The sequence below is a fragment of the Lactuca saligna genome, chromosome 9 (assembly GCF_052625555.1).
Source record: "Lactuca saligna cultivar CGN05327 chromosome 9, ASM5262555v1, whole genome shotgun sequence".
NCBI classification, from domain to species: Eukaryota; Viridiplantae; Streptophyta; class Magnoliopsida; order Asterales; family Asteraceae; genus Lactuca; species Lactuca saligna.
The window spans coordinates 275,240-347,328 of record NC_136425.1 but is presented as its reverse complement, the minus strand read 5'-3'; the positions used below and the strand labels follow the sequence as shown (position 1 = coordinate 347,328).

Sequence of the window (72,089 nt, the reverse complement as noted above, 5' to 3'; positions counted from 1 at the left end):
GTGCATCTGCCACTTGGCTATTTCTTGCAGGTTGATGAGAAGCAGAAAAATGTTTTACTGACAGAACAGGGTTATGCAGATGCTGAGGAAATTCTAGAAGTAAAGGATCTATATGATCCTCGAGAACAGTGGGCCTCATTCGTCTTGAATGCAATAAAAGCTAAAGAGCTCTTTCTCAGAGATGTGAACTATATTATACGTGCCAAAGAGGTTCTCATAGTGGACGAGTTTAGCGGTCGAGTCATGCAGGTAAGGGATTTCAGACCATATATCTTGTTTCCAAGTTGGCAGTAAATGAGGTGTATTTTATTGTGTTACAGGGGAGGCGTTGGAGTGATGGGCTTCACCAGGCGGTGGAAGCCAAAGAAAGCTTGCCCATACAAAATGAGACGGTGACACTGGCCTCAATTAGCTACCAAAACTTCTTTCTTCAGGTTCTAAGCATCTTTGTGATCTTTAGAAGTCAACTTGTTATAGTTGTTGAAGCTAATGGGATTTTTACGTTTCTATTAGTTCCCAAAACTTTGTGGCATGACTGGCACCGCTGCAACTGAGAGTTCAGAGTTTGAAAGTATTTACAAGCTCAAAGTTACAATTGTGCCCACAAACAAGCCTATGATAAGAAAGGTTCATTAATTTGAAATATTCCACCATGTGTTTTCTTTCTGTTTTTTTCATGAAATGAATATTGAAAAGGAGTGATGTGATGTGATGTTTAGGACGACTCAGACGTGGTATTTAGGGCAACCACGGGAAAATGGCAGGCGGTGGTGGTAGAAATTTCTAGAATGAACAAGACAGGGCGGCCTGTGCTTGTTGGGACAACCAGTGTTGAACAGAGTGACACATTGTCCAAACAACTCCGTGAAGCTGGAATCCCTCATGAGGTGATTCATTGAATCCTATTCCTATCTTGTTTTTCTAAGAGAAGAAGAACAACATAGGTATAAACGATAAAATGAATAATACACTCACATTATTATATTTGATATTTGGAGCAACTTAGGTTCTAAATGCGAAACCAGAAAATGTGGAAAGAGAAGCTGAGATTGTGGCACAAAGTGGTCGCCTTGGTGCAGTTACTATTGCTACAAATATGGCGGGCCGAGGAACCGATATAATTCTTGGTGGTAATGCAGAGTTTATGGCTAGGTTGAAGCTACGTGAGTTGCTCATGCCAAGGTAAGAATACAACAAAATCTATTTTTGCTTTTAGTTAGTTCCCTAAACAGCTTTCACTTAATAAATGTTGCAGCATTGTAAAGCCAGCTGAGGGAGTTTTTGTTTCTGTGAAGAAATCTCCCCCAAAGAAGACATGGAAGGTCTGTGTGTGTGTGTGTGTGTGTTTGTATTTAGCCATACATATGTATTCTCTTACTTTTGGGTGCATTTTTAGGTGAGTGAAAGTTTGTTCCCGTGTTCACTATCTCAAGAAAATAGCTTGGTGGTTGAGGAAGCTGTACATTTGGCTGTCAGTTCATGGGGTAGAAGATCTTTAGCTGAGTTGGAAGCAGAAGAGCGGCTATCTTATGCTTGTGAAAAGGTGCCACCTGTCTGTCAATAGATGATGTCTTTGTTTTTGTAACAAGTTCATTCCCTAAACAACTCTAATGTTGGGTAGTATCTATAGGGTCCGGCTCAAGATGAAGTAATTGCCAAATTGCGCCATTCTTTCCTACAAATTGCAAAAGAATATAAGACTTACACCGAGGAAGAAAGGAAGAAGGTAAGGGGCTGTTTCTTTGTGACTTAATGGGTTAACCACTTCATCTGGGCAGCTAGCTTAGCTATACATGGTTGTTTCTTTATTAAAACCTGGCTTAATGTATTAAGACACCGATTCTTTACACATTTGCCCTTCTTTTTTCCTCCTAACTCTGATGAATATTGTGAAATTTATTTTTTGGAATGTAAGGGTAAAGTGGTGATTTAGACAGCCACTTTACACATACATGACTTAATGGCCCCTAAATTGTCCTTGATCTCTCTCTCTCTCTCTCTCTCTCTCTCTCTCTCTCATATATATATATATATATATATATATATATATATATATATATATATATATATTCTTGTTTCCAAGTTCCAACTGAGACCTTCTTTGTTAAAAACAAGTGTCAAGTGTAAATGACATGAAAGAAATCAAGAATAATAAAAATGTTGTGCTTCTGTGTCACAGGTTGTAGCAGCTGGGGGACTTCATGTCATCGGGACGGAACGCCATGAATCACGGAGAATCGACAACCAGGTGCAATTTTTATAATTTAACTTAACAATTAAATAATAATAATAATAAATAATAATATATTAGTTTCCAAATGAAATGTATACAGCTGCGTGGTAGAAGTGGCAGGCAGGGGGATCCTGGAAGTTCGCGTTTCTTCCTTAGTCTGGAAGATAATATCTTTCGCATTTTTGGGGGTGATAGAATTCAGGTTTAATTTTCTCTTTTCTTTTGATATGATTATTAATGCTTAATTTGGAAATCAGTTTTAAAAAGTTGCAAGTTGTAGGGTATGATGAGGGCTTTTAGAGTTGAGGATTTACCAATTGAATCAAAAATGTTGACGAAAGCATTGGACGAAGCTCAAAGAAAAGTGGAGAATTACTTTTTTGATATCAGAAAGCAATTATTTGAGTATGACGAGGTTCTCAACAGCCAAAGAGACCGTGTCTATACGGAGAGAAGGAGAGCTCTACAGTCTGAAGATCTTCAATCTCTATTGATCGAATATTCTGAACTCACAATGGATGACATATTAGAGGTAAGCAAATGATTAATAAAAGAGGTAAAAATGATTTACCATTGTATTTTTGTTAAACTTTGTTGTAGGCAAATATTGGTTCTGATGCTCCAAAGGAAAACTGGGATTTTGAAAAGCTTATTGCAAAACTCCAGCAGTAAGTTGTAGTCTAAAGAGGTTGCTTATTTTCTCTTAAAACTCCATTAAAGATGATTTTTGTGAGTACAGGTATTGCTATCTTTTGAATGACTTGACTCCAGATTTACTGGCAAGCCAGTGTGCGACTTATGAAGATTTGAGGATTTATCTTCGTGTTTCTGGGCGCAAAGCATATTTACAGAAGAGGGTAAGAAAGAATGGATGTAAATTGTGAATTGTAGAAGAGAAGCACCACCTAATGATTATTATTATTATTATTATTATTATTATTATCATAGGATATTGTGGAGAAAGAAGCTCCAGGGTTGATGAAGGAAGCAGAAAGGTTTCTGATATTGAGCAACATAGATAGGCTATGGAAAGAACACTTGCAAGCACTTAAATTTGTTCAACAAGCTGTAGGGTTACGTGGATATGCACAAAGAGATCCTTTGATCGAGTACAAGCTGGAAGGCTACAATCTGTTTATTGAGATGATGGCGCAAATAAGAAGAAATGTTATATATTCTATATACCAGGTATCGAATCAACTCAATATAACATATATTAATATGATTGTTGTGTGGACTTTTTCATATTTGTATTCTTTTCCCAGTTTAAACCGGTGATGGTGAACAAGGATCAAGGGAAAACCAGCAACAGCAAAATAAAGGATAAGGATAATGGCTCAGTGACCCCACCACCATCATCATCTTCATCAGCCTCATCTGTCAGCGTCTGAGTAGCAGTCCAAATGGCATGGACCCCACCTGCAGATAATTGTGTATATTTGTGACCCTGAAGATAATAAGAATTTGGCCTGCCTGTAGACTGTAGAGAGGAGAGGAAAGGAAGAGGAATCATATACTTACTGTCAAGTTGCTTCATAATCATTTCCTATTTCCATAAATTAATCATACAAAAAGAATTGTGTAGCCTTCCTTGTAAACAGATCGACTTCCTTGGAAACTAATTCACAAGATTATATTATTATATGATGGTAATAAATGCTTTTAAGCTATGCATCTGACCAGGAAAGTGGAAACCATCCAAGCCCGTCATATGCATAGCATACATATTGTCTGAAAAGCATGTCATTTGCCGGGTGACTGGGTATGATATAAATTGTATGCTTTTTGTTTTGATACTTGGGAACACTACCACCACTACTGTTGTGCAAAAAAGTGTGTGCGGAATCATTTAACAAGAAGAGGTGCTTCAATAGTTGCAAAAACCCTGGACTTGTTATTTCTCCGATGAGATAGGAACACCGAACATCTATACAACGGAAAGAAAGAGGAAAAATAACTAGATACGGAAAAATGTATTAAATTCTTTCAACAAAACTTTATTCTTTCTATACCAAACTCAAAAGTGTCGTTTTAACTTTAACCACTGCCAACTGTTTTAGTCCATAGACTTATTTGTAAGTCAGAAAATAGCTTACAAAACTTCACACCTCCGTAAAAAAACAAAACAACCATTCCACCTTGAATTGAATTGGATGCTTAAAAGCTCTTTCAACTTTTAGACATCCATATCTATTAGTACGTATTTTACGTTCATTAAAATCCCGATCTTGATATTAAGATCTTATGATTTTAAAATCCTATAGGTGAAAATGATTTTAATCACACTACGATCTCGATCTCACCTCTTTAGTTTTATTATATACATGAGTTTCAAAAATCGTCTATTCAACTTGAAATCGACCATTGCGAGAAGTCTTGTAGAACATCACTATTTTATTATTTCATGTTAAACTAGGCAGAATGCACTCATAACAATCCCTTTATGATCTCATGTCTTAAGTTGTACACGATCAAAACGATTTTATTTTTTTCTAATTAAGATATTTTCTTCTTACGGTTTGTAGCAACAAAAATTATGGTTCATGCTTAAGAAGTTAAATTTGATTCCACTATTGATGTTTTTATCAACATTAAGTTATAATGTATACTTTACACCCAATATCTTTCGAGCAAATTTGAATATGAGTTCATTTTGGTAGGATCTTTCGATCTCGATCTGATCTTACAACCACAATCTTGCAAAACATAAAACAATCATAAGTAAGATCATGATCTTGACAACCTTGCTCCAAAGCAATGAGAAATCTGATACGAAAACATTTAAAACATACATGGTATCAGGGATTCTTTCTCTGCTATCCATCCATTTGCCTTATTTGCTCAACCTTAACCGACTACCATCATTGCATTGATGTCGTATTATTCATCTACTTCTCCTACTTTCTTCTCGCACCTCTCCTTTATACGATCTCCCGGCTGACAACGCTCAACCCTAGGTGAACAACAAACCCTTCAACATCACCACCACCACCCAATCTTATGCACCCCTGATCCTTGATCTAAACAAATTGCACTATGACGTATGACAAGAGCTATTTAAAACTCATTGCGTTGGATTCAGTGTTCTTGGACACCTCAATGGTGTAACATCCTAAAATACAGATAATATATATATATATATATATATATATATATATATATATATATATATTGTTTTTAAGTTCATTCAAACATAGATTACTCATAACAAATCAGTCAAATACGTATCATGGTAACATATTCTCAGAGTACAAATCCCAAAATCTCAAATGCAGAAAACATAGGGTGATGCGATGCGATCAGGCGGTCCCTTCCCCTTCAAACCGGAAGTACCTGAAACATAAATTGAAAACTGTAAGCACAAAGCTTAGTGGGTTCCCCCAAAATACCAAATACTAAACAAACATACTCCTAAGCATAGCTGGGTGCTTACCTTGCCCTTCGGTTTATTTCAACCAGATACTATCAAGCATATATGGGTGCTTGCACTCCTATTCAGTTTATTTCAACCAGATACTGTCAAGCATATATGGGTGCTTGCAATCCCCTTCGGTCTATTTCAACCGGATATCGGGTCTATTTCACCGCAACTAACACCACATAATATCACAACGGGAATCATAGATGTGTTTCCAAGCTAGGCATTATCAATGATGTAATAGTCTAGGTTAACCCTTGTAACTCTTTTTGGAGTATTAATGATTAAATATTTGAGTATTATTTTCTTAATTATTATAATTTAATGAATTAAGAATAAAATAAGCGTTAAATTTGAAGCGTGGGATAAGCCCGATATCTTTGCATAAAGATGTAGTGGTCGAAACAAGGATTCCGAAGATATAAAGAATGCCGAAATCCGAGTTATAATGAAGAAGTTATGACTTGTCGAAGTTTCGCGACAGAACCCGCAACGCTGAAAGATGTAAAAAGTGAAATTTACGTTAGAGCGATATTTAGCCTTAGTGATCTAAACGAAAGTCGTAGAGTTCGTTAAACCGAGAGCGTGCATAAAAAGAGCGCCCAAATCTGACTTCGTATGAGGAAGTTATGATTTTTCGAAGTTTCGACTTAGCAGTATGCAGCCCGAATACTTGATTTGAGACCGAGCGGTTTTTAGCCGAAACAATCTAAACAAGAATCGAAGATCTCGTTAATTGTAGTGAAACGATGAAAAGATAGGCGAAAACGGACGTCGGATGAAGAAGTTATGAATTTATAACGGAGTTTTCCTGTCCCGGCCTACTAAAAATAAATAATAAAAATAAAGTCAAAATTAGCCAACAGAGTCTAAACGAAAGTTGTAGAGCGTAGTCTCACCTACGCGTGGATATAAAGAATGTTTAAAACGGAGTTCGTATGAAGAAGATATGAATTTTCGAAGTTTATTAAATAATTAAAATTAAAATTTTAATTATTAAACCCGATATTATCCGAAGGGGAGTCACCGGACTTATCCGGGTTACGCCCAGCGTAAGGCAGCGTACCCCGATGCATGCACCGCCTCGGACTCAAGTGCTTCAATGATGCATGCAGTGACGTTTTGGTCACGTACGCCCCGCGTAACTGAGTACGCCCAACGTACGTGCGAGGCTCAGCCTCTATAAAAGGCTTGCGAGGGCAGCCGAGAGTTTTGCTCTTTTTCTCTTCTCTCTCTCCCGTTTTGCATCGTTTTGCGTGCCAGAAGTATCCCGAAGCCCCGGTATTAATCCCGAACCCAGAAGCAAGTCCCGAAGTCCCGAAGCCCGAGAAGTTCAATTCTCGAGCCGAAGCTCTGCCCGCGAGGAGCCCGGTCTTTGTGAAGATCTTCCAGATCTACCGAAGAATACTACTTCTACAAGCCGTAGTGCTGTCCGATCATCTTTTGATCAAGTGAGTGTGTGGTTACTTTCTTCTAACGCATAATTATGAAGTATTTTATACGAAATGCGTGTTATGTGTATATTTTGTTGTTATATGTGTGAATGTATATTCACTTTCTTCTATCTCATAGATATGATTTATTCTCTATGAAATACGTGTTATGTGTATGTGTCTCATCTGTTGTTTGAAATATGTATTGAATGAGAATGCTATACAGGTTTTAAACTAAGTATAAAGATATATATTTTTATCTACCAATATGTTGGGCAGAACATGCGTAGATAGTTGTGTGATAAACAGATGAGAGGCCTCGATGTTGTTTTTGATTCAGTCATCTAGCAGAGTTTAGATGACGACCACAGACTTTTCTAGACAGTCATGTGGAACGCTATTAGGTTTGCCACTTGTAGGTGTTAATGAACTTGGGTGTTCATTCGCTGTACTCCGTCCCCCTCATGGTTGCCTTATTTGACATATATTGTCGGGAAACCCCCGAATGCATGTGTTGTCGCCCCGATGAAATATTCTTAGACTAGGTCCCTTTTGTTAGTTATTTTAGGGACGTAAAGTGAGAATAATAGGAATGGGTAATTGGGTTATTGTTGGTTGATGAAAATTAATTTAATTATTTATTGTGGGTTGGAAACCCTATATGCTCACCAGGCTCCAAAGCCTGACCCACTCAGTTTAGTTATATTACAGGAAGTGGGGCACGGGCATAAGATGGATGAATCATCAAGTTGTTTTGTTTACAAGTTTGTATATGTATATATTTGTTGAATGACTTGTAATGTTATCGTTTATGCTTTATGGTCTATATCGGAACATGACATCCCGAGTTTTGATTATATAATGAAAATACATTTCTTTTTATGAAATGCTTTGGTAAATATTATTTTATCACGTTTTGTTTTTGGGAACAAATTCCGCAACTCTTTCAAATCAAAAGGATTTACTCTGGAATTATTTTAAAAGCATAAATGAAAATTGGTCTTTTCTGGCCGAGATTTTGGGGATGTCACAGTTGGTATCAGAGCATTAGTTTAAGCGAACTAGGAATTTGTAGGATTTCTAGACTTAAACTTAAAATGCTAAGTGAAATTTTGAGATGTGTGTTTGTTATGTTTTAGACACGAGCACCAGTTTATTTTAGGAAAGTTGCCTAAAATGCTTTTATGTGCTAAATGTTATATGTTTCCATATATGATATTATTTGTTCGGATCTATGGTCTGTTGCCGACCGGATCTGGAAACCTTATGTATGTAGGATTCTAAGCGTACGTCTACGATATTAGAACTAATGTGTAAACGTTTCAGAGTGATAAGGATGATTTGAATATCTATAGTGAATAAGGATCTGATTTCACCTTATTCGGTGTATAGATCAAAAATGGTGAGAACAAGAAGTGGAGTTGGAAATGCTGATGAAAATAGGAACCAACCACCAGTGATTGAGCAAATACCTGTCGTAGCAGCAGCACCTGAGCCGATAACAATGGCTGGTGTACAATTGATGATTCAGACGATGTTGGATCGTCAGATGGATGAAACGAGACGTCTGCTTCAACAGAATCGTGAAGAACTGTTAATTCAAGTGGAAGAGCCCGAAGTGAATGAAGGGCACTCGGAAGGTGGAAACTTCAGTGGATCTGTTGGTCAAGCTAACCCACCGATAGTTAGGAAAAACAACCATGATGGAAGGAATGATGGGATGGGATGCAAGTACAAGGAATTTCTAACTTGCAAACCATCGACCTTCACTGGAAAGGAGGACCCGATCGAAGTGATGGATTGGATCTCCGAAATGGAGTTAGCCTTCATGACTTGTGGTTGCAGAGGCAAGTTGCAGACTACCTTTGCAGTGCGTCAGTTCTGAGGTGGAGCCGTTCGTTGGTGGAAAACTCTAGGGAAGACTTTAAGCCCTAATGAGCCACTACAATTGTCATGGGCAGAGTTCTTGGCGTAGTTCAAGCGCAAGTTCTGCTCGGCTCAAAATCTGTTGGAATTGGAGAACAAGTTTCTGACATTAACAAAGGGCAGCATGTCAGTTGATGAATACACAAATGCTTTCACCAACAAAATGGAGTTTTCCTTGCGCATCATTCCAGATGAGCTGACAAAGGTTGACCGGTATGCAAAAGGACTCTCATGGGAGTACGCAGTTCCAGTTCGTCAGCCACCTACTCTAGAGGCAGTTATTTAGGCTGCCAAGTCTGTTGAGGACATGATCAAGGGAAGAACCACCAGCAAGGTTGAAGTTGGCGAGAAAAAAAGTTTGAAGGAACCTCAGATTCCAATAAGAAAAGCAATTTTTCGAAGTCTGATTCGAAAAAGTTTGGAGGAAAAGGAGGCGAAGCGAAATGGTGTGAGAAGTGCAAGAAAAAACACTTTGGGAAATGTAGTGAGGATGTAACCTGCTACAAGTGTGGAAAAATTGGGCATTTTGCCAATGAGTGTCCATCCAACAAAAGGATGTGTTTTGGCTGTAATGAAGAGGGGCACATTCTGAAAGACTGTCCGAAGAAGAAGGAGGCAGCTAAGCCCAACATTCCACCAAAGCCGAAGGCGAGAGCCTTCCAGATTTTACTTGAGGCTGCGAAAGATGAAGCTGATTTCACTTCAGGTACCTTTCTCGTGAACGAATTACCTTCTCAAATTTTGTTTAATTATGGAGCCAACTACTCCTTTATTTCGCATGAGTTTGGTAGGAAACTAGCCTTGCCTGTTGATAGACTAGATAATGATTTATTAGTTGAAGTTGCTAGTGGAAAGTTTGTACCTGTTATCCATCGTATGAAAAACATCTTAATCGACCTTAATGGGAATAAGTTTCACGAGGAATTATTGCCTATCGAACTTAATGGTTTCGACGTCGTTCTGGGAATGGATTGGCTTAGCGCCCATGACGCCAAGATATTATGCAAGAAGAAGATAGTTAAAGTAAAACCGCCTGGGAAAGAGTCATTTATGGTGTACGGGGACAAACGCTGAGTAAATTCTGGAATCATTTCCCTAATGAAAGCCATAAAGTGTTTGACCAAGGGATTTACATCATATTTAGCATTCGTAATCGATGCTAAGAAGGAAAATATGGTGATGCAGAGTATTCCAGTGGTGTGTGATTATCCGGAAGTATTTCCCGAAGATCTTCCTGGATTACCACCTGATAGACAAGTGGAGTTCAGAATAGGCTTGTTACCAGCAACCATGCCAATAGCAAAATCACCTTATCGATTAGCACCGACAGAGATGAAGGAGTTGATGATGCAACTTCAGGAGTTATTGGACAAAGGTTTCATTAGACCTAGTTCATCACCCTGGGGAGCTCCGGTGTTATTCGTAAAGAAGAAAGATGGGAGCATGAGAATGTGCATTGATTACAAAGAGCTAAATAAGGCAACAATAAAGAATAGATACCCGTTGCCGAGGATTGATGACCTGTTCGATCAACCACAAGGTTTAAGTTATTTTTCAAAGATCGACCTAAGGTCAGGATATCATCAGCTGAAGATAAGAGAATAGGATATCAAGAAGACTGCATTCAGAACTAGATATGGACACTACAAGTTCTTGGTTATATCGTTTGGACTAACCAATGCTCCAGCAGCATTCATGGATTTGATGAATAGGGTTTGTAATCCATTCCTTGATAAATCTGTGATAGTGTTCATAGACGACATTCTGATTTATTTGAAAAGCCAAGAGGAGCATGGCAGACACTAGCGAGAAGTGTTAGAAGTCTTGAAGAAGGAGAAACTGTATGCAAAGTTCTCCAAATGTGATTTTTGGATTCGTGAAGTCCAATTCTTGGGTCACGTGGTCAACCAAGAAGGGATAATGGTTGATCCAGCAAAGATTGAGGCTGTAATAAAGTGGGAACAACCGAAAAGTCCCACGGAGATCCGAAGCTTTTTAGGATTAGCCGGATAACGTCTTCGTTATAACTCGGATTTTAGTGATCTTTATATTTTTGAAACCCTAGACATGATATCTATCATTTATGAAATCCAGTAGATGACGTTTGAACATTTTATTTTTGAGAATAATTTCATTATATCAAAAGAAGTTATAATTCTTGACTTTTTAGGTCATTACATTGATTCGAAATATTGGGTTGTCACACTGTAGGTGTTGGTGAACTATATGTTCATTGGTGTACTCCATCCCCCTCATGGTTTCCTTAAGGACATGTATGGATCAGGAATCCCCTTAGAAGTAGTGTCCATCCCAAGGATAATCCTTAGGCTAGGTCCCTTATGATAGGTGTTTAGGGATGTAAAGTGAGGATAACAGGAACATGTAATTAGGGTTATTGTTGGTTGATGAAATTAATAAATTTATTATTGGTTGATGAAATTAATAAATCTATTATTATTTGTGGGTTGAAAACCCTATATGTTAACTAGGCTCCCAAGTCTGACCCACTCAACTTTTTATATTACATGTAGTGGACCCAGAGCATAGTTTGGATGATGAAGAGGAATTTTTGGATTATAGGCCAGTAGTTGTAAATAACTATTGTAAGGCTTATAATGTACTGTTTATGCTTTTGGTCTATATCGGAACATGACATCCCGAGGTTTTTTTATATAATGAAAATATATTTCTTTTAGAAATACTTTGACAAATTTTTATTATATTTTGTTTTGGGAACAAATTTTGCAACATCTTTTGGAAGATTAATCTGATTTTATTTTAAAAGCATAAATTAAATCGGTCTTTTCTGGCCAAGAAATTTGGGGATGTCACACTTCCTCACCCCTCTTTGCTATCATCTGCAAAAGGAACTTCCATAAATACTACTTAACTACTGCATGAACATAATTACATACTACTAATACTAGATAATTCTTTGAATGACAGGTCCGTCACTACAAAGGTTGGACTCAAACAAGAGTTGCACAATAGAGTTAAACCTATTATTCTAAAATCATCCAATCACAATAATATGTAATCCAACACATCCATCCACTAATTGGCTAGTATCGACAGAATTTCCTAAAGCATGCAACATTTGAGCACCATGTAATTCAACTCAAAACATACCCTATATAGGCCATCCTAACAAGTAACTGATTTGTCACTAGTGTGAAAATCTAAAAACTCATACATATAGGCACATAAAGACATCTTTCCTAGCATTCTGTTATGCTATTCTGAGCAGATATTTAGCCCCTAATCTAGCATGCAATTCTCATATCATAGCATAAAACATATAACTTGTATGGGTATTTTGGGAAGACTTACTTGAGCTCGGCTGATTGCACGTATCGCACCCCTTTTTATTTTATTAAAAATCCTTAGATTAAAATGATTCTTTTTATGGAACACCTAACAAACCCTCGATTTGATTCCAGGCACACCCAAGGGTATGCCCGAATCCCTCAAACCAAGGCTCTAATACCAACTTGTAACATTTCAAAATACAAATAAAATTTATTGTTTTTAAGTTCATTCAAACATAGATTACTCATAATAAATCAATCAAATGTGTCTCATGGTAGCATATTATCAGTGTACAAAATCCCAAAATCTCAAATGCGGAAAACACAGGGTGATGCGTTTGGATCAGGTCGGGCCCTTCCCCTTCGAACTGGAAGTACCTGGAACATAAAATGAAAATTATAAGCACAAAGCTTAGTGAGTTCCCCCAAAATACCATATACTAAACAAACATACTGCCAAGCATATATGGGTGCTTGCCTACCCCTTCAGTCTATTTCAACCGGATACTATCAAGTATATATGGGTGTTTGGATTCCCCTTCGGTCTATTTCAACCGGATACTATCAAGCATATCTGGGTGCTTGCAATCCCTTACGGTCTATTTTAACCGAATATCAAGTCTATTTCAACCCCAACAAGTATCACAAAATATCATAATAGGAATCACAGAGTCATCAAGCAAATACAGGCATAACTGCCAATTGTCACAAAGGCAATCATCATTCTACATCATAAACTAGTGGGTTGGCATTGGTGCATTCGACCCCTGAATACAACAAAGGAAAACTTACCTCTCGATCAATAATTAACTACTTCTGCTCTCACGATCAACTACATCAGTGCTACTCCACACCTAAATAATCATGCAAGGCTAACCTTAGATTTTCCCTTCAAAACCAAGAGTTGACCAAAAGTTAACTCATGTCAAAAGTCAACACCTAAATTGAAAGTTCAACTTTCTCCTTAGGCCACCCTCACGTCGTGGCCACTATGACTCACGTCTTGAGGATTGTATCGACCCGTACCCACGTAGCGAGTTGAATCAGTTTCACTCATCCAACAAAATCCTCAGACCAGGACAACCACCAGGTTCACGTCGTGAGTTTCCATTTCTCATGTTGTGAGATCAGTTCTGAACAACTTTAAGCATTAAGCCCTTAATCCTTTAATACATACATTGGGACTTTCCAAAACACCTTCCTCGACCCTAAGGACCATAAAAATCATAGCTTTTCATTCATGCATGTTCAATGCATGACTTAGATGCTAACTAGGTTAAAAGAAGGGTATTAAGACCAAGACTCAAGCTTGGAGTCCAAAACCCACACCAAAACTCAGATCCAAGGACTTACATGTAGAATATGTCTCAATGTTCCATAAAGTTTCCAACTTTATGGATCTCAGGCATGTTAAATAACCCAACCATGCAAAGAAAGGTTCCAAATCTTAGATCTAGAAAGTGTAAGTCAAAAAGATAGGAGCTTTATGACTTACAAATGCTTACAAGCTCAACAAATCCAAGAGGTAGAAACTAGATTATGAAAATGAAGCCCCAAAAGACCCTTCTTCCAGTTCAAAGAACCAAAAACCTCCAAGTAAGCTCTTTAAAATCACCAACAATGGCCTAAGGTCTCAAGGAGGTCGAACTTAGGGTTTTCAGGGGGCTAGAGAGTGACAAAGGCTGACGATGGGTGATCCTAGCCCTCTAATTCCATTAAATACTCAAAAATTAGGGTTTTGGGTCATCAGACCTGGCTCACACCGTGAGATCTTTTCCCTCACATCGTGAGGTTTGAGAATGCGGGCCAAATGTGTTGGGTTTTGAGCATTCTAACACTCCTAAGGTGTGCATGCAACCCTAGAAACCTTGGATCTATGTTTTCTCTATTGTACATGCAAACTTTCTTTTTCCCAAGGTTTCATCATAACTAGCATACCATGAAGTATATGTAATACAAAAACTAGTAGAATGACATACCTTTTCTTGTAGATTGATTCCTTAAGCCTTTAAGAGCCTAGCACCCCAAGTGTGATGCCTGAAATTCTTCACACAACACCACCAACAATTGGAAGAACTTGAGAGAAGTATACTTGCACTCAAAATCGGCTAGCCCTCTTTCCTTTCACATAAGTTCCGATTTTGGTAGCTATGGGGTCCTTTATATAGTGTGACACAACTAGGGTTACACCATGCAAACCCTAAAGTGCATGACTTTCCACATTCCTCATGCTTTGTGGGTTTTAACCCCCATGGAGTACCCATGGGTCACCACATGGGTTTAGCCCAGCATAAAAGATTATGGATCATAAGCCCACTATATAAGAATGGCTGATTTACACAATCAATCCCCATTTTTTTAATTAGTCTCTTTTGATCACAAAATTAATTCCATACTAATTCTTGATCAATAATAATTAAATAATATGATTTAATATTAATATACTAGAACTTATAATATATTAATAATCATAAATATCCTCTTCTCAAAAGTTCATCCTTCTGATTGTTCTGGTGCCATGCAACCCAAATGGACCATGCTACTCTTGGGTCAAGTACATACCAATTATCGTTATGGGCTTAGACACTAAATCCAACAAAATGTTCAATGGGGATTCTCACGTCGTGGCCACATTGGCTCATGTCGTGAGCCTTCTGTAAAATGCAAATTTTCAAGAATTTAAGTACCTTAAGGATTCGGATGCTACAGACGGCAACTAAACCCCTAGGCCGACAATGACTCTGAATGGCACACACTTCATTCTATACTCAAGATGTGGATTTATGGAACCATAACTTAATCACTCCTAACGGTGATCCTAAAAAGGGTGCTAGTTCCGTAACGTCCCCATTTTCAACCTAAATTTTTCATTTTTATTAGTTAAAATATATTAGAGTTATAATTACAATGTTGTGGAAACATGATTGTGAATGTGTATGTGTACAGTTAAACCTCACCCTTCTTATAGATCTTTTAAACTACCTGAAAAACATTTGTAACAACTGGGTAAGCCTTAGGCTTAGTGACTTCCCCAAAATACCATATACCACAATACATATATAATGCATACACATAATGACCTTCAACATAAAGCTGGTCCACCCTTGGCCTTTAGCACGAAGCTGGTTCGCCCCTTTTTGCCTACAACATATAGCTGGTCTGCACTTTGGCCTTTATCATAAAGCTATTCTGCCTGAGCCTATTGGCCTTTAGCACAAGGTTGGTCCGCCCTCAACTCCCCCTATAATATATATCAGTACATGTAAAGGGTACAACATGCAATAATCCAGTACTATCGACAACTAACAAAACTAGCCTAGTGGAATGGTACATGGTAACTGTATCCTAACATACTGAAGCACATAATTGAAGGGTTTTGAGCATCCTCACAACCTTAAGGTGCACATACAACCCTAAATGCTTTGGATCTATGTTTTTTCAAATTATACATGTAAAATGATTTTCCAAAGCATTTCCCTAACTAGCATATAAACATAGGTAACTGTATAACAAAAATCTAGTTAGAACACATACCTTTTCTTGTAGCTTGATTCCTTGGACCTTTAAGAGCCTACCACCCCAAATGTGTTGCCTCAAATGCTTCACACAAAATCACCAACAATGGAGGACTTGAGAGAGAATACTTGTACTCAAAAATCGGCTATGGCTCTTCTAAGAGCACTAGCGTGCCTATTTTAGGAGCCCGTGGGTTTCTTATATAGTGTGGAAAAACTAGGGTTACACTATGTAAACCCTAATATGCATGACCTTCAATATTACTCATGCTCCATGGGTTTAAACCTCCATGGATCATCCATGGGTTGTCACATGGGTTTAGCCCAATATAAGGAATCATTGATCATTGGCCCACACCATAAGAATAAATGATTTACCAAATCAACCCCTTATATTTAATTAGTCTATTCTGATCACAAAATTAATTCCAAATTAGTTCTTGATCAATACTAATTAAATAATATTATTTCATAATAATATATTAGAACTTATAATATATTAATAAATCATGAATATCCTCTTTTCAAAAGTCCATCCTTACAAATTGTTCCGATGCCATGAAACCCAAATGGACAATGCTACTCTCGGGTCAAGTACATACCAATTATTGTTATGGGCTTAGACACTAAATCCAATAGTCTCCTACTTGGATAAGTCTAATAACTATAACTATAAGTACGACGTAAGACACCGACTAGAAAGCGTAGCTCTTAAACTCCTCTGTCGAACTGAGACGCTCTATTTTAGATAAGTGATCATATAATCCTTTGTTCTCAAGATACCAGCCGGACAAATACATGGAACAACGTCTTACTTATTGTCCAACAGTTTGTTTCTCGATCTCCGATTTGTTTGACATAAAACTTAATCGAACACATCAATTTAGTTCTAATCGGGCCCGACACATAGGTCAAAACAAAATCGTCGAGGGGTCCAAAATATCGCTTTTAATCCTCTAAGGACTAAAAGGAATAGATAAAATTCAACTCATATGCTTCTACTAACTACTCATCAAATTGTACACAACAACACGTTTTATAGCATCAAGTTAATGAAGCGGTTTCGTACTATCAATGCACAACCAACTCATATCTCTTGGTTTGAAGACTTATATGATATTATCGTCTCACGATCATTGAAGATAAATTCCATGAAGTGATACAAGTGAGCGTGGGTTTAATCCAATAGTTAGACCTTATGAGCACTCATGAATATCGTAGCAAACTTTTCTATGTCTAATACAATTTAGACAAATCTACAAGCCAAATTCATGACAGTCTTCCTTCAATAGCTACTTCCAACGTATAATCGACTGTGGATAGTTTGTGTTGAAAAATGTTTTTGTATGTGACCTTGTAGGTGACCATCACTGAAATAAGATGAACTGTTTTTGTATTATCTAACAAATATTATCAGTTATTTCATGTTTCATAAATACGTGATCAAAACGGAAAATACGAAAACACGCGAAAGACAGAAAACACATAGACGAGAAAATTAGTTGTGTGACCGAATAGTTTCAACAATATATATATATATATATATATATATATATATGTGTGTATTATATATATATGTATGTATGTATTAACATTGTTCACAACACCTACAGGTTATGAACCTGCTAGCGTTCCACGAGACTGTCTAGAAGGAGTCTGTGGTCGTTATCCATACTCCGCTAAATAACTAGGTCAACAACAACAACATCCAGGCCTCTCATCTGTTTATTACACACCAACTATCTACCCATGTTCTACCCAACATATTAGTAGATAAAAAAAATATATGTTTTATACATACTTTAAAACCTGTATAGCATTTTCATCCAATACATATTTCACATAACAGATGAGGCATACCCACATAACACGTATTTCATAGAAAACCAATCAGATCTATGAGATTAAAGAGAGTGAATATACATTCACGCACATAACAACAAAATTATACACATAACACGTATTTCGTATAAAATACTTCATAATTATGCGTTAGAAGAAATTAACTACACACTCACACATATAAACAACAATATACTTAATACACTCAAATCATACTTGTATTATTATCGTGTTTATGAAAGGTAGTATACACTCACTTGATCAGAAGATGATCGGACAACACTACAACTTGTAAAAGTAGTAATCCTCAGCAGATCTGGAAGATCTCTACAAAAATCAAACTTCTCGCAGGCAGAGCTTCGGCTCGGAAACCGCACTTCTCGGGATCTCGGGACTTGCTTCGGGACTCGGGAATATTACCGGGGCTTCGGGGTATTTCTGGCATGCAAAACGATGAAAAACGGGAGAGAGAAGGGAGAAAAATGGCAAAAGAGCCAGCTGCCCTCGCATCCTATTTATAGGAGGCTGAGGCCTCGCAGTACGCGGGGCGTACTGCTCCGAAATCGTAAGCGCATGCGTCATCCGAAGTCCTCGAGTGCAAGTGTTGACATCCTTCGCTGTATGCGGGGCGTACACGAGTACGCGGGGCGTACCTCGGATGAGTCCGGTGACTCCTCTTCGGATAAGGCCGGATTTAATAATTAAATTTAATTATTAAATATTTAATAAACTTCGAAAATTCATATCTTCTTCATACGAACTCCGTTTTCGACGTTCTTTATATCCACGCGAAGGTGAGACTACGCTCTACAACTTTCATTTAGACTTCGTCGGCTAATTTCGAATTTATTTTTATTATTTATTTTTAATAGGCCGGGACAGAAAATTTCGTTATAAATTCATAACTTCTTCGTTTGACGTCCGTTCTCGCCTAACTTTTTATCGCTTTGATACTAACAACGAGATCTTCGATTCTCGTTTGGATCACTAAGGCTAAATATTTCTCTAATGTAAATTTCACTTTTTATGTCATTCAGCGGTGCCGGTTTTGTCGCGAAACTTCGACATGTCATAACTTCCTCGTTATAACTCGGATTTCGGCATTCTTTATATCTTCAGAAACCTTGTTTCAACTACTACAACATTATCTAAAGATATCAAGTTTATTTTACACTTAAATTTTGATGCTTATTTTTATTCTTAATTAATCAAACCACATAATTAAGCAATTAAGCACAAAATACATAATACTCAAATAATACACTTCTATTATTTCAAAACGGGTTACAAAGGTTAACCTAGACTATTACATTGCTAAAAATGGCAAGCCCAGAAACACAGGCGTTACAATTCTCTCCACCTTAGAATGATTCCGTCCCCGGAATCACACCTCAACAAACAAATGCGGATAGCGACCCATCATGTCACTCTCCGTCTCCCAGGTGAGATTCGGCCCATTCGTGTGTTTCCATCGGACAAGCACTAACTCGACCATCTTGCGTCGCAACTTCTTAGTCTTTCGGTCAACAATTGCCTCTGGTTCTTCAATCAACCTTTTGTTCTCATCGATTCTCAACCCCGAAAGTGGAATCATGTCGGGAACTTCCCCCGTGAACTTCCGTAAATAACACACATGAAAAGTGTTATGAATTCCATTCAGTTCTTCTGGTAGTTCGAGCTTGTAAGCTTGGTTCCCAATCCTCTGAAGAACTTTAAACGGTCCAATAAACCTTGGACTCAACTTTCCCCTTTTACCAAATCTTATAAGTCTCTTCCACGGTGAGACTTTAAGCAAAACCGTATCCCAACTTCAAAAGTCATCGGTCTTCACCTTTTGTCAGCATAGCTCTTTTGATGATCTTGAGCCGCTAACATTCTTTCCCTAATTATTTTCAACTTTTCAGCAGTTTGATGAACCATCTCCGGTCCCATAAACTGCTTTTCCCCAGCCTCAAGCCAACAAGACGGCGTACGACACTTTTGTCCATACAAAGCTTGGTAAGGTGCCATCTTAATGCTCGAGTGGAAACTATTATTGTAGGAAAATTCTACCAACGGTAAATGTTCATCCCAGTTACCTAGGAATTCCAAGGTACATGCTCTTAGCATATATTCAAGCGTTTGTATCGTTCGTTCGCTCTGGCCATCAGTCTGCGGATGGTAAGCTGTACTTAAACACAACTTGGTATCCATTTCCTCTTGTAGACTTTTCCAAAACCTCGAGGTGAAACGGCTATCACGATCCGATACAATCGTTAACGGAACACCGTGAAGCCTCACAATTTCCTTCACGTAAGAATTTGCAAGCTTTTCCATAGACCATTTCTCCCTGGCTGCTATGAAATGCGCACTCTTAGTGAATCGATCAACGACCACCTAATTCATGTCGTGACCATTCTTTGTTCTGGGCAGTTTAGTGACAAAATCCATAGCAATGCCTTCCCACTTACCCATAGGCACAGGCAATGGTTCTAAACTCCCATATAGTTTCTGATGTTGTGTCTTGACTCTCGCACAAGTCACACACTCAGCCACATACTTTGCAACATCAAGCTTCATCGTCGGCCACCAGTAGTAGGGTTTCAGGTCCCTATACATTTTAGTGCTACCGGGATGAATCGAGTACATGGTTTTGTGAGCTTCTTCCATTAGAAGATCTTTGATTCCTCCTGTCTTAGGTATCCAAATCCGATCCTGGAACACCTTCAGCCCATGACTGTTTACACCGAACACCAACGTTTTGCCCAAATGTTCCTCCTTTCGGTCATTCTTTTCATAAGCTTCCTCTTGAGCTTTCTTTATACTTTCCACAATGGTCGAGACAACTTCAATTCCCAACTCTCTTGGCCTTTTCCTTTCAAGATTGACTTTCCGACTGAGAGCATCAGCAACAACATTAGCTTTACCCGGATGGTAAATTATCTCACAGTCGTAGTCCTTGAGTAATTCCAGCCAACATCGTTGCCTCATATTTAACTCTTTCTGATTGAAGAGATATTGGAGACTCTTATGATCAGTGAAAAGTTTGCACTTCGTGCCATAGAGGTAATGCCTCCATATTTTCAGAGCGAAAACTACCACTGCCAACTCCAAATCATGAGTCGGGTAATTCTTTTCATGCTCTTTCAGCTGTCGAGACGCATATGCTATCACCTTTTCTCTTTGGGTCAAAACACAACCCAATCCAACCCCAGACGCATCACTATAAACAGCGAAGTCTTCAACTCCATCGGGTAGAGAAAGTATCGGTGCCTCGCATAATTTCTTCTTTAGATTCTCGAACGCTTCTTTATGCTTCTCACTCCAAGCATAAGTAGCTCCTTTGTGGGTCAAAGCTGTCAACGGAGTAGCGATCGAAGAAAAACCTTGGATAAACCTTCGGTAATATCCGGCTAATCCCAAAAAGCTTCGGATCTCCGTGGGACTTTTCGGTTGTTCCCACTTCATTACAGCTTCAATCTTTGCTGGATCAACCATTATCCCTTCTTGGTTGACCACGTGACCCAAGAATTGGACTTCACGAATCCAAAAATCACATTTGGAGAACTTAGCATATAGCTCCTCCTTCTTCAAGACTTCTAACACTTCTCGCAAGTGTTTGCCATGCTCCTCCTGGCTTTTCGAGTAAATCAGAATGTCATCTATGAACACTATCATAGATTTATCAAGGAACGGATTACAAACCCTATTCATTAAATCCATGAATGCTGCTGGAGCATTGGTTAGTCCAAACGACATAACCAAAAACTCATAGTGTCCATATCGGGTTCTGAATGCAGTCTTCTCTATATCCTGCTCTCTTACTTTTAGCTGATGATATCCTGACCTTAGGTCGATCTTCGATAAATAGCTCGAACCATGTAGTTGATGGAATAGGTCATCAATCCTCGGCAACAGATATCTATTCTTTATTGTTGCCTTATTCAGCTCTCGGTAATCAATGCACATCCTCATGCTTCCATCTTTCTTCTTCACAAATAACACTGGAGCTCCCCAGGGTGATGAACTAGGTCTAATGAAACCTTTGTCCAATAACTCCTGAAGTTGCATCATCAATTCCTTCATCTCTGTCGGTCCTAATCGATAAGGTGCTTTTGCAATTGGCGTTGTTCCTGGTAACAAGTCAATTCTGAACTCCACTTATCTATCAGGTGGTAATCCAGGAAGATCTTCGGGAAATACTTCCGGATAATCACACACCACAGGAATGCTATGTTGGGTTATGAGCATTCTAACACTCCTAAGTGTACATGCAACCCTAAATACCTTGGATCTATGTTTTCTCTATTATACATGCAAATATGAACATCCAAGGTATTATCCTAATCTAGCATACAATATTATCAATATAACAAGATAGAATACATACCTCTTGATGGTGCTTGTCTTCATGAAGCTTGAGTGCTTAGTGCCTCAAGTGTGACACCTCAAATGGTTCACACAACACCAAATACACTTGGAATAACTTGAGAGAAACTAGAACACTTCATGAAATCGGTTAGCCCTCTCTAGAATAATCTAGTCACCGATTTTGGGAAGAATAATATCTTTATATAGTGTTACAATTAGGGTAAACCCTAATTGTCATGACTTTCCATTTCCTTGGATCCATGGGTTCAAATACACCATGGAGCATCCATGGAGCATCATATGGGTTTTGGCTCAACTAGATAATCCATGGAGCATTAGCCCACTATATAAGTATGGATGATTTACACAATCAACCCATATATTTAATTAGTCTTCTTTTGATCACTTAATTAATTCTAGATTAATTCTTGATCAATACTAATTAAATAATCTCATTATTCTTATTATTAATATACTAGAACTTATAATATATTAATAACCGTAAGTGTCTTATTTCTCTCATTATAGTCTATCCAAGTGCATGATGCCATGCAACCCAAATGGACCATGCCGGGTCGGGTCAAGTCTTACCAATTATAGTTATGGACTTAGACATTAATCCAACAGTCTCCCACTTGGATAAGTCTAAAACTATTATTGCGTATGACTTCAGGAACCAACTAGCAATCGTAGCTCTCAAAAGCTTCTGTCGAACTCTGACCTTGTAGATGAACTCTGATTTTTGTCAACGACTTGTCCATTAGATAAGGGATCATATATTCCTCCATTCTAGATGGACTGAGACATGGATTATAATCATTCTCTCTGTCCATTAGTTGTTTCCCGATTTCCGATTTATGACGACTGACTAATTGAACAAATCAAATCAGTCCTGGCCCGGCCGAGCACTTCCATTTGTCATCATCAAATCATCGAGGGGCCCACAGATATCGCTTTCATCCCGAAGGTAAAAGGAATGGATAAACTTCGACTCATATGGCTTGTTCTACTACTTGTTGAATCATACACAAAGGCACGTTTTATAGCACCGAGTTACCAAATGCAGTTTCGTGCAATCAATGTACAACCAACTCATATTAACAACTCATATCTCTAGGTTTGAAGAATATAAGATATTATCGTCTCATGATCACTCGTGATAAAATCCATGAAGTGATTCCAATGAGCGCGGGTTGAATCCAATACTCAGAACTTATGAGCACTCATGAGTGTTGTAGCCCTTTGTCCAACAACTTAGACCTCTACAAGCCAACCCATGACAGTCTTAATTCATATCTACTTCCAACATATGACCGACTGTGGATGGTTTGAATAACTTAGTCATTCCGGAAGAATAACCTAGTTTATTCGGGAAGTCAAAACATGCAAAGTGAAACACAATAATAATTGAATCCAATATGGTCTCAGAACTTATGAATATAAATAAAACTCCTTTTATTTATCACCATATGATTACACATTATCCATTGTATATTGTTTCAGCTATCAACATTATTCTTGAATTTAAAACAATAGTTGTCCCATGCTCCAAGCATGCACACTATGTTTTTTCTAAACAATAGTCATGCCATACACCAAGTATGCATACTATGTTTGTCTATGATCTTTACTTTGTGAACTAGATCAATTGAACATAACTTCAATGATTCTTTTCCCACACTCCCAAATCCTTACTGCAAATGCAAGAATTCCAAATTCATGTCATTTACTGAAATCTGTTAGATTCTAAACTTATATGCCTCGATCCTCTTGTAATGATTATGCACAAAGTCAGAAAGACTTTGCAACAATCATTACAGAGTATTCCAAAGGAGATCAATTCCTTGGAAACATCCTTCTTGCATTAAGTTTCCTTAATCTTAAACAGATTGGAAAAATTCTAACTTTGAAACATTTCCAGATTCCATTTTGACTATCACTTCTGAACAAGAGTTGCCTCCTTACAGATTATGTCAATATGGTCCTTCCAGAATTATCACTATACTTCCAATTGTCCTTGAGAAACCAGTCTTTGGTAAACCTTAGATTGTTCTCGACAATTGTTTAATCCTTTTTAGTCATATCCAGTTCTAAACCTTTTCCATTCTTAACGCCCTAGGCATTTGGAAAATTTTAGAAAGGATGAATATAGCACATGTAATCGATCCTATATCCAAAGCATATGGGACACGATTCATGATGTCTCACATAAAGACTAAACCAGTCTTTTGCTATAACATTTCCATTTCAATTTGCCAAGTTCTCATAATTCAGATTATGAAAAGGGATGCCGTAATCATAATTGAATTTAAGAACGCAAATAATGGACCCATATACAGAATTTCCTTATGTTGAGCCATTCCAACATGAAATTCATATATATCCTTGACTAAATGATTAAAACCTCACGATCTAAGCTTATAGATTTGAGATGAAGTATAATTTCCTCTCCCTTAATTATAGCAAAACAACTTTTTCCCAGTTGAAACTTTTGTTTTCTATAATTAACATTGCTAGCTTGCAATACTTATCGTAATTATCATGCTCCCACTAACATGATGATTATTAGCATAACACTTATGCTCCCACTAGCTTTGACATATACTCAGAAAGCTCGACTTCTAGAAATCAATACTTTATTGACTTTCTTACCAAAGTTCAGATTTCTGATACTAGATTGTTTTGATAAGACTTTATCAAAAAACATACACCTTCCCTTAGATAGCTCATGGGTGTGTCACAACAATTTTAAGAACTATGAAAAGGGATGCCGTAATCATAGTCTTGATCGTTTTGACCTTTTCCATTTCTCACAAGTCCAAGTTAGTGTGCCGGTAAACCACACACGCTCCACTAACGACTTTGAGATCACAATTGCTATCTAGCTAAAATCTACTTAGTGGAAGTGTTTCCTCACCATCATTTTCATGAATCGAAGAGAAACCTTATGACACTTAGATTTAATGGTGTATGTGTTCTTATCCACGTGAATTGTCAAAACCATAGTCACAAGACAAGGATAATGACAAATCCAAACTCATATGGACTGAACTCAATCTTAATTTCTTGCCACCTGGTAGCTCAAGGGCCTACCATTGCTTCCAAGTTGTTGTGCAACACATTGAGAACTCTAAGAACTCATATGCAAAGCCAACTTTAACTGGAATGGGCACAGAATATGTCAACACGATAGGTTATAAACCTTAAGTCGTGTGCTAGTGAAGAACTTTAGGTTTCATTCTTGATTAGTTCTTGAGACTTTCAAGACCTTTAAGACTCCCACTGTCCTCTTGACCTATAAGACTCCCTTGTCAAACATCCAAGAGATAGTGTGGATTCTAATCAAGACAAACACTTCACACAATTGGCCTAAGTTGGTCTTTGTTTTATCCAAAACATCACAACTTACCAATTTCAAATGTACAAGAGTAGAAAACTTTTACTCTTACATTTGATAAGTGTTTTTAAACCTTCTTTAAGACATGTCACTCAAATTACAATCTTGGAGTATGACTCTAAGACTTGTATTGGAACGAAGTATGGCTCATCTTCTTGATTTAACCATTTCAACAATTCAAGATCCCTTCTTCTTAGTCATAAGAATGCACTAAGACTTCCTTAGAGAACTAATTTTGATATGGTTTCTTAATCATTAAGATGATCACAAAACTGATACTAAAGTACTCTCCCATCTTTTCAGATTTGAGAAACTTTTATCCTTCTGCCTAATTTGATTCTTCTTATTCGCTCTGCCTTACATTTGGAACCTTTTCCAATGTCTCAGAGTTACACTTAAGCTTGTAAGTATAATCATATTTACTGAGCTTTAGTAAACTATGACGAATAGCCTTCTATCTTTTGTGGTGGACTTAATCAGTGCACATGACAATGTACTCGATCCCTTAGTCCATTACTTGACTCACACATTCATGTGAATAAGTAATTAGTCTTAATTTTCCAATACTTGAAAGTTCTCATTCATCATGCTATACAACTTGCATGATTCCAAGTCCCGGTCCAATTGAGACTTTGGATGATGAGAATCTTTCCTTATTTGGTAAATTTAGACGTTACCACAAATGAAGGAATCAATTTCATATTTCCACTCTTGCTATTAATGGAATCATATAAGCAACAATTTTTCCTCAAATGCCATTGTAAGGATATTTTAAAATAAATAAAATCAAAATTTTCTTTTTTTTATTTTAAAACTATGCGGAAAAACTTATCCTTACAATCCATATGAAAACTTGTTGTTATCTATTCCTTAGCAATATCTCATAACTCCTAAGAAGTAGCTCAAGAATCCGATCTTCAAACTACACGATAGAAATCCATCTATGCGATCAGATTCAGCATATTCTTTCTTTAAGTTCCTTTATTTTTCTTTGATTCTTAAAACATTACCATGTGACCCAGTCACATCATGCATCAAGAATCTCAGAATAGAAACTTAACAGAGTTAGAGTAGTGGACTTTACCTGAAGTAGAGTCAATCTAATTGACTTTAACACCCTTAGGTAAATTTGGCAGCTTCGCAAATAATGACCCTTTCTTTGGCAATATAAACATATGGACCCTTTGATAATGGTACACGGGACTATCATAGACTTAGTTTTTCTCTTTACCATTTGTTCAACCGAGTTGACTATGGCCGATCCCTTTCCATTGGGAAGAGAATGTTTTTTCTGTATTTCCAGTGTCACCATTGTCAATGTCCATAAAGCTTCAGGAAGTTGATCTTAACAATAGATAAGATCATTAAGGGTCTTTTCATAGTCTATTTCATAGGTGTCCCAAAGGAACTCACTATGTGACTTAGAAAGTAATTGAGCCACTAACTTTCTCAAGACTTTGACACCCAACTCTCCCGGCTTGTCAATATATGACTACATCTCCAAGATGTGATCACACCTAGACCTTGTCTTGCCAATAGGGTTCGAGTGACTTTAAAATTTTAAAGAACTTGTGGGGTAGGGAGAATAATTGGAGGAGGAGAGAGAAGTATGATATCCATGGGACATCATCTTCATTAGGAAAGCTTGTTTCAAGAGATTTGGGAAGATCATAAATGTCTAATCCAGACATGTTATGGGAGATATTCAAGATAGTTGATCTTTGAGTCCTTAATATGACACCCAATATGAAAATATTAAGGCTAGGACCCAACAAACTATTTTATAACTTAGAAGAGGTATGCCGTAATCCAAGCTATAAAACAATTTGAAGGTAGGTGAATGACGATTCACCAATTTCCACCAAGATAAACGAAATGTATTATTAGGTTTTAATTGGTTTTGAAACTCCTAGATCTTTTGAGATTCATTGAACTGTTCAATGGCATGTTTCAATCTCGAGTGTGCCCTTCAAGTTTTGTGACTGGGATGCCGAGGATCACAAAACAAGGTGTGAAGTAACCATGCAAATTACTGGGTACCCTTAAGTGTTTATCCCTCAATCGATGTGCCGGTTAACCACACACGCTCCATCGATACTATGATAAACATTAAGTTACCCTTTGCCTACCTTGTTAAATACGAGTTAGTGTGCCGGTTAACCACACACGCTCCACTAACCGACTCAAACAAAGTGCAAAGTGTAATTTCATGGATTAGCACCTTATTCACATTTTCCTAAGTAACTAAGATTGGGTATTATTAAAAGTTTAGTTACTTAGTATTTATCATTAATACTTTTAATGAAGGGAGAATTATAGTCATGTCAAACCCGTTCGGCTAACGACCCTCCACCAGTCAAGCAAGCGGTGGGTGAGAGTGGACACCCATTAAGTTGCCATTTTATAGGCAACAACCTTATACCCACCTTATAGACCGGCTTCGTGAATGAGGCGTACTAGCGGTAAGACCGACTTTACTCTTATACATATATATATTATTAACTTTTAATATTATAAAGTATAAGGGTTGAATTTTAACTTTTAAAAATTCTAAGGGCTAACTTGGAATTAAAGTATTCATAAGAGAAAACTTTACAAATTCCAAAACTTGAGGGCAAGTTTTGAAACTATTCAAAACTAATTAATTCCATAACTTATGTATTTAAAGTAGTTTTAATCCAAAAACTCTTCAAGTTCCATAACTTGTGGACAAATTATGGAAGACTTTAAACTAATAAAGAATTAATCTTTTCTTTATTTTATAACTTATGGAATTAATTAAGGTTACATATTTTATTTATTTATTTATTAATGAAGTGACTCTTGAACCTCCATAACTTAAGGACAAGACTCTTCATCTTTTTTGTAACCTTTGCCAACTTTATGAGTTTTATGAGTCTTTAATGTGACTCTTCATGTAACTTAAGGATAAGTTACACAAACACATTTTATACTCAACTCTTAGATTAATTTGGATTGAAAACAACTTTTTCACTCAACTTTTCTATTAATCTAAGCAACTCATAAGAACAAGATAATTCAAATCAAACTTTTTCATGTAATTAGTCTAACCTTTAAACTAATACAAAACATGAATCTATTGACAATTATCTTGAAAATGGATTAGCATGAACATTACCACATTTAAAAACAAGTTTATAAGTTCAAAACACCTTAGGGTAATGTTCCTAGTCCATTTCTAGCCAAAAACCTCGAAGATATGCTGTCTGGGGTCCAACTCGTCGAGTGCATGAACTCAACTCGGTGAGTTGGATGCATTTTGCCTTGGACTCGTCGAGTCCCTTCATGGACTCGGCGAGTCAGCTGGGCTGACAGCATCAAAACTCGATTTTTCAGCTTCTATTGCAGGTATAACAAGAAAACAAGCCTAGGCTCTGATACCACTGTTGGGTTATGAGCATTCTAACACTCCTAAGTGTACATGCAACCCTAAATACCTTGGATCTATGTTTTCTCTATTATACATGCAAATATGAACATCCAAGGTATTATCCTAATCTAGCATACAATATTATCAATATAACAAGATAGAATACATACCTCTTGATGGTGCTTGTCTTCATGAAGCTTGAATGCTTAGTGCCTCAAGTGTGACACCTCAAATGGTTCACACAACACCAAATACACTTGGAATAACTTGAGAGAAACTAGAACACTTCATGAAATCGGTTAGCCCTCTCTAGAATAATCTAGTCACCGATTTTGGGAAGAATAATATCTTTATATAGTGTTACAATTAGGGTAAACCCTAATTGTCATGATTTTCCATTTCCTTGGATCCATGGGTTCAAATACACCATGGAGCATCCATGGAGCATCATATGGGTTTTGGCTCAACTAGATAATCCATGGAGCATTAGCCCACTATATAAGTATGGATAATTTACACAATCAACCCATATATTTAATTAGTCTTCTTTTGATCACTTAATTAATTCTAGATTAATTCTTGATCAATACTAATTAAATAATCTCATTATTCTTATTATTAATATACTAGAACTTATAATATATTAATAACCGTAAGTGTCTTATTTCTCTCATTATAGTCTATCCAAGTGCATGATGCCATGCAACCCAAATGGACCATGCCGGGTCGGGTCAAGTCTTACCAATTATAGTTATGGACTTAGACATTAATCCAACATGCTATGCATCACCTTCTTTTCCTTCTTAGCATCAATCACGAATGCTAAATATGATGTACATCCCTTGGTCAAACACTTTCTTGCTTTCATTAGGGAAATGATTCCAGAATTCACTCGGCGTTTGTCCCCATACACCATAAACGATTCCTTCCCAGGCGGGTTCACTTTAACTATCTTCTTCTTGCACAATATCTCGGCATCATTGGCACTAAGCCAATCCATTCCCAACACGATGTCGAAACCATTAAGTTCGATAGGTAATAATTCTTCGTCAAACTTATTCCTATTAAGGTCGATTAAGATGTTTTTCATACGATGGCTAACAGGTACAAACTTGCCACTAGCAACTTCGACTAATAAAGCATTATCTAGTCTATCAACAGGCAAAGCTAGTTTTCTACCAAATTCATGTGATATAAAGGAGTAGTTGGCTCCAGAATCAAATAAAATTTGGGCAGACAATTTGTTTATGAGAAAGGTACCTGAAGCGACATCAGCTTCATCTTTAGCGGCTTCCAGTGTCATCTGGAATGCTCTCGCCTTTGGCTTTGGCGGAATGTTGGGTCTAGCTGCCTCCTTCTTCTTCGGGCAGTCCCTCGACATGTGTCCCTCCTCACCACAACCATAACAAACTTTCTTAGTGAGGGTACATTCATTGGCATAGTGACCTGGCTTTCCACACTTGTAGCATGTGGCCACTACCTCACATTTTCCATGATGCTTCTTCTTACATTTGTCGCACCATTTCGCTTCGCCTCCACTTCCCCTCGAACCAGACTTCGAGAACTTGTTTTTCTTATTGGACCTTGAAGTTCCATCGAACTTCCTCTTTTCACCAACTTCTATCCTTTCCAGACCATTTTCCTTCTGCTGGGCCTCCACATTCTTAGCTGCACGAACAGCCGTTTTCAGAGTAGTTGCCATCTTGACTGTCGGACCAAAGTCGGCAGGCAGTCCATTAGCAAACCTCTCAATCTTGGAGAGTTTCGTTGGCACTAGGTACAAAAATAATTTCATTTTCTCGGTGAATGCCATAGCATAGTCGTCTACGCTCATCCTCCCCTTCTTCAAGTTTTGGAACTCATTGTTCAGATCAATTAGATCTATCTCTGAACAATATTGCACCCTTAACTGTTCCAAGAACTCCTCCCATGACATTTTCAAAGCTTCTCCTCGTGGCATAGTATCTGCCAACAACTTCCACCAACTTAATACTCCAGTCTTCAGTTGTCTGACTGCAAAGACAGTCTTCTGTTTGTTGCTACAGTCGCAACTTTTAAATACCATCTCCATTTCGGAGATCCAATCCATTATTTCAACAGGCTTTGGGCTCCCAGAAAGACTTGGCGGTTTGGCGCCCAAGAAATTCTTGTACATTCGCCCATCGTTGTTGTTTCTCCTTTCCGGATTGTTCCTTCGTTCTTCTTGAGTCCCAACTTGACTCATAATGCGACTATTGTTCCCTTCCTCCGATTGCTCGGGAATCAATTCAAGTTCCTCAATAGGTATGATAGGTTCGTCCCTATTATTATGCAACATTTGTCGCATCTCCTCCCTTTGTTCGGCTAACATAGCCCGAATCATGGCTTGCACTCTAGCCATGGTGATCTGTTCTGGTGCTGCTGCTACAACAGGTGCTTGCTCAATCACTGGCGGTTGATTCCTGTTTTCATCCGTGTTTCCAACGCCCCTCCTTGTTCTCACCATTTTTGATCTACACACCGAATAAGGTGAAATTTAGATTTTCGTTCATGATAGATTTCAAATCATCCTTATCACTCCGAAACGATTGCATGCTAGTTCTAATATCGTATACATACGCATAGAATCCTAAACACATAAACCTTCAGATCCGGTTGGCAACAAACCGTAGATCCGAACAAATAATATCATATATGGCAACATATAACATTTAGCACATAAAAGCATTTTAGGCAACTTTCTTAAAATAAACTAGTGCTTGTGTCTAAAATTTAACAGACACACACCTCGCAATCTCCACTTAGCATTCTAAGTTTAAGTTTAGAAATCCTACAAATTCCTAGTTCGCTTAAACTAATGCTCTGATACCAACTGTGACATCCCCAAAATCTCGGCCAGAAAAGCCCGATTTTCATTTATGCTTTTAGAATAATTTCAGAGTAAATCCTTTTGATTTGAAAGAGTTGCGGAATTTGTTCCCCAAAACAAAACATGATAAAACAATGTTTACCAAAGCATTTCATAAAAGAAATGTATTTTCATTATATAATCAAAACTCGGGGTGTCATGTTCCGATACAGACCAATAAGCATAAACGATAACATTACAAGTCATTCAACAAATATATACATATACAGACTTGTAAACAAAACTACTCGATGATTCATCCATCTTACACCCTTGCGCCACTTCCTGTAATACAAATGAAACTGAGTGAGTCAGGCTTGGGAGCCTGGTGAGCATATAGGGTTTTCAACCCACAATAAATAAATTATATTTAATTTCACCAACCAATCACTATCCCGATTACCCATTCCCGTTATCCTCACTTTACGTCCCTAAAACGACATCTATCTCAAGGGACCTAATCTAGGATTTTCATCGGGACGGACATTACTGCTAAGGGGTTTCCTCAACAATAGATATCCTAAAGGCAACCATGAGGGGGATAGAGTACACCGGTGAACACATCGTTCAGAACACCTACAGGTTATAAACCTGCTAGCGTTCTACTAGACTATCTAGAAGGAGTCTGTGGTCGTTATCCATACTCCGCTGAATAACTAGGTCAACAACAACAACATCCAGGCCTCTCATCTGTTTATTACACACCAACTATCTACCCATGTTCTACCCAACATATTAGTAGATAAAAAAAAATATATGTTTTTATACATACTTTAAAACCTGTATAGCATTTTCATCCAATACATATTTCACATAACAGATGAGGCATACCCACATAACACGTATTTCATAGAAAACCAATCAGATCTATGAGATTAAAGAGAGTGAATATACATTCACGCACATAACAACAAAATTTTACACATAACACGTATTTCGTATAAAATACTTCATAATTATGCGTTAAAAGAAATTAACTACACACTCACACATATAAACAACAATATACTTAATACACTCAAATCATACTTGTATTATTATCATGTTTATGAAAGGTAATATACACTCACTTGATCAGAAGATGATCGGACAGCACTACGACTTGCAAAAGTAGTAATCCTCAGCAGATCTGGAAGATCTCTACAAAAATCGAACTTCTCGCGGGCAGAGCTTCGGCTCGGAAACCGCACTTCTCAGAATCTTCGGGATCTCGGGACTTGCTTCGGGACTTAGGAATATTACCGGGGCTTCGGGGTATTTCTGGCACGCAAAACGATGCAAAATGGGAGAGAGAAGGAAGAAAAATGGCAAAAGAGTCGGTTGCCCTCGCATCCTATTTATAGGAGGCTGAGGCCTCGCAGTACGCGGGAGTACAGTAGTACGCGGGGCGTACTGCTCCGAAATCGTAAGCGCATGCGTCATCCGAAGTCCTCGAGTGCGAGTGTCGACATCCTTCGCTGTACGCGGGGCGTACACGAGTACATGGGGCGTACCTCGGATGAGTCCGGTGACTCCTCTTCGGATAAGGCCGGATTTAATAATTAAATTTAATTATTAAATATTTAATAAACTTCGAAAATTCATATTTTCTTCATACGAACTCCGTTTTCGATGTTCTTTATATCCACGCGAAGGTGAGACTACGCTCTACAACTTTCGTTTAGACTTCGTCGGCTAATTTTAAATTTATTTTTAATAGGTCGGGACAGAAAATTTCGTTATAAATTCATAACTTCTTCGTTTGACGTCCGTTCTCACCTAACTTTTTATCGCTTTGATACTAACAACGAGATCTTCGATTCTCGTTTAGATCACTAAGGCTAAATATCGCTCTAACGTAAATTTCACTTTTTACGTCATTCAGCGGTGCCGGTTTTGTCGCGAAACTTCGACAGGTCATAACTTCCTCGTTATAACTCGGATTTCGGCATTCTTTATATCTTTGGAAACCTTGTTTCAACTACTAAAACATTATCTAAAGATATCAAGTTTATTTTACACTTAAATTTTGATGCTTATTTTTATTCTTAATTAATCAAACCACATAATTAAGCAATTAAGCACAAAACACATAATACTCAAATAATACACTTCTATTATTTCAAAACGGGTTACAAAGGTTAACCTAGACTATTACATTGCTAAAAATGGCAAGCCCAGAAACACAGGCGCTACAACTTGTTACCAGGAATCACGCCAATAGTAAAATCACCGTACCGATTAGCACCAACGCAGATGAAGGAGCTGATGATGCAACTTCAGGAGTTATTGGACAAAGGTTTTATTAGACCTAGTTCATCGCCCTAGGGAGCTCCGGTGTTATTCGTAAAGAAGAAAGACGGGAGCATGAGAATGTGCATCGATTATAGAGAGCTGAATACAGCAACGATAAAGAATAGATATCCGTTGCCAAGGATCGACGACCTGTTTGATCAATTTCAAGGTTCGAGTCATTTCTCGAAGATCGATCTAAGGTCAGGATATCATCCGCTGAAGGTAAGAGAACAAGGTATTGAGAAGACTGCATTCAGAACTAAATATGGACACTACGAGTTCTTGGTTATGTCGTTTGGACTAACCAATGCTCCAACAGCGTTCATGGATTTGATGAATCGGGTTTGTAATCCATTCCTTGATAAATCTGTGATAGTGTTCATAGACGACATTTTGGTTTATTCAAAGAGCCAAGAAGAGCATGGTAGAAACTTGCGAGAAGTGTTAGAAGTCTTGAAAAAGGAGAAGTTGTATGCTAAGTTCTCTAAATGCGATTTTTGGATTAGAGAAGTCCAATTCTTGGGTCACGTGGTCAACCAAGAAGGTATAATGGTTGATCCGGCAAAGATTGAAGCTGTGATAAGGTGGGAGCAACCGAAGAGTCCCCCGGAGATCCGAAGCTTTTTGGGATTAACTGGATATTACCGAAGGTTTATCCAGTGCTTTTCTTCGATCTCTAGTCCATTAACAGCTTTGACCCACAAAGGAGCCGTTTATGCTTGGAATGATAAGCACAGAGAAGCTTTCGAGTTGCTAAAGAAGAAGCTATGTGAGGCACCGATTCTATCTCTACCCGATGGAGTTGAAGACTTCGTTGTTTATAGCGATGCGTCTGGGGTTAGATTAGGTTGTGTTTTGACTCAAAGAGATAAGGTGATCGCGTATGCATCTCAACAGCTAAAAGAGCATAAAAAAACTACCCGACTCTCGATCTGGAGTTGGCAGCGGTAGTTTCACTCTAAAAATATGGAGGCATTACCTCTATGGAACAAAGTGCAAATGGTTCACTGATCATAAGAGTCTTCAATATCTCTTTAATAAAAAATAATTAAACATGAGACAACGACGCTGGCTAGAATTACTTAAAGACTATGACTGTGAAATACTTTACCATCCCGGTAAAGCTAATGTTGTTGCTGATGCTCTCAATCGGAAAGTCAATCTTGAAAAGAGAAGGCCAAGAGCATTGAGAATAGAAGTTGTCTCGACTATTTTGGAAAGTATAAAGAAAGCTTAAAGCGAAGCTTCTGAAAAGAATGACCGAAAAGAGGAACGTTTGGGTAAAACGTTGGTGTTCGGTACAAACGGTGATGGACTGAAGGTATTCCAAGATCGGGTTTGGGTACCTAAGTCAGGAGGAATAAGAGATCTTCTGATGGAAGAAGCTCACAAAACCATGTACTCCATTCATCCCGGTAACACAAAGACGTATAGGGACCTGAAACCCTACTACTGGTGGCCGACGATGAAGCTTGATGTTGCAAAGTATGTGGCCGATGTGTGACTTGTGCGAGGGTTAAGGTACAACATTAGAAACCATATGGGATTTTAGAACCTTTGCCTATGCCTATGGGCAATTAGGAGGACATCACGATGGATTTTGTCACTAAACTGCCCAGGACAAAGAATGGTCACAACATGATTTGGGTGGTCGTTGATCGATTCACTAAGAGTGTGCATTTCATAGCAGCCAACGAGAAATGGTCTATGGAGAAGCTTGTGAATTCTTACATAAAGGAAATTGTGAGGCTTCATGGTGTTCCGCTAACGATTGTGTCGGATCGTGATAGCCGTTTCACCTCAAGGTTTTGGAAAAGTCTACAAGAGGAGATGGGTACCAAGTTGTGTTTGAGCATAGCTTACCATCCACAGACTGATGATTAAAGTGAACGAATGATACAAATGCTTGAAGATATGCTAAGAGCATGTACCTTGGAATTCCAAGGTAACTGGGATGAACATTTACCATTGGTAGAATTTTCCTACAATAATAGTTTCCACTCGAGCATAAAGATGGCACCTTATCAAGCTTTGTACTGACAGAAGTGTCGTACGCTATCTTGTTGGCTTGAGGCTGGGGAGAAGCAGTTTATGGGACCGGAGATAGTCCATCAGACCGCCGAAAAGCTTAAAATAATCTGGGAAAGAATGTTAGCTGCTCAGGATCGTCAAAAGAGCTATGCTGACAAGAAACGACGATTGATAGCCTTTGGAGTTGGGGATTCGGTCTTACTTAAAGTCTCGCTATGGAAGGGACTTATAAGGTTTGGTAAAAGGGGAAAGTTAAGTCTACGATTTATTGGACCATTTAAAGTTCTTCAGAGAATAGGGAACCAAGCTTACAAGCTCGAACTACCAGAAGAGCTGAATGAGATTCATAGCACATTTCACGTGTGTTATTTGAGAAAGTTCACGGGAGAGGTTCCCGATATGATTCCACTTTCGGAGATAAGAATTGATGAAAACAAGAGGTTAATTAAAGAACCAGAGGCAATCGTTGACCGAAAGACTAAGAAGTTACGACACAAGATGGTCGAGTTAGTGCTTGTCCGATGGAAACATAAGAATGGGCCAAATCTCACTTGGGAAACGGAGAGTGACGTGTTGAGTCGCTATCCGCATTTGTTTGTTGATGTGTGATTCCGGGGATGGAATCATCCTAAGGGGGAGAGAATTGTAATGCCCGTGTTTCCAGGCTAGGCATTATTGTTGATGTAATAGTCTAGGATAACCCTTGTAACTTTTTTTTGAAGTATTAATGATGAAATATTTGAGTATTATGTGAATTATGTGTTTATTCTCTTAATTATTATAATTTAATGAATTAAGAATAAAATAAGCGTCAAAATTTAAGTGCGAGATAAGCCTGATATCTTTACACGAAGATGTAGTGGTTGAGACGAGGTTTCCGAAAATATAAAGAATGTTGAAATCCGAGTTATACCGAAGAAGTTATGACATGTCGAAGTTTCGCGACAAAACCGGTGTGGCACAGCGTGACGTAAATAGTGAATTTATGAAGCAGTGATATTTAGCCTTAGTGATCTAAACCAAAGTCGTAGAATACATTAAATTGAGAGCGTGCATAAAAAGAACGCCCAAATCTGACTTCGTATGAGAAAGTTATGATTTTTCGAAGTTTCAACTTAGCAGTAGACAGCCCAAAAGTTCGAATTGAGATTGAACGAGTTTTAGCCGAGACTTTCTAAGCGAGAATCAAAGATCTCGTCGATAGTAGTGCAATGACAGAAAGAGGGACGAAAACGGACGCCGGATGAAGAAGTTATGAGTTTATAACAGAGTGTTCCCGTCCCAGCATACCAAAGATAATATATTAAAAATAAAGTCAAAATTAGCCAACGGAGTCTAAATGAAAGTTGTAGAGCATAATCTCACCTACACGTGGATATAAAGAACGTTAAAAACAAAGCTCGTATGCGAAAGTTATGAATTTCGCATAACAAAGCTTATCCGAAGTGTACGCCTAGCGTAACCAAGATTACGCCCAGCGTATTTGGAAATTACACCCAGTGTAACCCCAGACCCAGCAGCCTATAAATAGAACCCGAGATCAACCATTTTCCTTGCCTTTTTTTCTTCCTTTCTCTCTAAGTTTTGCATCGTTTTGCATGCCAATTATATCCCGAAGCCCCGGTATCATTCCCGAGCCCCGAAGTACGTTCTGAAGTCCCAAGGATCCCGATGAGCGTTATTCCCGAGCCGAAGCCCTGCCCACGAGGAGCCCGGTTTTTGTGAAGATCTTCCAGATCTACCGAAGAATACTACTTTTACAAGCTGTAGTGCTGTCCGATCATCTTCTGATCATGTGAGTGTATAGTCACTTTCATTTTACATATAGATATGAAGTATTTTATAAAATACGTGCTATGTGTATATATATTGTTGTTTATACATGTGAGTGTGTGGTTACTTTCTTCTAACATACAAATATGAAGTATTTGCTTTGAAATACATGTTTTGTGTTTATACATTATTTGTTTATTTGAAATAGGTGTTGAATAAATGTTTTATACAAATTTTAAACCGTATATGTATTTTTATCTACAAAAGTTTTGGGTAAAGCATGGGTAGATAGTTGATGTGTGTTAAAATGAAGAGAGGCCTCGATGTTGTTGTTTTTTATTCAGTCATCTAGCGGAGTTTAGATGACGACCACAGACTTTTCTAGACAGTCCTGTGGAACACTAGCAGGCTCGCCACCTGTAGGTGGTAATGAACTTGGGTGTTCATTCGATGTACTCCATCCCCCCCCCCCCCCCCCCCCCAATGGTTTCCTTATTTGGCATATATTGCTGGGAAACCCCCGAAGCATGTGTTGTCGCCCGATGAAATATTCTTAGATTAGGTCCCTTGAGAAAAGTGTTTAAGGAAGTAAAGTGAGGATAACGGGAATGAGTAATTGGGTTTTTGTTGGTTGATGAAATTAATATAATTATTTATTGTGGGTTGAAAACCTTATATGCTCATCCTACTCCCAAGCCCGACCCATTCAGTTTCTTTGTATTACAGGAAGTGGCGTGAGAGATAAGATGGATGAAACATCAGGTTGTTTTGTTTACAAGTCTGTATATGTATAGATTTGTCGAATGACTTGTAATGTTATCGTTTATGCTTTATGGTCTGTATCGGAACATGACATCCCGGTTTTTTATTATGAAATGAAATTATATTTCTTCATGAAATGTTTTGATAAAAATCTATTTTATTATGTTTTGTTTTTGGGAACAAATTAAGCATCTCTTTTAAAATCAAAATGATTTACTATGAAAATGTTTAAAAAACATAAATAAAACCAATCTTTTCTGGCCGAGATTTTGGGGATGTCACGTATATGTTGGCATATGAACTTTTGTTTATGTTTAAGGATGTAAGACATTGTTTCTTCTTGTTGGTTTGCTTTATCTTGGTTTGCTTTGTGGTGTGGAAACACATATATGGAATCTTTTGTAGTGATTTTTAAACAATCAACACCATGGATATGCTTACGACAATTATGTGTAACTTTTATATATGGTTTCATACCATAGTAATGTATGTGCCTATTATGCTAACAAAGTTACCCATTCATTTTGGTTATATATGTAATGATCATTAAACGGTCAATATTGGATCTTTTGCTTACTAAATTACTAGTAAACGAACCAATATATTCTTGCAAACAAAATACAATTACACTATTGCACAAACAACAAACACATTTCAAATAAATACAAATACACCATTGCACAACCAAATTTTCAATACAACAATAAGAAACAAAAACAATTACAACCCGTAAACTAGGATCATAACACCACCTACTACAAAGTTCACATCTTCAACCAAATAAAAAAAATTAAAACCCAAGTAAATATGCATAAAACTTAAACATTCTAGCATGTTGAAGAGCTTCTTCAAGCCTATTTCTTCCACTCAACAAGTTGGGAAATAGTTGCATGGATCTATGGCACATTGGTGGATCGATCCATCGAATGAATGGACACTTCGATCTATATTTCGAGCATGCCAAAAACTTCGACCTGGGTTGTCGTCGGGCCACAATGTCATAATTACAACTCCTCAACCACAAAAGCAAACAATCATCTTTGACGTGTGTGTAACAGGTTGGAGAAGAAAGAGAGAATTGGAAAAGAAAAAAAAAAGAGATGAAAGAAAGAGATCGATAGGGCTAAACCTTTAAGTAAGACCAAATGAACGAGCAACGTAAAATGACCATTTTACCCTCACATGCTATGCACATGATGGACATAAATTATAAGTGATTGACATCGTTTGACGGAAGGACCAATTTTGTAATATCGAAATAACACAAGGACCAAGTTTGTCCATTTTCTTAAAGTTGGATTTTATGTGCCTATTTCAACATACCACTGTGACCATTTCTGTAATTTTGTTTAAATTAATTGACTATATTAATAAAATTAAAATAATTATTTTTCAATATTTGAGGGTTTATTTTATGAGAAATTAAATTGATTCCTATTTTTTATGCTTACAAATATACATACCCAATAAAATTATGACAAGTGTTATATTTCTATATTTTTTAAACTAAATTATTAAAACTATATTAGGAATATATCAAATACAATTAAATTAAATAATGATTTGTTATAATTTTAATGGGTAGGAATAATAATAGGAGGCAATTTAATTTCTCTTATTTTATTACTTGAAAAGTAGAAGGGCCCGGAGCCGCATCATAGAATCCCAATTTGGTTTTCACTCAAAATTCAAAATACAAATGGAGTTAGTCGACCGTTGAAGTCAATGGAGTAGATTTCAGTGGTTTCAAACTAAATCTAGGCTAACGGAGACGCCTTCTAGGGTTTACTCACTCGACGTTGTCTGAGGAGGATTCTTCAGCTGAAATATCTCATCTTTTGTTGCTCCTAAATTATGAGGCGCCATGGCTGGCAACGGCCCCTTCACCCTCTACAGGTTACTTCCTTTTTGGGTTTTACAGTTGCTGCTGCCGACTTGTTTATTTGCGTTCTTTTCAAAAACTTCACCTGGTTAAGATTAATAGGGGAGTTGATTTGTTCCTTCAACTCATTCCTTAATCCTTATGTGTGTGTTTACAGATAGTTGGAATGTCAATATACGGTTTCTTGGTTGTAGCCTTCTATACCTTCCTTGGGCTTTTCCTTGGTACCCGGACCACTGTGATTGTCGTCACGTCAATCTTTACTTTTACGGTAGGTAGCAAACAATCGGTGAAAATTAATTAATTGCTCATCATTTTATTCCTCTGATCTTTTGATTTTCTTCAGGCACTTGCAGTTATGCTTTTATTTGTCAGGTGCACTGCAATTGATCCGACTGATAAAACTAACTTTAAAAGGAAGAAGAAGAAGAGCATGTCCAATGCAGTTTCGCAGCTCAATTATGGTTTTATACTGGGTCACATAGTTATGAGATTTTTCACTAGAATTGAGCGCAAGATCCTTCAGAAATTTATAAGGCGCAAGTACCTGGATCCTTTGAGTACAACAGCTCAGATGGAGCCTCTGCTTCCATTCCCTCTTGTCATTAAGGATGATTCAGTTTCACCTGACCCACTACTAGCAGACATCTCATTTTGCGTTCTATGTGATTCTCAGGTCCGTAATTTAATTTACATAAATGGAGTTAAAATGGGGATTTAAACTATGAAGTTGGCTGATGCCGGGTGTATAATTAATTGTATATAAGGCCAGATATATCAACACGGAAAATCAACCTGCATGATCTATGAAGCAATTTAGATTCTGTGTTTCCTACCCCTATTTTCTAACATTCTTTTTATAATATTAATTAATACTATTCGACCTTCTTTTTTTATAGGTTAAAAAGCAGAGCAAGCACTGCAGGACCTGCAATCGCTGTGTTGATGGGTTTGATCACCACTGCAGGGTAACTAAGATTTGAATATCTTGTTTTGTTTCTTTCATTATTTCATAAAAATCTGAAAGTAAGAAATAATGATTTGTGGTTCCAGTGGTTAAACAATTGTGTTGGGAAAAAAAACTACAGAACCTTCATTCTTCTCCTCATCTTTGTCTTGTTAATGGTAAGTGAGGTGCTATTTTTCATTAATATCTCCTCATGTCATGTGTTTGTTTGACCACAAAGTTTTGATAATCCTTCCAGCTTATGATAGAAGGAGGGACCGCAGTTGTGGTTTTTATTAGGTGCTTTATGGATGGAAAAGGACTAGACATGGAGCTTCAAAGAAGGCTCCATGTTCATTTTCCAAGACCACTTCTTTCAGCCATCTGCGTAAGTTGTTTTTAGTTTCAAACTCATAAAACCTCTCTGCTCTCTGTTTGTTTATCAATTATCAATCATACATTACACACTGATTATTAGTATTTATCATATCAATGTGACAGGTTTTCCTGGTTCTACTCACAGCTTACGGTTCAGCAGCTCTAGGACAACTTTTCTTCTTTCATGTTGTTCTTATCCGAAAGGTATTAAATCCGATGATATGATTGTTAATTTTCTATTTAATAATGATTCACGTCTGATGATCAAACTAAAACTATAGGGAATGCGAACTTATGATTACATAATGGCATTGAAAGAAGAAAATGAGTTGGCGGAACTAGAGCTGTCTGATGATTCGGATTTGTCTTCTGAAGAGAGTGTAGACTTTGATTCCCCTAAAAAAACAAAATTCGCCATGTGTATGTGTAGAGAGAGAACACCGGAGGAGGTACTTATTGGGGCACAATTTGTTTAATTTGTCTTGGGTGTGTGAGACACAATTTGTTGAATTTTTTATTTTTTTCAGACCCAGCACAGACTTTCTGTAAGAATCGATAGAGAACCTACCCAGACAACAAAGAAGCAGAAGCAGGAGGGTGGATTTCGTGCAAGTATTAATCCATGGAAGCTTATCAATATGAGCAGGGAGAAAGCTGTAGCAGCTGCTGCAAAGGCTAGGGAAAGGTTCACGAGACAAAAGGATGATTCCATAATTAAGCCATTACCATTACCACTGGAGACCAAAAACGGACTGTTGATGACTCCTCTTCCGCTTGTTGTAACACCTGGATCGCCTGGGAGGTTCTCAAGCCCAAGAAGACGGGTATCTATTTCTCCATCACCAAACCAAAAGTATAAGAGTAATTTCGATCTTAAGTTAACAGATGTGTCTAGGGAACTTGATACTTATATTTCAAGGCAGGTATTATGCTCTGTTCTGAAGAGGGGCGAGAGTGAGTCATCCCCGTCCCCAAGATAGATATATTCTTCTCTCAGTCTTTGAGAAAGATAAATTATTTACTTTTAATTATTACAAGTTTTTCTGTTCTTTTGATTTGCTTCTCAATTTATCTATCTTGCATTACAATCAATGGTAGTAATACCAACGTATAAAGGTATATGCAATGCAACGGAGAACTGTTCCATTGAAGAGTAAAACAAGATGTTTCGCAAAAGAAAAATCATGGTATCAGGCCTCACCTCTAACCCTAGCCCATCCTGCTCCTATATCAATCTCCCCTTCTCTCGACTTTCTCCTCTTCTTCCCGTGTTTGCTGCTGCTTCCTTCTTCCTCTCCATGACATGCGACGTCAGCTCCTCTACAAAACCTACCCACAAGGCATACGGCATCACCAACATCAAAACTTATGTCTCCCACTCATCCTCGATCTCTCTACCCGCAATTACGACCTCTGGAGTGACCTTTTCAATGCACACTGCATTGCTTATGGGGTTGCTGACCATATTGATGATGCACACGACCCCCCCCCCCCCCCCCCCCCCAATACACCTCCTACGGACCAGGAGTGGAAGGAACTTGTTTCGACAATCTTGTTAAACTATGGCTCTTCGGTTCTATCTCACAAAAACTTATTACCTCTGCCTACTCCATCAATGCCACTGCCCGCAGAATCTGGTTGAACCTACAATCCGTCTTTTATGATGATAAAGAGTCGGTGTCTATGCAACTAGAAGTCAAGGATTATTGTGAAAAGATAAAGAAGATTACTGATACGCTTGAGGGTCTCGTTGAAAAAGTCAAGGATCGTAGTGTTGTACTTCATGCATTAAATGGACTTCCAAGCAAGTTTGAAAGTGTTGCCAGCATCCTCCGCTTCTCCAAACCTCTTCCCTCGTTTTCTGAGATGCGATCTATCCTCCTGGTTGAAGAATCGAGATTAAACAGCCACCGCGTCACTCTCCTAACGCACGACAATCACCCCTCTTCCCCTTCTCTGCTCCATGTTGCCGAATCTTCTTCGTCGTCGACCCGTGGAAGAGGGGGCAGATCCTACCGGGGAAACAATTCCCGTCGCAGTGGAGGTCGCAACAACCAACATTGCCAGCAGCATTTTCCCGGTCAAACCCCCTCTGGTCAGCAATCACGCCATACATCACCTGGGTAGGTTTATTCTCCTGCGCCCCATCCCTTTCCGTCAATATGGACCCCATCTGGTCCGACCCAGCAGCAAAATTGGGCCTTTACTCCACAGATTTCTCACCCAACTTATTTCCCGAACCAACATAACAGTCGGCCCACTTCCAGCGGCCCAGGTCTTCTCAGCAGCAGGCCCTTAACAACTCAAGCCCACATCCAACATGCTAGCCCAAATTAGCCACCATGGGCCTGGCTTGGTAATGATCAACCCACATCGCTCCCAAATTTGTTTAGCACCTCGCCTCTCATGGCATCATCTTTCGTTTTTCATGTCCTCGCACCTCTCAACAAAATGGTCGATCAGAACGTATGATTCGCACAATCAATAACATGATGCGAACCCTTCTCTTTCATTCTCATCTTCCTCCTCCTTTTTGGCCCGAGGCCCTCCATATGGCAACCCACTTACTCAACATTCTCCCTTCTGTCTCTATTTCTAATGACACTCCTCATTACCGCCTTTTTCAGCGCCATCCCACTTATGACCACTTACATGTGTTCGGTTGCTTGTGTTTCCCTCGTCTTCACACCACTCATAAACTCCAATCCCGCTCCACTCCTTGTATTTTCCTTGGCTACCCCACTCTTCATCGTGGTTTTCGCTATTTGGATCTATCCTCTAGAAAGATCATTCTCTCTCGTCGTGTCACATTCGACGAGTCCATTTTTCCGTATGGCTCGGTTACCCCCACCGAACCTCCTTCCTATGATTTTTTATCTGACTCCGATATTACTCTTAACCTTCGTCAAATCTTAAACGCCCCTCCTATTCCAATTATTCGACCCACCACCACTTCTACCATTAACACCCCTTATTCTCCTCATCTGTCTGATGATGGACCTAATTTCCCACCTCCTCCGATCCATCTCATGCACACCAGATCTAGAAGTGGCATTGTGAAACCTATTGATCGCCTTAATCTTCATTCATCATCTCTCTCATTTGTCCCTCTGTCACATATACAGGCTTTGAAAGATCCAAATTGGCTTAAATCAATGAACGAGGAATACAATACTCTTATTACAAACGGTACTTGGGTCCTTGTACCACGTCCGCCAGGGGTCAATGTGGTTCGCTCTATGTGGCTATTCAAACAGAAGTTTAATGTTGATGGTTCTTTATCTCACTATAAAGCGCGATTAGTAGCAAACGGTCGCAGTCAACAGGGAGTCGACTGTGATAAGACTTTTAGCCCGGTTGTCAAACCGGCTACTATCCGTACTGTTCTCAGTTTGGCTATTTCCATGCATTGGGCTATTCATCAGCTTGATGTGAAGAATGCATTTCTTCACGGCCATCTTCACGAGACCGTTTACATGCATCAGCCATGGGGATTTCGGGACCCTCAGTATCCGGATTATGTATGTCATCTTCAGCGCTCATTATACGGTCTTAAACAGGCCCTGTGAGCCTGGTATCAACGATTCACTCAACAGGCTCATCGAATGGGTTTTCACTATAGTCTCACGGATACCTCCCTGTTTATTTACCATCATGGAACCGATACAACCTATTTATTACTATATGTTGATGGCATTGTCTTGACTGCTTCATCTACATCTCTGCTTGAGTCCATCATATCTCACCTCAAACGCGAATTTGCCATGACTGATCTTGGTGCTCTCAACTATTTTCTCGATATTTCTGTCACGATCATGGACTTTTTCTCTCACAACAGAAATATGCATCTGAGATTCTTGACAGGGCCCATATGAGTCATTGTAATCCTGCACGTACACCAGCTTAAACCACACATAAGTTGGATGCTACAAGTCCTCCAGTTGTTGACCCGTCTCTATTTCACAATCTGGCTGGTTCTCTTCAGTACCTCACTTTTAGTCGGTCGGACATTGCCTTCGCTGTTCAACAGATCTGCCTCTTCATGCATGACCCACGAGAGCGTCACATGCTCTCAAGCGTATTCTACGCAATATCAGAGGTACCTTTGGACCACAGTCTGCAACTTCATGTTTCTCCGACGTCTAATCTTCGTGCTTACTCAGACGTCGACTGGGTGCCTCGTGTCGCGGCGATCCACTTCAGGCTACTGTGTTTTTCTTGGCGATAATCCCATCTCATGATCGTCTAAACGGCAAGGGGTCATTTCTAGGTCTAGTGCAGAGATAGAGTATCGTGTCGTTGCTAACGTTGTTGCAGAGACATGTTGGGTTCGTAATTTACTTCGAGAGCTTCGGTGTCCTACCAAAGCTACTATTGTTTATTGTGATAATGTTAGTTCGGTTTACATGACGTCAAATCCAGTACAACATCAACACATGAAACACATCGAGATTGATATTCATTTTGTTCGTAATCTAGTTGCTCGTGGTGCAGTTTGAGTTTTTTACGTACCTTCTTCCGCTCAATATGCCGACATCTTCACCAAAGGCCTTCTGACTGCGTTCTTTAACGATTTCAAAACCAGTTTGAGCGTTCGGAATTTCCCTCCCGATCCAACTGCGAGAGGATGTTAGACGATATACTTTATTGTATTTAAGCTTGTATTGTTTAGCCCATTGTATGTATTTGGCCCATGTAGCCTTATGTATTTATACCCTCTTTAATGAAGTCATATACAAATTATCAGATTTTAATGATTTCTTGTGATATATGAGATACAGATAGAAAAACCAAAAGTAAGAACTTAGAACTTAAAACCTACTTTACGATCACTCACAACTGAACACAAAAGTCCTATTTACACAAATGGCCCCTTGCACTATAGCCTCATTCACACGTTAGACCCTATACTTAGTTTTAAGCCATTTCACCTACAATTAAGTTATACTGTGAGGATTTTTTTAGTTCTCAAGCTAGGCTTTTGGATAAGACTATGGCTCGTCTGTGGACAAAACTCTTGATTCTCTAGTGAATCATTGTTCTCCTGTCTTCCCTTAGTTTTTGATATACTTAATTATCTATTAAAAAAATATTATCTCCCTCGTTAAAATACACAACCCAATTATAAAAAAATTGTATTACTCATAAGCAATCCAATCAAACCAACTATAGGGAAAATAAAGTCTTTACATATTGGTCTCATAATCGATTTAGTCCCTATATTTAATTTTTATTCAATTAAGTCCCAAATACCGGTAATTGTATTCGATTTAACCCTTTGACACACTCAACAGGTCATCCAACTTTCAAAAATTACATTTTTGGCAAAGATTTCAAAATTTATTACAAATTTGACCCAAATTTTAAATTTTATTATAAATTTGGTCCAAACTTCACCCTTTTTGCCCAAACTTTAGAATTTTATTATGAATTCATCCTAACTTTAGTTTTTTTTACAACTTTTTTTTCTGAAAAAATTGTTGCTAATATTTTTTTCTTTATAAAATCATATTTATTAAAAAAAACGTATTTTCACATAAAAATCTTATATTTTCTATATAAAAACTTTTTTTTGTATATGAAGTATCTAGTTATAAAAATATATATTTATTAAGTATATAAATACATACAAAACCGTTTTTATAAAAAATGTATACAAAAACGTATTTTACAAAAAAAAATGTATACAAACACCTATCACCTTTGTGTGTGTGTGTGTGTGTATCTATATATATATATATATATATATATATATATATATATATATATATATATATATATATATATATATACACACACACACAAATAGGTGTGTATCTATTTTTTTTATAAAATCGTGTTTGTTTATATTTTTTTTTATAAAAACGTGTTTGACTAAATTTTTATATAATGTGTGTTTGTATACATTTTATAACAATTTGTTTAAATATTTTTTTATATAATACGTGTTTGTATATATTTTATAAAACTGTGTTTGTATACATTTTATAAAATGTATACAAACACGTATTATATAAAAAATTATTCAAAAATTTTATAAAAAAAAATGTAAACAAACAAGATTTTATAAAAGATATATAGATAAAATAGGTGTTTGCACATGTTTTTTTTTTTTTTTTTTATTATTTTGTAAAATACATTTTTGTATACATTTTTTATAAAAACTGATTTGTATATATTTATATACTAAATAAATATTTATTTTATAACTAGATATTTCATATCAAAAAAATTTTAAAAAAATGTTTTTATATAGAAAATATAAGATTTTTAAGTGAAAATACGTTTTTTTTGTATAAATATGATTTTATAAATAAAAAACATATTAGAAACAATTCTTTGAGAAAAAAAGTTGTAAAAAAACTAAAGTTACGATGAATTCATGATAAAATTCTAAAACTTGGGCAAAAAAGGTAAAGTTTGGACCAAATTTGTAACAAAATTTAAAATTTGGGCCAAAAATGTAAAATTTGGACCAAATTTGTAATAAATTTTGAAATATGGGCCAAAAATGTAATTTTTGAAAGTTGAATAACCTGTTGACCGGGTCAAAGGGTTAAATTGAATACGATTACCGGTATTTGGAACTTAATTGAATAAAAAAAATATATAGGGATTAAATTGATTATGAAACCAATATGTAGGGATTTTATTGCAGTTTCCTAAAACCGTATATAAAAAATATATCAATATTAATATCATTTTAGAGAAAAATAAATTATGTATTTTGGTATATTTTATTTTATTTTTTAATAAAGATAAAATATATTTATTTCAAATTTACTTTTAGTTTATAAAAGTTAATATAATTCCCTCCTTGAGTGGTTGACATGTGGACAATGAAAGGGTAAAGAAATTGGCGAGCTGAGTTCGTAGGCATGAGCGATAGCTTTGGCTCACCAATGGGGTTAATTTTAGGTCCTACTAAGTTCTAAGTTCTATCATTATCTCTAAAATACTAGTAAAACATGAAAACTCATCTTTTAAAGCATCTTTCAAACACAATGTGACCTTTTCCGGATAGTTTGTGAGACTTAGAGCGTGTTTGTCAATGAATGTTGTCTTTTTGCTTTTGATGACCTTTCTACCTTGATCCAAGAAGCGATATCATCTCTTATATAAAGTTATGAACCATACGGAATAAATACATGTTTATTGAGTTTTCCCTCGAATTTTTTTTCGTCGTATTTAATCTTTATGTAAGAAATACAACCGAAAACTTTAAGTGTGAAAGAGTCACCTCCGACATGAGGCCTCGTGTTATTCACCATTTTATTTAGTGTGATGTTCATTCTTTCAACTTCTTCTTTTTGGTAGGGTGTTTTTGGAACTATCAACATGTTCTTCATTGTTGCATTCACCTCTCTTATGAGAATTCAAGTACTTTATCTTCAAATTTATTTCATCCTCAAAAATATCTTTCAACTTCTTGAATATAGTAATGACATAAGTGTGATGTAGTACCTTGATCCTTTTATTAATGAATCTCATGTAGTATTGTAAACATAAGAATAGTATTGTAAACATAAGCATATTTCCCAGTTGTACTTAACACCTTATGGTTAACAACATTCACCTCAATTAGTGCTCAAGTCTCATCAAGTTATACAGAATGTGAAATAAGAATGCCAATCAGTAGAAATAGAGTTGTGTGATGATTCAAATTTGTCTTTATAAGAGAGAGAAGGAGATTTTTGTTAAAAGGTTACATGCCCGTAAGGTAGTTTTAGAAAGAAATCACATAGAACCGGTCTAAAAAATAAGCAAGTTAGTTTAATGTAAATATCCATAGAAGCAATCCGCGACAAAGTGGTAACAACAATGGCTAAGGCTACAAAAAGGTTCACAACACAAATGTAACGTCCCAAAAATCATAATATATTTTTTTTCATTTTCAGAGAAATAAAAGTAGTTTCCAAATAACTATGAGTCATCAAAACATTATCACAAGATATCATAAAATCAGAGTATTGATGCATAATCTCTCTCAAATCATAATATTGTTGGATGATGTGTACCATCATGCTTTCGTCTTGACCCATTGCTCAGAAGTACTACTATAACGTCCCAAAAATTACAGAGAGATTTTTGTTCATAAAATAAATTAGCCAATTAAAATCTTTGTTTCAAAAACCATTGAGTAACATTTGTTTGATTGAATCTATACATTATCATAGTTAAGTTTACATAACTGTGGAAACGAATATCTTCGACGCGTGTGTACAGTCTCGCCGAGCTCTTCTAACATACGACCTACAAAATGTTTAATCCATAACTGTAAGCATAAAACTCAGTGAGTTCATCGTATACCACATATTCCATCATATGTATAATGCATCCACGTACAATCCTCGACTCTAGCTCCGAGCCACTAAATCTCCTATCCGCATACATATATCATACACAGTGTGCCCGACCCAAGAGTTCATGGGTCCAAACCAACTCACATAATGGGGCCAGCCCAACATACATAATGGGCCCCTCCTAACCATACATAACGGTCCCAGCCCAACAATACATAATGGGCCCCGCCCACGGAGTAAATAGGCCCAACCCAAACTCCATTGTTATTAGCTACATCCTGGTCTTCCGTACAATTGTCAGTGGCCAAATCCTAGTCCTGATACAATGCAAAATCCATACATAGTCAGGAATCAGATAGATAGTCGAACAAATGATCCACCTAAAAGCAATAAATCATACAAGAACCATGCAGTCGGGCATTAGGCCAAGATTTCCAAGGCTATCCAACTTGATTGCACACAATCCCTTAGGGTAAACATTCAACAAACAGTAAATACTATCATTACCTTACCAATTATGACACTTATGTAACGTCCGTAGATCCGGGCTAGTCAATTTAGAGGTAATAGGGGTCGAAAATGACTTTTTGACAAAAGATTATTTAGAATAAATAATCTTAACCAAGTTGTAGAATACGTCTCAAGGGTTTTGTACATATAAAGAACACCGAAATCCGAGTTATAACGAAGAAGTTATGGTTCGTCGAAGTTTTACGGCAAAACCGACACGACACCGGGAGACGTAAATAGTGAATTTGATATGGAGGACTTTTTAGCCTTAGAAATCTAAACAAAAGTTGTAGTATAAGTTAAACCGAGAACATACAAAAAAGAACGCCCAAATCTGACTTCATATGAGGAAGTTATGAGTTTTCTAAGATTTGGCTTAGCAGTGCACAACCCGAAACTCGAATTTTAGATCGAGCGTTTTTGGCCTACGCGACCTAAATGATAATTGAAGGTCTCATTAATAGGAACTCAACGGTAAAAAGATAGAAGAAAACAAAGTTCGTATGTAGAAGTTATGAATTTTACGCGGATATTTAACAGTATAATCTCCTTATACTATTAAATTTAAGATCGGTCGAGAATTAGCCAACGGAGTCAAAATGAAAGTTGTAGATCTTATTTTTACCTACGCTTGGATATAAAGAACGTCAAAAGAGGAGCTCGTATGTGAAAGTTACGGATTTTATAAGTCGGAAGTGTGTTGTGCGAAAATGGGTGACGTGGCACAATCTTGATCATTGCTTTCTCCCCAAGTCTTGCCACCAGATGGTGACATGTGACACTAAGTTCAGCCATATTTCACCCTATAAAATAGAACCTCTCCCACCCTCAATTTCTTCACACCTTTCCAATTATTTCTTCTCTTTACCCTCTCTCTCTCTAGAACCTCTCTCTAGCCCCTAAACCCCCCGAAAAGCCTAGGGAATCTCCCTAGCACGAGGCGGAAGCCTCGGAGTGCTCGATGGCTCTGAGAAGAATAATTTTTCGGCTCGGGAACGCTGCTTCAAGCAAAGCCCGGTTTTCTATAAAACTCGCTGTAAGTGAGCTACGCCTACGCCATTTTTAATATAGCTTTTATTTAATTATAGTAACGTTATTAGGAACTTATAATAAGTACTTGGGCTATTATTATGGATTATATAAGTATTGTTTAATGCTTATGTAATAGTAATAATAGCTAGACTATTAATTAGTCTCGACGAGTTATAGACTAAACTCTAGTGGTAATAATATTAGGTTTCGTCGAAGGAAATTATTTTTAAGAAGCGAAGCGCTGTCTGGGTTCGGAATCACCACCTTTTCAAGTGAGTGCATAGTTACTTTCATCTTACACATAGATATGAAGTATTTTATATAAATTACATGCCATGTGTGCATATTATATGGATACTTGCTGCCTATGTTGGATGAATGATTTTATACATGTTTTAAATGATTTAAACTATATATTTATTTCATATCTACAAATATGTTGGGATAAAACATGGGTAGATGAAATAGTTGATGTGTGATGAAATAAAATGATGAGAGATAAGTGGTGATAATTAGGTGAGGATAGATAGGTGATGATGAATCGGTGATGTAGGATGAAAGATACTATAACCTTGTCCGGAAATGTGGCGATGTAGTTATCTACTAGAGTATAGATGACGACCACAGACTATTCTAGACAACCCCGTGGAAACACCAACAAGCCCATAACTTGTAGGCGATGAATTACGAGTTTAGGCGATGTTGTAACTATGTATTTATGCGATGATACTCTAACCCCTTACTATGAATTACGAGTTCACACGATGTTGTAACTACGTATTCATGTGATGATGCCCTAACCCTTGTTGGACACGTATTGAGGGAGTAATCCCTGAATCAATATTGTATATGCGATGTAGGCGATGATCCTTAGGGAGAGTCCTTAGGAACAAACATATAAGGAAATGCGATGTAAGGAGATGAGAAGTAAATATGATGTAGGAGACGATCCTTAGGATAAATCCTTAGGGAAGGTACTTAGGAATAAAGAAGATAATGGGGATGGGTAATTGGGTTAATTGTTTGATGATTAAACATAATAATTATATTATTATGGGTTGAAAACTCTATGTACTCACCAGGTTTCCCAACCTGACCCACTCAGTTTACTTGTATCACAAGTGACGAGGTGAAGTTACATTACACTGAGAGATTAAGGAGATATAGATCACTAGTGTAAATGAATGTAAGTTCTTTTTATGCTTATGTTTTTGTATTAACGATGACATCCCAAATGTTTTTAAATGAATAAAATACATTTCTTCGGAAATGTTTTGATAATGAAATTATCATGTTTTTCTGGGAACAAATTTCGCAACGTTTTTATTAAAAGAGATACTCTGATCTTTATAAAGCATAAACAAAATTGGTCTTTTCTGTCCATGAAAATGGGGATGTCACAACTTAGCAGTATCATATAATCCACATACAAGACTTTATCAGTTTAGCATACCATAACACCCAAGGTCCTACACTACACAAGCATAACAAGGAGTTATCCTAGTCAACTAGCGTACTTGTACTCTAATAATATCTTTATCCTACCATGCAAAGGATATACAATGAGATATGTGGCATACTAGTTATCCAAGCGTACTTGTACTCTCACACCATGCACTGAACAATCTCGTGAACTAACTAGAACCACAAGAGATGAATCCTTAATCAAAAACCTAAATCCTCCAAGTTTAATCCAAAGTCATACTGGTCAAAAGTCAACGGTCAACCAAGTTAATAGCCACCATGATGTGGAGACTATTGGATTAGGTGTCTAAGCACATAACTATAGTTGGTATATACTTGAACTGATAGAAGCACAAGTCCTTTTAGGTTGCCTTCACTCTTGCAACTTGACATTATGACTTTTGGAGAGAAGTTAAGTTAATATAAGTGATTTATTAATATGTTATAAAAATAATATATTAGTTAGAAATCATGCTATTTAATTAATATTTAATCACAAATTAATTTGGAATTAAAGGAATTAATGAAAAGTACAGGGGCTGTTTTGCAAATCATTGATAGTTGTAAAACTGGGTTCTTGGACTCCTTGGATAGGAGTGGACGAAAATTATAGGGTGGACCTATAAGTTTTCGTCCAAGGACTTCTAAAAGAGGAGTCCATGCGTTGCTTAGGCCTTAAGCAGGGAATTAGGGTTTCCAACTGCAAACCTGTGACATCCCTAAAATCACGGCCAGAAAAGACCGGTTTAATTTATGCTTTTGAAATAATTTCAGAATAATCATTTGATTAAAAGATCTGCGAAATTTGTTCCCAAAACAAAATATGATAAAATAAGATTTGCCAAAGCATTTCTTAAAGAAATGTATTTTCATTATATAACAAAACTCGGGATGTCATGTTCCAATACAGACAAAAGCATAAACGGTACATTATAAGCCTTACAACAGTTAAATACACAACATGCCTATAATCAAAATATCTTGACAAATCATCCAACTTATGCTCTCGCGCCACTACTTGTAATACAAAGAAAACTGAGTGGGTCAGGCTTGTGAGTCTGGTGAGCATATAGGGATTTCAACCCATAATAAATATTTATATTAATTTCATCAACCAACAATAACCCAATTACTCATTCCCGTTATCGTCACTTTACATCCCTAAAACAACTATCACAAGGGACCTAGTCTAAGGATTTTCATCGGGGCGACATCACATGCTTCGGGGTTTCCTCAGCAATATATGTCAAACAAGGCAACCATGTGGGGTTTGGAGTACAACAAATGAACACCCAAGTTCATTAACACCTACAGGTGGCGAGCTTGCCAGCATTCCACTTGACTGTCTAGAAAACTTCTTGGTCGTCATCTAAACTCCGCTAGATGACTGGATCACAATAACAATGAGGCCTCTCATCATTTTATCACACGTCAACTATCTACCCACTTCTACCCAACATTTTTGTAGATAGCAACATGCATATTCATTCAAATTCAACTTATAAACTTGATAAGATATACATTCAATACTCATTCCAGAGAAACAGATCATATATATATATATATATATATATATATATATATATATGTGTGTGTGTGTGTGTGTGTGTGTAGAGGTTCATTTGAGACCACCTATATTTTGTGAGACATGGGGACCAAATCTGAGCCTTTGATTAAAACTGATCTTGTGGCTCATAAGAAAACATGATTAACACTAATTAATCTAAAAAAATAGTTAATTAGGGGTAGATTAGTCACTAGGTTAAATTTTAGATCATCAGATCTGTTATCTTCACGTTATCACAAAACCTAGCTTCTTAGATTCTTTCTACCAATTCACACTAATTGATCAACATTCATTAATCTTCGATTCATGCTAATCAATCTTCTATTTGCTTTGATTTGAGTGATTGAGGTTTATGTTCATCTATCGGCATCAACAATTCATTACAAGATTTTTATTGATTTTAGTTCTGTGATCATCGATTTCATCCAAGGTAGAAGTTCAAGCATTCAGTCGATTTTTGCTAATCTTCATCATCAACAACTCCTAACGATCTTGTGCTTTTTAAACTACATCATGATTTCATCAATTGATCAAGGTTTGAGTTTTCTTCCCCTAAGTTTTCATCACTTTCAGATCAACGGTTTTTAGCCATTCATCAACATTAATAATCAGTCATCAACTGATATCGATTTCCATCATATTGATGCTTCGAGTTTACTCTCAAATCAGATGTTTTATCAATTTAACTTCATCTTAAATCTATTATCATTTCAAGTATTTGATTTCAGCCATCGATTATCAATTTCATGGTTTTTTCTGTGCATTCAAGCACATATTTAATGAAGATAAGCAAGTAAAAACAACGTATCTTCGTGTTATTTTGTGCTCATTCTATAAAATTAACGAGGTACCTATATAACTATTATTGTTCTTGAGCCAATTCTCTTACATTATACGTGCACTCCACTTGTTTGATGAAAGTCCTAAATGAATAAAGAGTCTGATGTAGAGTCTGATATATCACTCCTTCATTCTTACCCTTAAACTTTGTTACTATTTAATTATATTGACCCCAAATTCCAAGCTGATTTTTCTTAAATTAGTGATGATTGGTGTACTTTTTTTTAGTGGTTGAAGGACACATAAATGTTATCTATGCAGATGTTCAGTGTATATGTTGGAAGAAGCATATCATCCCTCTCTTGCCACCATTAATTAATGATGAGAATTTCAAGAAACATATTGACATGTTGGTTTCAATGGTGCTTGGTCCATGCTAAGAAGTTGATGGATGATGTGGACTTGGTTCATCGTTAAAATCGAAATTTGTAATGAGGATGTTGGTTTAATTTACTCCATGCACTCTCTTTATTTCTTACTTGATGAAATTGCCCTCTACATTGTGCAACTTTAAACATTGTTATTGCAGCAGAGATATATCCTAATACCCATCAAGCCCTTTTCATCCTTCTCACAGTGTAAAGTGGTACATACAATTATTAAATTAGCTAAAACTTTCATGTTTTCTATCATTACAACTTTTTAGGTAAGTCTTGAATGGAACTGTAGAGAATGTGGCTCGATAATAATTTCCCGTAGTATTTCATTCAATGTAGTGGGATGTTGTAAATTTACTTATATTTTTATTGTTTGGTTACAAGTGATGTATTTGAGGTAATTGAATAAAACGATAACACTATATTCTAAGTTTTTACTTTTACATTGGTATTTACAAATAAATTGTGCATTATTTTAATTTTCTTACATATATATTGTTATATTCTAGTTCAACATTTGTTGTTCATATAATCATTTAGTGTTACATTCTATTTAGAATGTTCTACATATACAAACATCCTATAGCAATATTCTATAAGAATATTAAGTTGTAACTTGAATATAAACAACCTAATTAAATTATTTTGTTAGAATCGTATGTATATTCAAAATATTAAATATAACATTAGAATCTTATGTAATATAAGTTCATTTTATATGTTATAACACAATTTAGAATATTACACTTTACTATTATAATATTCCATACAATTTCATAATATTACGTATCAATTAACAACATATTAGTAAATATTGTAGCCTTGTGATAGATTTTTTATAATACAAACTTGAAATTTGGCTTTTAATCTATGAGGTTTTTAGAATGCGTTTCAACTTCCAAAGAAAAGTTTGATATTTATCCTAAAAGTATTCATTTCATTTTATAAACTTATATGTTTCTCAATCGTTTAAAAAGTTTATTAGTCTAGGTTCCTACATATTATTTGGTATCCTACACACTTGAAGGGAATGATGGTCTGAATTAGAATATTTCATCTTATAATATAATATTACATCATATTACAATCTTTCATATTATTACACATTAACATTATAAATATTTCTTTTCTATAAATCAATTTTTTTCTATAGACTATTCTATATATTCCTATAACACTATAAGTTGTAAAATCATAATATTACATAATATTCCATATAATATTAGAATCTTACATAATTTAAGTTAATTGTACACATTACAACATAATTTTAAAGGGCAAACATCTTTTGTATGATGAATGCAGTATAATCTTATATAATCTTATATAATTTTTGCATTGAAGTATATATGAATAGTCTTATGTATGATGATTACAGTATAATGTTTTATTACTAAATTATTATAATACAATATTATACATGTAAGAATATTATATTGGTATATATATGCAACATTTTTTATTATTCTAATAAAATAATGATGCCTTTAACATTATTTTATTAGAATATTCTAAAAAAATTATGTTTATTATAAAATATTCTACCATGACCATTAAGAAGTGATCATAATACCAACTATACATAAATCATTAATCACCTAATAAACCATATCAATTTTCTTACATAATACTAGGCATAATTTTTTTGTCTAAATTGTTCAAAATAAGATAGATATTACAAAAGGAAGTATTGTTTAGTCACCATAACCAAGTTTAAGTAATTTCAAACTTCTATCAAATCCTATTTATTACCCTTTTCTCGACTAGAAAAAAGTGTAGTTGAAAATATGTCTCTAAACTTCCTTATCATCTCCTTTGTTCTATTGTCTTCAGGGAATTTCGATAGAGAATGAAAAATAATATCTTCCATATTATCCTTTTCAGTTGAGACATTGTTGAAAATTGTTTCATACTTTTCTTCATATTCCTGGGAGAAAAAAGACATTAGAATATTTTTCTTATAATAAGTTAGGAAATAATTAAAATATATTCTAAAACATAATTAAATAATATATCCTACTTAGAATATACCTCAATACGTGTGTCCTGATTCTCATTCTTCTCACCTTCTAAATTTGAACTTTGTTCAAGTAGATTTCCAACCCCAAATACACCAGCTTCAATCTCAAAAGATTGTCTTTCCTTCAACATATATATTGTCCACATCGTAACTAATGGTGTTTTACGTTCTATTTTGTGGATCTTGCATTCAATTTCATCGCAATAAATTGGCTACATTATTTAAACATCATATTAGATTTCCATTATTAAGAAAAAAATAAGTACATGAAAAAACATACCAATAGCAACAACATCGATCCTCCGTAATAACATTTGGGTTGTATGGACACCATCTCCCTTTTAAATTTTTCACACAGTACAACAAATATGCACACCAATTGATTTTAGAAATGTCATCTACTTCAACAAGTGCTCTAACTGGAACTAAGTTTTTTGTCCCCATAGGAATGAATTCTGCAAACGTATTAACAAATAAAGCTATGAAACCCAACTTGAAATTCATATCCACTTGTTCGGATTTTTGAATAATCTTCTTGTAGTTTGTTGCATGTGCCTTTCCACCTTCAAGTTCCTTCATCCATCTATCAAACACTTGATGATCTTTGCTAACCATATCCAAGTCAAATAAGCTATTTCCAGTTTTGGGTAAACCAAACACTTAATGAATTTTTTCCTTTGTGATCTTTATTCTTTTTCCTTTAATCAAAATATTGTTTGTGTCTTCATCATAATGCTCAAGCACAAAATGGCAAAGCTTTAAGGGAATACTCTTAATGTTGATCTTCAAAAACGCTTTAAATCTCCTCCTTTTCACCCAATCTTTTTTTTTTTGATGTCAAATAACTTACAGCATCCGTCATCAATCCAGGTGTCGATCTAGTGTTTATTGAAGGCAACTCCTTCAATATATCTTTTACAGTCTTTTGCTCTTTCATGGTTTTTTGCTTCTTTATTGCTGCACAATTGTCCCCACTATTCCTCTTCCTATTTGCTTCTTTAATCTTTGTCACTCCTTTAACATATTTTCTATCACTGGTTCTCTTTTTTACATATATTTCTTCATCAGATTCATCATCTAATTCATTACATTAGTCATAAATGTTAGTAACACCACAAAAATCCAAAAATCCTATCTCATCTAATTACAAAGTAATATTCCAAAAGAATATTATACATATACACTTATTATATCATAATATTGTATGGATCAAATGGGTGCTTTTGTTTGCTAAACGAAAAAGAATGAAAAATTCCATTCCTTCCCCTCTGTGTCTTGATCTAATACCAAAGTTCCATTAATTTACAAAAATGCCATGCCTATTTTATGATTTAATCTAAATTAATATCAACCTTTGATTATTGAAGATGAGTGGTCAAGATTTGGTCTCCCTGTCTTACAAAATTTAATGGTCTCAGATGAACCTAACCCTATATAGAAAAACACTAATAGAATATATATAATATTTTATTATAATACGTAGAATAACGGAAACAAATGAGATAAATATTTTATTAGAATACATATAATACACAATACATCATTTATTCTTTTATATTCTACTAGTTTATAATCCGTGGAAACCACGGTTACGAAATTAATTAAACTTTATAAGTAAAAATTCAAAGCTATTAATTAATTATTTTAAATAACTTATTAATTAAGGTATACTTTTTTAGTTATATATAAAATTAGAACGGTTAATTCAAATAAATATGTAAAATTATATCATCTTATAATTTGTATAAATTTTATTTTATTATAACTTATATAAATTTTATTTTATTTTTTATTCAAATGTTATTAATTTAATGTAATTAAAATAAGAAGTTTAAATTTTGAATTTTAAAATTTAAAAGGAGAATCAATAGATTGACAAGTGGCATAATATTAATTACAAAGCTTAAAATAGTGAAACTTAGCAAAAGAACTACTCTTTTATTAGTATAGAGATTATAATACATAGAATATTTTATTATAATACATAGAATAACATAAACAAATGAGATTAATATTTAAAAATATTCTATTAGAATAAGATTAATAGAATATAGAAAAACATTAATAGAATATAGAATATTTTATTATAATATATAGAATAACAGTAACAAATGAGATAAATATTTTATTAGAATAGAATAACTGATGATGTACCTTTTTTTCTTTTTCTTTTGAAGTTGTAGCTATTGATTCATCGATAGACTTCGATGATTTTCTTTTTTGAACCAACTATTTGTCTGTTGAAGTTTCAACTTCATTATTTCTACCCACTGTCATCATTTTTATTTTTGATTTTGTCATTCTTGTTATAATATTAACTGCATGAAAATAATTAATGTTAGTACAAACAGCTGCATAATATTAGAATTATAAACTATAAAGTCAAAGATTGAGCTTAAAAGTGTAGTTGTCTAAAAGTATTTTCTTCATTCTTTAATTGATCATCATTTTTCCTTCATATGTTATTTGTTCTATTTAGAAAAATAAAAAATCTTATCATAATACTTATACCAGAGAATTGTCACCTAATTTCATCTTTCAACAAGGTACCACTCAGACGATTCTAAAAATCTCCCAAACCAACCATTTTTTAAACAGGGGTAAAATCTTCAATACTTTGAAATGCATTTGCATAAGGTCCTTATGTCACACCCCAAAACCGGAACGGCGGAAACGTTCGGGGTGGAGGACGTCATGTCAAGTATCATGAGATATGTATATGGTAAGCAAGTAATGAACAACCATTTCATTTAGAAAGAAAGTGTTTACAATACGTGTGTTCACAAAACATAGAAGTCATAAACAAATAACAAAATAAGACTTGAAGCTGTAATGCTCCATCTTCTGAATCCCAGCACGAGCACCTGTCTAATAGTCTCCTGAGAATACAAGTTATTTGAAAGAGTTGATTAGCAATTAAGTTGGTGAGTTCATAAGATTTTAGTGATGTGAGTAAGCTGTAAAATGCTGAAAATGTATATGTAAAAGTGATGTAAGCTGTAAGTTCTGTTTTGAAAAGTTCGCCTGTTCCTCTAGAAAATCCTATATTTCCTACTTTAATGGAAGTTAAGTAAAATGACACTACAAGCCTTTTTATGCGTACTAAGTGGGTACAAGTTATATATACATAGAGTAAATAAACAATCGATTGTGCACTTCTGTCCTAAACTCACAACCCAACGGGGAACAACAAGTAAGGCGGATAGCACACATTCCATTGGTTGTTATATCGTTGTCATATATAACCTTGGTGTATTCACTTGTTACTCATGGAGTTATTTGTAATGATTCCTTTATATATAATGGAGAGTTCTTTTAAGAAAACCTATATTTCTTATAGTAAAACATTGATTACGGTGATTACTTTTATAATAGCTTTGTTTATACTGCTATATATAATTTGATATCGGGTAGATAGTTAATTGGGGGAATTTGCCCTAAGCCCGCATCCAACGGGAATAGGACGTCGGGGGAAGACACACATTTAACTATCTATTGGATATTAGTCTTATATATAAACATGGTGTATAAACTAAGGTGTTATAGAGTTAACTCACTTAAAGTCTTTAAAACTGTGCTGGCTTAATAAAATGGATTAAGCCCTTAACTGGGAAATCGCTAGTTTTGTATACCAAAAGTATTGACTTTGAAAAGTAAGTTTTGTACTAGAATAACTATGCGTTGACTCTGTGTCCTATGCCCTGATCCATACCTGGTACCCTTATGATGACTTAATGTATACTAAGTATAAATATATATAGATTTGGGTAGATAATAGATTGGGTGACCTCGATGCAAGCCCACATCCAACGGGAACAGGACATACAAGGAAGAGCACACATCCTATTAGTTGTCGGGATCTACTTAGCATATATGTATCCTATAGTGTATACATTAAGGAACCATAAAGTTAGCATCATGATCCTAACCTTTAATCGTAACCTTTTACCAAGGCATCTTTTATTATGTGTTAAACCCGACTGTTCCTTTGTCAAATGTAAAGTATATTCTCCCTAGTTTATAACTATCTTGACTAGAAAATAGATTAACTTTCAAGTGGTATTGTCACTTTATGAAAGTAATGGGAAAAGTAAGTACACAGATGTCGTTTATAATGACATGTGGATGTACTAATAACCTAAAAACATATTTGTCTTATTATGGTCATAATGTGAAAGCTAGAACCCCTACTAAACGCTCTCAATGAAAGGAGATTAAGGGAACCCAACACGACCCCAGCAAATCCATGCAAGCCGTGTAATTCACATTAAAGTTATATGATCATGTATATCCAATATAACTATCACTAATGTGTTAGTGATTCATTGGTATAATTAGATCCTGTCTGTGTGTTCTCATGCTATAGCAACTCAATTTGTTAGGTTTTGTTCTGGTAATGTTTGATTCTCTTCACTGTCCATTCTGTTCTGATATTGTTTCTTTATGTGCTTCATTGTACTAGAAGTAATGAATAGCATTCTCCTAAACTATACCTATAACAGTTTACTAATGCTCTACTTGGACTGTTACTGAAAAGACTCATTTCTTTACTTATGCTTTTACTTTAAAAATGGAGTTTTGTATAACTACCAAGTAACATAACTTTAAACGAGTTTTGAAATGTTTTGACAACTTAATTAACATAAGTAACATTTTGAAAGATGTTTAATAACAAACATTTACACAGTTATCATTGTGTTCAACCTGTATCCCCCCCTTTAAAACAGTTAAAATAGTCAAAAGATTCATTACGGGGTATGAACTCACCTGATGTGGGTGATTCAAACGGGTATGCGTGTAAGGATGAGAAGTTCCACGAATGAAGTCCCGAGACACAATAAGTCCTAAATGACATATAAGGGCACATATTGACATGAATATAGTGTTTATAACAACTATATGAAAGAAAACACCTTCCGGGACTAAGAAAGACCTTTACCAAGTGTTGGAATCACACGTGATTCAACATAGGAAGGTATAAAGGCACTCACATGAGTTTACTACCATGAGTTCACAGCCCAAGGGAGTTTACAGCCGTAAACTCATGGTTACTCATGGGTTAGTGCAAGTTTGAAGGCTAGGAGGTGATTTGGGGACATTATTAGCTCTACCCTAGGATGAGAAATACCACCTTCTATGGAGTTTTCAAGGAGTTCACGGCCCAAATGAGTTTACTGCCGTAAACTCATGGTCATTTATGTTAGTGAGGGTCCTAAAGGTCATAAAGAAGCATCCTAAATTCAAGCCTAAGCCTTAGGAAGTGTTTGTGGCATCAAAACACCCCTAACTTGAGTTTTCGGCCCTTGGACCATTTTGGCTTGTGTTTGCGGCTGTAATCACCTATGGATGATGGTATTTTGATTGCTTTGAGTCCTAAACACATCATGGTAAAGTGCTAGGCTAGTCTCTTGGCTTAAGGAAGGCATTTAGGGTACTTTGGCACCATAAAATGGAGTTCACGGCCCAAGAGCATCCTTGGCCGTGAACTCAATTTTAGCCCTTGAATCTTAATTTTTTTTTAGGCCTAGACATGTCAAGGGTTGTTCCATGTTTGGTTTCCAAGGTTTAGGGGGACATTGGGCACACTTTGGCCCTAGATTTAGTGTTCACGGTCCAAGAAGATCTTGGGCCGTGAACACCATTTACTTGGTGTTTTGCCTTGATTTTTCATGTTATTAAGGCATATAACACACTTATATACACTCTAGGTTGAAGTACTCACAATTGGGGGGTGATCGGGTGAAGATCCGAGAGAGAGAAATCGGGTTTTCTCTAGTTGGAAATGTAAGAAATGAATTCCAAATGGCTAAGTTTTCCTTATATAGTCTCGGGGGGTTTTGGTCCAAATACCATTTTTGGACTGTAAATTCCAACTCTTGAAGTTTTGGACACTTATTGTTACGTAATAAACCCTAGGGTATCCTCTCTCCTGATATCTCTTTGAACACTAACTTTAAAACACTCAAACTTACTCCAACAAGCTTGAAAGTTAGTAGAAACAGTTGTGACTTCTATTGAAGTGGATGGTTGTACATAATGGAAAGTTTTGGGTTGTCACACCTTACTCCTGCTAGTTTGATTACTACCAATTTTGCAGATTAATTTAATGTTATTTTCTACATTTTTGCTTGCTTCTTGAAGGTATGGTATATCTTGCATCTTATTTCATTTCGTTTCACCTATTTCACTTTATGATCCTAATAATGGGTATTTGCCTAACCCTAATCACTAACAGTATGTAGATATGGAGAATGGCGCAACAATAGAAGATCAATTCTCGAAGCAACATCCTTGTTTTCAAACGAGAACAAGGATATATAATGATAATTAACAGAATTACTGAAAATACCTGGAATTTCTTGAGAAGTTTTGGTAATAATGTCATTTAGATGATCTGATGGTGTAGATTCTGAAGCACGTGTTGATCTATCCATTTTCTTTTATAGAAATATTCGATAAGAATCAAAGTAAGTAAGTTTATGGTTTTATCGAGGGATTAAAGTGCAGAACTCCAAAACTGAAATCGATCCAAAGAGAAATCGAAGATGACGAGTTCAAAATCACAAGAAGTTAGTGTTCTAGTTTATTATCGAGGGTTTTCGTGTAAGAATCAGAAGATGAATTTCAGGAAGCAAAACGATGATCTAGATTTGGATCAAATGGGTTTTAGTGTTCATATCTAGGGTTTTTAGGAAGAATACCGGGTGTTTTTGTGTGCTGAACGAAAAAGAATGCAAAATTCCATTCTTGCCCCTACGTGTCTTGATCTAATCCCAAAGTTCCATTAATTTACAAAAATGCCACTACCTATTTTATGGTTTAATCTAAATTAATATCAGCCTTTAATTATTCAAGATGAGTGGTCAAGATTTGGTCTCCCCGTCTCACAAAATCTTGTGGTCTTACATGAACCTAACCCTATATATATATATATATATATATATATATATATATACACACACACACACACACAACACGTATTCTATATGAGATACTTCATATTTATGTGTTATAAGAAAGGGAATATACCCTCACTCAAAACATATACTTAATACATACAACAATACTTGTATTAAAATCGTGTATATGAAAGAGACTATGCACTCACTTGATAAGACAATGCTCGGACAACATTACGGCTCTTAAAGTGGTAACTCTTTGATGAATCTGGGATATCTTCACACACCGGGCTTCTCGCGGGCAAAGCTTCAGCTTGGAAACTCTTTTCTTCTCAGGATCTTCAGTGCTTCGGGACTTGCTTCGGGTGTCGGGATGATACCGGGATTTCGGGGGTATAACTTGCACGTAAAACGAGGTAATATGGGTGAGAGGAAAGAAATTTAGCAACAAAACTCGGCTGGCCTCGCTTCATATTTATAGGAGGCTGAAATTCTATGATCACGTCGTAAGCCACTAATGCTCATGTCGTGAGCTCGATGTCATGGCATTCGTCATCAGGCCACTTTCCATGGAACACGTCCATCACCTGCTCACGTCGTGAACTCTCTGTTCACGTCGTGAGCTCTGATACATGGGTTGAAGTTTGTCCCCCGAACTTCAGAAATTCATATTTTTTGCATACGATCTCCGTTTTTGACGTTCTTTATATGAACGCGTAGGTGAGATTATTCTCTACAACTCTCATTTAGACTCCATCGGATAATTTTTTACTTTAACTTATATTATATTATTTTTAGTAGGCCGGGACAGGAAAACTACGTTAGAAATTCATAACTCCTTCATCTGACGTCTGTTTTCGTTTGTCTTTTTACTGTTGCATTACTATTGACGACATCTGCGATTCTCGTTTAGCTTGTTTCGGCTAGAAATCACTCGAGCTAATATTCGAACTTTGGGCTGCATACTGCTAAGTCGAAACTTCAAAAAAACATAACTTCCTCATACGAAGTCAGATTTAGACGTTTTGTTTATGTATGTTCTCGGTTTAACGTATTCTACGACTTCCGTTTAAATCACTAAGGCTAAATATTGTTCTATCGTAAATTCACTATTTACGTCACGTAGTGTCATGCCGGTTCTGTCGCGAAACGTCGACATGTCATAACTTTTTCGTTATAACTCAGATTTTGGCATTCTTTATATATCTGGAACCCTTGTCACGACCATTACAACTTCCTTCATAGATATAGGGTTTATCTAACATTTCATTTTAACTCTTATTTTATCCTTAATTCATTTAAATCACAACAATTAAGCATAAAACACATAATACTTAAATAATACATTTCTATTATTTCAAAACGAGTTACAAAGGTTAACCTAGACTATTAAATCAACATTAATGCCTAGCCTAGAAACACGAGCGTTACAATTCTCTCCCCCTTCTAATGATTCCGTCCTCGGAATCACACATCAACAAATAAATGCGGATAGCGACTCATCATGTTATTCTCTGTCTCCCAGGTGAGATTTGGCCCATTCATATGTTTCCAACGGACAAGCACTAATTTGACCATCTTGCGTCGCATCTTCTTAGTTCTACAGTCAACGATTGCCTCTGGTTCTTCAATTAACCTCTTATTTTCATCAATTCTTAATTCCGAAAGTGGAATCATGTCAGGAACTTCTCCCATGAACTTCCTTAGATAACACACATGGAAAGTGTTTATTAATTCCGTTCAGTTCTTCAGGTAATTTGAGCTTGTAAGCTTGGTTCCCAATCCTTTGAATAACTTTAAATGGTCCAATAATCTTGGACTTAACTTTACCTTTTTACCAAATCTTATCAGTCCCTTCCACGGCGAGACTTTAAGCAAAACCGAATCTACAACTTTAAAAGTCATCGGGCGTGTTTTCTTATCAGCATAGCTATTTTGACGATCCTGAGCTGGTAACATTCTCTCCCTAATCACTTTCAATTTTTTAGCAGTCTGATGGACTATCTCAGGTCCCATAAACTGCTTTTCCCCGGCCTCAAGCCAACAAGACAACGTACGAAAATTTTGTCCTTATAAATCTTGATACGGTTCCATCTTAATGCTCGAGTGGAAACTATTATTGTAGGAAAATTCTACCAAAGGCAAATGTTCATACCAGTTGCCTTGGAATTCCAAGGTACATACTCTCAGCATATCTTCAAGTGTTTGTATCGTCCGTTCGCTCTGACCATCAGTCTGTGGATGGTAAGATGTACTCAAACACAACTTGGTACCCAGTTCCTCTTGTAGACTTCTCCAAAACCTTGAGGTAAAACGGCTATCACGATCGGATACAATCGTTAATGGAACACCATGAAGCCTCACAATTTCCTTCACGTAAGAATTTGCAAGCTTATCTATAGACCATTTTTCATTTCTGATTAAAGTGATATTGAAAACTCTTATGATCAGTGAAAAGTTTGCACTTCGTGCCATAGAGGTAATGCCTCCATATCTTTAGAGCAAATATTACCGCTGCCAACTCCAGATCATGAGTGGGGTAGTTCTTTTCATGCTCTTTCATCTATCAAGACACATATGATATCACATTTTCTCTTTGGGTCGAAACACAACCCAACCCAACACCATACGCATCGCTATATATAGTGAAGTCTTCAACTCCGTCGGGTAGAGAAAGAATCGGTGCTTCACATAGCTTCTTCTTTAGCAACTCGAATGTTTCTTTGTGCTTATCACTCCAAGCATGAGTAGCTCTTTTGTGGGTCAAAGTTGTTAGTGGAGTAGCGATCGAAGAAAAGCCTTGGATAAACCTTCGGTAATATCCGGCTAATCCCAGAAAGCTTCGGATCTCCGTGGGACTTTTCGATTGTTCCCACTTCATCACAGCTTCAATCTTCGCTGGATCAACCATTATCCCTTCTTGGTTAACCACGTGACCCAAGAATTAGACTTCTCGAATCCAAAAATCACATTTGGATAACTTTGCATACAGCTTCTACTTCTTCAAGACTTCTAACACTTCTCGCAAGTGTCTGCCATAATCCTCTTGGCCTCTTGAATAAATCAAAATGTCATCTATGAACACTATCACAGATTTATCAAGGAACGGTTTACAAACCCTATTCATTAAATCCATGAATGTTGCTGGAGCATTGGTTAGTCCAAACGACATAATCAAAAACTTGTAGTGTCCATATCGTGTTCTGAATGCGGACTTTTCGATATCATACTCTCTCACCTTCAGCTGGTGATATCATGACCTTAGGTTGATCTTTTTAAAAAATAACTTGAACCTTGTAGTTTATCGAACAGGTCATCAATCCTTGGTAGTAGATATCTATTCTTTATCGTTGCCTCATTCAGCTCTCTGTAATCAATGCACATTCTCATACTCCTGTCCTTTTTCTTCACGAATAACATCGGAGCTCCCCAGGGTGATAAACTAGGTCTAATAAAACCTTTGTCCAATAACTCCAGAAGTTGCATCATCAGCTCATTCATCTCCGTTGGTGCTAATCAGTACGGTGTTTTTACTATTAGCGTCGTTCCTGGTAACAAGTCTATTCTGAACTCCACTTGTCTATCAGGCGGTAATCTGGGAAGATCTTCGGGAAATGCTTCCGGATAATCACACACCACGGGAATGCTCCGCATCTCCTTTTTCTCCTTCTTAGCATCGTTCACGAATGCCAAATATGATGTACATCCTTTGGTCAAACACTTTCTAGCTTACATTAGAGAAATGATTCCCGAATTTCCCCTGCGTTTGTCCGCATACACCATAAATGACTCCTTCCCAGGGGGATTTACTTTTACTATCTTCTTCTTGCATAATATCTCAGCATCATCGGCGCTAAGCCAATCCATTCCTAGCACGATGTCGAAACCATTTAGTTCGATAGACAATAATTCCTCGTGGAACTTATTCCCATTCAAATCAATGAAGATGTTTTTCATGCGATGGCTAACAAGTATAAACTTGCCACTAGAAACCTCGACTAATAAAGCATTATCTAGTCTATCGACAGGCAAAACTAGTTTTCTACTAAATTCATGCGAAATAAAGGAGTAGTTGGCTCCAGAATCAAATAAAATTTGGGCAGTCAATTTGTTTACGAGAAAGGTACCTGAAGCGATATCAGCTTCATCTTTCGCAACCTCAAGTATCATCTAAAAGGCTCTCGCCTTCAGCTTTGGCGGGATATTGGGTTTTGTTGCCTCCTTCTTTTTAGGACAATCTTTCAAAATGTGCCCCTCTTCGTTACATCCAAAGCACATCCTCTTGTTGGACGGACACTCATTGGCATAATGCCTAGTTTTTCCACATTTGTAGCAGGTCACCTCCTCACTACACTTCTCAGAGTGCTTTTTCTTGTACTTTTCACACCATTTCACTTCGTGTCCAAACTTCTTCGAATTAGACTTCGAAAATTTGTTTTTCTTGTTGGAACCGCGTACTCCCACGAGAGTCCTTTTGCGTACCGGTCAACTTTTGTCAGCTCGTCTGGGAAGATGCGCAAAGCAGACTCCATTTTGTCTGTAAAGGCATTGGTGTAATCATCGACTGACATGTTGCCTTTTATCAATGTCAGACACTTGTTCTCCAGCTCCAGTAGATTTTGGGCCGAGCAGGACTTACACTTCAACTGCACCAAGGACTCTGCCCAAGTCAGTTGCAGTGGCTCATTAGGGCTTAGGGTCTTCCCTAGAGTGTTCCACCAATGAACAACGCCAACTCTGAACTGACGTATTGCGAACGTAGTCTGCAACTTGCCTCTGCAACCACACGTCATGAAGGGTAGCTCCATTTCTGAGATCCAACCTATAACTCCGATCGGATCCTCTTTTCCAGTGAAGGTCGACGGTTTACAAGTCAAAAAGTCTTTGTACTTGCATCCAAGTCCATTAATTCCTCCCTCTGGGTTGTTTTGTCTAACCAACGGTGGGTTGGCTTGACCAACAATCACACTGAAGTTACCTCCTTCCGAATGCCCTTCATTCAACTCGAGTTGTTCAATCGGCATTGAAAGCTCTTTACGATTCTGCCGAAGCAGATGTCTCGTTTCTTCTATCTGACGAGCCAACATTGTTTGAATCATCAATTGTACCCCAGCCATTGTCATTGGCTCAGGTGCTGCTGCTGCAACAGCCACTTGTTCAATCATAGGTGGTTGATTCCTGTTTTGTTCACGTTTCCAACTCCACTTCTGGTTCTTACCATTTTTTTATCAATACACCGAATAAGGTGAATTTAGAACCTCAATCATGATAGATAACTAAATCATCCTTATCACTCCAAAACGTTTACATGCTAGTTCTAATACTGTAATCATACACTTAGAATCCTAAACACATAAGGTCTTCAGATCCGGTTGGCAACAAACCATAGATCCGAACAAATAATATCATACATGGCAAACATATAACATTTAGCACATAAAAGCATTTTAGGCAGCTTTCCTAAAATAAACTAGTGTTCGTGTCTTAAATATAACAGACACTCATTTCACAATCTTCACTTAGCATTCTGAGTTTAAGTCTAGAAATTCTACAAATTCCTAGTTCGTTTAAACTGTGACATCCCCAAAATCACAGCCAGAAGAGACTGTTTTAATTTATAGTTTTAAAATAATTTCAGATTAATCCTTTGATTAAAAGAGTTGCAGAATTTGTTCCCAAAACGAAATATGATAAAATAAGATTTACCAAAACATTTCTTAAAGAAATGTATTTTCATTATATAACAAAACTCGGGATGTCATGTTCCAATACAGACAAAAGCATAAACAGCACATTATAAGCCTTACAACAATTAAATACACGACAGGCTTATAATCAAAATATCTTCACAAGTCATCCAACTTATGCTCTCGCGCCACTACCTGTAATACAAAAAAACTGAGTGGGTCAGGCTTGGGAGCCTAGTGAACATATAGGGATTTCAACCCACAATAAATATTTATATTAATTTCATCAACCAACAATAACCTAATTACTCATTCCCGTTATCCTCACCTTACGTCCCTAAAACAATTATCACAAGGGACCTAGTCTAAGGATTTTCATCGGGGCGACAACACATGCTTCAGGGTTTCCTCAGCAATATATGTCAAACAAGGCAACCAAGTGGGGGATGGAGTACAACAAATGAACACCCAAGTTCCTTAACACCTACAGGTGGCGAGCCTGCCAGCGTTTCACTAGACTGTCTAGAAAAGTCTGTGGTTGTCATCTAAACTCCGCTAGATGACTAGATCACAACAACATCAAGGCATCTCATCAGTTTATCACACGTCAACTATCTACCTAGTTCTACCCAACATTTTTGTATATAGCAACATGCATATTCATTCAGATTCAACTTATAAACTTGATAAGATATACATGATGGGTTTTGGTCATAAGAACATCCTATGTGGTCATACAAACCCTAATGCTTGGATCTAGGTTTCTCTATTGTACATGCAAGTTATCCAAGACTATAAGCCCTAATTCTAGCATTCAAGTAATCATATTAACATGAGAATAGGTTTAAGATCATACCTTGATTGTTATGTAGCAATAACAATCCCAAATCTCCTTGTATTGACTTTAGAAAGCTTAGAGTCACAAATGTCACTCCTATAATGGTTCACAAACACCATAAGCAAGAGGATGAAGAGGAAAGAGGATGGAGGCTGCCCAAAAACGTGTGAAACCCTAGAACAAAGCTTAGCCAAGTTTTTGGGTCATAAGAGTTCTATATATAGTGAGGCTATTAGGGTTATCTAACAAGGAAACCCTAATTTGGATGCTTAAGCCCTAAGCAACCCATGGACTCCTTTCCTTAAGGCCTTGGACGATTTCCTCATGGGTTTCCCCATAGAATTCGTCCACTCCTTAATATAAGACAACCATGGCCCAAATTGCAATTATCTTATAATTACAATTCCAGTCCCTTAAGTTTAATTAATCTCTTTTAGTCACAAAACTAATTACCAATTAATTCTTGACTAATATTAATTAAACAATATGATTTCTCCTTTAATATATTAGTCTCATAATATATTAATAAATCATATTTAATCCTTTCTCTCCATAATTCATCCTATCAAGTTGCTTTGGTGAAGGCAACCTAAAAGGACCATGCACCATCGGGTCAAGTACATACCAAAATAGTTATGGACTTAGACACTAATCCAACAGTCTCCCACTTGGATAAGTCTAATAACTATTCTGCGTATGACTTCAGATCCTGATCTGCAATCGTAGCTTTCCAAAGCCGCTGTCAACTTTGATCCTATCAGATACGCGTGTCCTTTAGATAAGGTTTCATATATTCCTCCATTCTA

At 36.5% G+C, this 72,089-nt stretch overlaps 2 protein-coding genes across 2 annotated transcripts in view; both read left to right on the top strand.

Annotated features, from left to right (window-relative positions):
* Window positions 1-3,875, top strand: part of AGY1 (Albino or Glassy Yellow 1) — a 6,423-nt gene extending 2,548 nt beyond the window's left edge. Inside the window, exons 6-20 of the mRNA XM_078976483.1 lie at window positions 31-249; window positions 321-434; window positions 514-627; window positions 720-887; window positions 1,007-1,182; window positions 1,256-1,322; window positions 1,397-1,543; window positions 1,631-1,726; window positions 2,180-2,248; window positions 2,334-2,435; window positions 2,514-2,765; window positions 2,834-2,901; window positions 2,973-3,090; window positions 3,182-3,421; window positions 3,499-3,875. Coding sequence (XP_078832609.1) covers window positions 31-249; window positions 321-434; window positions 514-627; window positions 720-887; window positions 1,007-1,182; window positions 1,256-1,322; window positions 1,397-1,543; window positions 1,631-1,726; window positions 2,180-2,248; window positions 2,334-2,435; window positions 2,514-2,765; window positions 2,834-2,901; window positions 2,973-3,090; window positions 3,182-3,421; window positions 3,499-3,624 — 2,076 coding nt within the window. The 3' untranslated portion in view covers window positions 3,625-3,875. The remainder of the gene's footprint in view (window positions 1-30; window positions 250-320; window positions 435-513; window positions 628-719; window positions 888-1,006; window positions 1,183-1,255; window positions 1,323-1,396; window positions 1,544-1,630; window positions 1,727-2,179; window positions 2,249-2,333; window positions 2,436-2,513; window positions 2,766-2,833; window positions 2,902-2,972; window positions 3,091-3,181; window positions 3,422-3,498) is intronic.
* Window positions 3,876-40,223: 36,348 nt separating this feature from the next.
* LOC145017808 (DHHC-type zinc finger family protein) lies at window positions 40,224-42,801 on the top strand. Its single transcript, XM_078975764.1, has 9 exons — window positions 40,224-40,436; window positions 40,580-40,693; window positions 40,769-41,098; window positions 41,322-41,390; window positions 41,476-41,547; window positions 41,628-41,756; window positions 41,870-41,950; window positions 42,028-42,195; window positions 42,274-42,801. The coding sequence occupies exons 1-9, from the start codon at window positions 40,395-40,397 to the stop codon at window positions 42,724-42,726; spliced, it is 1,458 nt and encodes a 485-aa protein (XP_078831890.1). The 5' UTR covers window positions 40,224-40,394; the 3' UTR covers window positions 42,727-42,801.
* Window positions 42,802-72,089: the final 29,288 nt, after the last annotated feature.

Bases quoted from the DNA above. Each gene is read 5' to 3' on its own strand.
- LOC145017808 (XM_078975764.1), top strand. From the start codon at position 40,395: ATGAGGCGCCATGGCTGGCAACGGCCCCTTCACCCTCTACAG. The intron at 40,694-40,768 runs GTAGGTAGCAAA...GATTTTCTTCAG, and splicing joins CGTCAATCTTTACTTTTACG to GCACTTGCAGTTATGCTTTT. The intron at 41,951-42,027 runs GTATTAAATCCG...CTAAAACTATAG, and splicing joins ATGTTGTTCTTATCCGAAAG to GGAATGCGAACTTATGATTA.